Below are 53,099 nucleotides of genomic sequence, written 5' to 3'. Positions count from 1 at the left end.
AATTGTTTATTATTTTATTTTTTCTGTCTTTGTGATATTAATAATAATTGCTAACATTTATTGAGTATCTCCTATATGCTAGTGTTTTTCATGCATCATTTAAATTTTCTTAAAATAATAGTCTCAAGCAGTCCATGTTATTATTCCAATTTTATAGAGAAGAAATAATAATTCTTATAGAAATTAAGTCTCCTGGCCTAAACCCTTGAGTCTGTAAGTGGAAGAGCTGAATTCAGATCCTTTGTCCACCTCTAGAGGTGTTGTTCTAATCCACTGCATTGTATCAAAACAATAGAACCTCTTATAATCATGTCTGGCAAAACATGATTAAGATATTGCTATCACTTGGTTACCCTGTATTTAAGACTCTATATAAGGATTAGCATTTAAGTTTTTGGACTTTGGACTGGTAGCAGATATCTACTAAACCATAATGCATGCAGCCAAAAGTATTGAGATGACAAATTTATCTTCCCCACCCTACCCTCAGCCACAGCTCTTTACCTGATCTTTTCTTACTGAGAAGTGGTGGTTAAGAACACAGACAGATGCCATACTGCCTGGGTTTGAATCACCGCTCTGTGGCTTATTACAGGTTACTTAGCCTCTCTGTGTTTTAACTGTAAATGGGTGTAATAGTAGTATCCACCTCACATTGTTATTGTGAGAATGGAGTGAACGTATGTATCATGTGCTTCATACGTAAAAGTGCCAAATAAATGTTAATTGTTAATATTATTTTGTTATTTTTATCTTAGTATCATTAGCATTATTTGTTTCCACACAAATTTCCATATGAATCTAGTTGATACAATGAGATATACAGTTAGGTATATGAGGCAGGAAAAATGTATCCTAATCTTTAGTCTTTATCACTATTTTACCTGTGGTTAACTACCACAGCTAAGTTATCTTTTTCCTGCAAGGTTCTCAGTAAAATTGCCTTGTCTTTAAGCTTTTTATTTACTCCAGGGTGTTCATGTTCAAAGATTTTAGATTTGATTCCTATTTTGTGGAACTTTCAATTAAAATGCAGATATGCGTATAAAATGGATCAAAAAATGTTAGTAATATCAAGAAATCATTTCACAAAGTCCTTTGCACTTGCTATAGATAATCCAAAAAGTTGGTCCTCAGCTTTCTTTTCGCTTGGGCTATTTCTAAGGCTACATGTGTGTGTTGTAACAGTTGCTCTCCTTCTGTCCTCTTCAAGTATGAGAAAACTACTGCAGCAGTTTATGATGTAGAAAATTGCATAGATACTCTGCTGGACCTTTTGCAAATGTACCGAGAAAAGCCTGGTGACAAAGTCGCAGACAAGGGTGGAAGCATTTTTACAAAAACCTGTTGTTTGTTGGCGGTTTTATTAAAAACAACAAATCGGGCCTCTGTAAGTATTCGTTATCGTCCTTTGAGGTTCTCTGGCCAGGTTTTTAGGTTTAAGACTTACACTTTTCCTTCAGTAGTTATCACAATTTAAATTTTGTGTATATTTAGACCTGCCTTTTGTGTTGATAAAGGAGGTGTTTGTGTGTTATGTTGTGTGCTGGGTGTATTGTGTTGTATGCTGGGTGTGTTGTGTTGATAGTGGTTTCCTAATGTAGTAAACTGAATTTTAAAAAGAAAGCTTAGGGGCGCCTGGGTGGCTCAGTTGGTTAGACGACTGCCTTCAGCTCAGGTCATGATCCTGGAGTCCTGGGATCAAGTCCTGCATCGGGCTCCCAGCTCCATGGGGAGTCTGTTTCTCCCTCTGACCTTCTCCTCGCTCATGCTCTGTCTCACTGTCTCTCTCTCAAATAAATAAATAAAATCTTAAAAAAAAAAAAGAAAGAAAAATAAATAAATAAATAAATAAAAAGAAAGAAAGCTTATTACAGCTATGTAAGTAGCCATTTCCCATTTACTTGAGGAAAGTAACAAATTATTGAACAAGGTAGACTGCAACATATATGTGACTCCTCATTTTCCTGTTGTAACCATAAATACATTTCAAGCTTTTCCATGGTGAGAACTCTGTAGGTGTTACTTACAGTCGACATGGGGGGACCACAGGCTATAATGGGATTCTGGCCCTCATCCTGAGAACAAAACCACTAAACGATTATATACAAGGGAGTGTGTTCTAGTTTAAGTTCTAACATGAATTTGGCTCCTGAATGAAGAATGGTTTTGGGAAAGCATGTGTGGATATAGTAAGACTATTCAGGAAGGAGGGAAGCATAGATGCGGTGGTGGTCTATGCAAAAGACTATACTTGACCTAGGGTTGTGAGAGATACATAGGTAACTTTGGAAATTTCGAGAAAATTCATAGCACTTGGAAACTGGATATAATAGGCATATTGACTATAACATTTACCTGTATTCAGTATGGAGTAAGGTGTACAGTTTTTGTAATTGTCTTACAAATTAGTTTATAGCTAAAACCTATCTAACTACTCAACTTGGAAAGCATTTTAGATTTTATTTTATTTTTTTTAAGATTTTATTTATTTATTTAACAGAGAGAGATCACAAGTAGGCATAGAGACAGGCAGAGAGAGAGAGGAGGAAGCAGGCTCCCTGCTGAGCAAAGAGCCTGTTGCGGGACTCGATCCCAGGACCCTGAGATCATGGCCTGAGCCGAAGGCAGCGGCTTAACCCACTGAGCCACCCAGGTGCCCCACATTTTAGATTTTAGATTTTGTTAAAGACTCATAAGTTTACTGTATGGTGTTATTATGGTTGATTTTACTACCATATAAGGGACACAAAATTTGTTTTAGTCTTAATAATAATTTGTACATTTTCTTTTTTAGGATGTTCGAAGTAGATCCAAAGTTGTTGACCGTATTTATAGTCTCTACAAGCTTACAGCTCGTAAACATAAAATGAATACTGAAAGACTGCTTATAAACAAAAGATGAATTCTTCTATAAGTATTCCCTTTATTCCAGAAACACCTGTAAGAACCAGAATAGTTTCAAGGTAAGCAGTAAATATACTCTGTAGTTTTAAGTCACCGTTCATTCATTCATTTAGCAAACATTTATGGAGTCCCTACTATAAGCAAGATACTGTGCTTGACAATGGAGAAACAACATATGAGTAAAAATAGGATCTTTGGCAAATCTAAAGTAGACAGTCTCAGTACAGAATAAAGTAATAACACTGTGGCTTTGGGTATTAATAGTTATTCGATAAATTCCTTATATTAAATAGTTAAGTGCTAAGTCTAACAGTTAACTTTTTATAAGCTTTGCTGTATAAACTTTCTTTTCTCGCATGAAGAACAAGCTTCCTTGTTTAAAAGCTGCCAAAAATCCCCTCCTGGCTACAGTATCAACTTCCAACTCTTCTCCTAATCATCCTGACACTTGAAATTTCTCCTTCTAAAGAAGTCCTTTATGAGATCTTGTACTACTTTCCCTAGAGCTGCTATAACAAATTACCACAAACTTGGTGGCCTTAAATGACAGTAACATTCTCTGAGAGTTCTTGAAGTTCAAAATCAGGGTGTCAGCAAGGCCTCACTTTCCCTGAGAGCTCTAAAGCAGAATCCCTCCTTGACTCTTCCAGTTTCTGGTGACTGTAGTGCTCCTTTGCTTGTGGCTGTCTAACTCCATTCACTGCCTCTGTCTTCACGGGTGTCTTCTCCTCCTCCCTCTTCCTCAAAAGGACATGTGTTGGATTTAGGGCCAGTTCAGATAATATGGGATGATCTGATCTCAAGATACTTTGGTTAAGTAGATCAATGGAGACCACTTTTTCAAAATAAGGTAATATTACAGGTTCAAAGGATTAGGATGTGAATATATCCTAATATATCCCCACCATATCCTTTTGATGGGGGGTGGCAGACATTTACTCAACAGCAAACCTATAGTGATAATAGTAGTTTAACTAGGTTAAGACATGTAACTTTAGAAATTTTTTTAAAATGAGTATTCTGGTTAAGCAAGTAGACACCTTCATCAGTGTGAGAACAAGCATAGTATGCAGCTGTGCCCTATGCCTTACAGTGCTGAGCTTGTGGTTATGGCACAGAATGGAGCCACTTAGTTTGGGAGAATGACCGTAAGTAAGCAAGTAAGTGAAAAGAGCAATAAAGATTTTGGTAATTGCTAGGATAGAGAATAACTTAGAGGACGTGCTCAAATAATGTGACTGGGAAACTATCTCTGGGATGTAGTTACAAGAAGTAAAAGTCAGGATAGGAGATGATATAGTGGGAGGGGACATTGACATGGGTTTTGTTTTGGGAAACTTGAGGTTTCTGTGACAAATTAGAGGAAGAGACAAACAAGCTATTAATCCAGGCTGTGTTTCTAGGCAGAAGTATCAGTCTAGAGATTTAAATTCAATAATCCTTAGATTAAGGAATCATTAGATCCCATTTACGGCTATGGTAATAGATACAGTCCCCCCAGGGCAAGAGAATACCTAGAAAAGAAATTCTCAAACCAGACCTCAAGGTAGCCCCAATTTCTCCAGAAAGAACCAGCCAACAGCTCTGAAAAGGAATTTGAATTGGTTAGAAGATATTCCACAGTGGTGTCCCATCAGCTGTGTGGAATGCTGCTGGGAGGTTGTGAGAGGGGTAAGAAAAAGGCCCACTGGACTTCGCAAGACGGAGGTTAGTGGTTAAAGTAGTGACAGGGATAGATTATGGAGGATTGAAAAACAGATGGACCAGATCACATGAAAAATTCATCAGCTTTTGATGATACTAAGGGGAAAAAAAAATCATTGGTTACCCTTAAAGGATGCTAGAAAAACAACTCATGAGTAGAAAAACAACTCATGGGTAGAAAAACAACTATGGGTAGAAGGAAAAAAAAGCATGTCCCATTTTTCTGATATATAGTGTATCTTAGGGTAACTCAATGGTTGATGTAGGAGTTTTCTATTAAAAAAATTGTTTAATAAATGCAGAAAGAATATGAAACTCTCATTATTTGTAGTCCCTAATAAAATAATGGGTCTATTCTAAGCCATGATCAGTGCAAGCCTGCTTCTCCCTCTCTCTCTGCCCCTCACCTTGCTCATGTTCTCCCTCTCTCTTTCTCTCTCAATTAAATAAAATAAAATCTTTAAAACTATGATTAACACGAATTAATAGCTTCCCTTTTTTTCAACTGATACAAAATATTTCTGTCACACCAAAGTTCCCTGGTGCCCCTTTGCAATTAGTTATCTTCTTTTAACCCCTGGATTCTGGCAACTGCTGGTCTTATTTCAATACTTTTGCTTTGTCTTTTTTTACATTATTATACAAATGGAATCATACATTATATAGCTTTTGTGACTGGATTCTTTTTTTTAGCTTGATTTTTGAGATTTATTTGCATTGATGTATGAATTAGAAATTCATTCCCTTTTATCACAGAGTACTAGTCCATTTTATGGCTATACCACTCTTTGACAATTTACCAACCAATAGATATTTGGGTTTTTAACCAAATGGAGAGAATAAGGAGATGGAAATGCAACATAGTAGGGAGTTATGTGAGAAAGATGTATGAGCTCCCCTCTGATGGATGTTATTTTCTTAATGAAGATGAGATTATAAGCATCAGCTCGGAAGCAGACCAGGGAGGGTATGGTGAGGACATTTGAAAAGAAAAAGGAATAAAATGGTCATCTTGGGGAAAGAGGAAGGGAGCATACAATGCAATTTCAAGCACCCATTTAGTTTTGTAATTATTGACACAAGATCAGTCAGTCTGGTTCTGCAGTCTTTCTTTTCTTCCTGTTCAGCTGTACAGGAATGGAGAAGGCAGATATTTGGATTCAGTTTGGAATCCAAAGAGAAATTTACATTTGTATTTAATAGGAGAGAGAAACAATAGCATTAATGAAATTGCCAAGGAGATTTTATTGATGGAGCTAAGCTGAACAAGGAGGAGAGTGAGGTCAGCATTCTGATGGATGATGGGTCGGTGTTGAGGTCAGTGAATTAGAGAGCTCAGTGCGGTGGAAGACGATGTGCAGTAGATGTATGAAATCGAAAGACATGGGTGAATCAGGACTGGGGGTGGGGAATGGCAGTCTCGAATTGAGATGTCAGTGGTGGGGTACTTTCTAATAATGATGAAGGCTATTATGTGATCAAGTAAGGAGTTGGTTGAAGTATAACAGAAGGAAGGGAGGGCAGAACTGACAGATAAGATTGTAGGATTTTTTGCTAGCTACATGGATGTTGAAGTTACTGAGAATAGTGGCAGGAGTTGAGCAAAGACCAAGAACCAAGGTTACAAAGAACAAAATATCAGGAGTTTGAAAGATGACTGGAAGGCATTGGTGAGCTAAATAGCATAAGCCTCAAAGGAGGAAGGATGGTGAGGAAGAGCCCCACAGTGGTAAATGGCAGTCCTGTGAAACCCTCACCTGTTTGAGAGGGCTGTAAGGGAAGTGATGTGTTCAGGAGGAGCCACATTTTTGTTAAGACAAAGCAGAGAAGGTAGCTCTTTTAAGAGAAGAACTTCATTAATCCAAGATTTTTATTCTTTTCACAGACTTAAACCAGACTGGGTTTTGAGAAGAGATAAAATGGAAGAAATCACAAATCCCCTACAAGCAATTCAGATGGTGATGGACACACTTGGCATTCCTTACTAGTAAACATTTTCAGTATGTACAGGAAAAAGGAATATTAAAGTTAATCATGAATGTGTAAAGTGGTTTTGGCTTTCTTTTGTATAACTTCTAAAATCTGATTTTGTATTAAAATTTTAAAAATGTGTAATAACAACTGAACTGTTTTCATATTCTTTATTGTTTCTTTTATTATTTTATGGGTTTATGCATGTAAGAAAATACTATGTCATAAAACGATTCTATTCTTCATGTCTTTATCTTAAAATATTAGTCTAAATAAAATCATATTCCCAAAGGAAAAGAATAGCTTATCACTCTCATTTTATAGATAAATTGAAGCATTTTTCTAAAACAAATTTGGAAATGTAAGTTCTGCCAACACACTTATAAGTGACAAAAGGATAAAGTAATCTCACAAATGCTATAAACTTTCTGACTGGACCATTCAGATAGGCAAGTGAACTCCTCTAGGGAAATTAGATTCAGCCAGCCCATTATATTCTAAGAACCCTTAACTTTGAACTGATTAGAGTTATAATTTGACCTGAAAAGAGCATGCTGTTACTTAAAGAGAAACTTGTCACTTAGTCACATACATAGACCTGATAATGATTAGGTGTTGAAATCTTTCAACAGCTTTGGGTCACTATTACCAGTACTAAACCGGTGTGGTTTCAGGACTATAGAAGCGTGATTCCAGTGGCTGTTTGAAATTGGATAGCATCCCAAAGTCTGTTCACTTATGGGAGCCATAAAAGTTTTTAACTTTTAAATGATTTAATAGTAGCTAAAAATGCAGAGATCATTTAACTACTTAGTTTACTAATTTGTCAGAATAAGGATTAAACCGAATTAGTCTGAAATGGGCTGAGATTTGGTTAGGATAGCTCTAAAGACCATTTTTGATGTATTAGAATATAGTGAAATTAATTAGAATTCTTAGTATTTCTTTGCCTTTTTTTTTTCTTCCAATAAAGTGTTTTATGAATTCTCAGCATGCAGTATTTTTCAAACATGATTTTTGTTGACTTTCCCAAGTGTTTTGCTTTTCTCTTTCATTTAAGAAAATCTTAGTGTAAGCAATCTATAATTTAACTTAATTTAATTAATTATAAGTTAATCATAATATATAATTTAACTGGTAAATTATACCACTAGGATATAATATTTACTGGTATTAATTTCCTTTAAGATGGTTCTAACCAAAAAGTATTTCTATATAGTGTACTGTATATATGATAGCACTATACTATATACTATATGGTATATGCTGTATATACTATATGACTTCCAGATGTTAAAAAAATTTCCTATTGTTGAAACTCAGACTAAATTTTTTAAAGATTTATTTATTTGAGAGAGAAAGACATGCTCGTGCACTGCAGGAGGGGAGGGGTGGGGCAGAAGGAAAGGAAGAGAGAAAATCTCAAGTAGACTCCCCACTGAGTGTGAACCTCTTTCCCAGGCCCTGAGATCGTGACCTGAGCTTAAACCAAGTCCGATACTCAGCCAACTGAGCCACCAAGGTGCCTCAGACTAAATTTTTATAAATTTTATGTAATATCCTATATTTATATGAAGAACAGTCCTCTGAATTTATCTGATAAATCCATATCAGGATTCTAAGACCCAAAAGCTAAAAGGCTTGTCTGTGTCTGTGATTGTGATTGGGAGGACTGGTTGAGAAGTAATTAAACCTTTTTTACTTTAGAAGTAACATTTTCTGCAGAGATACTACATTATATTAAAGAAGGAAAATAAATGTATTAACTGCAATCTAATTTTATTTTACATGATTTTATTGGTCATGAAGTTAGGGGAGTTTCAAATTAACCTTCTTGTTAACTGTTATTAACCGAAATGTCCAGTAGATGTCATTATGCCCATACAGTGTCATTTTAAATTTAGTTTTAAATGTGTAAATAAATAATATTGTTATATAGCTATGATTTTTGTAACTAAAATGCATACTTTTAGACCCTTGGAAATTGTTATCTGTACAACCCAAAATATAGCTTGTTATTCCTACTGTATTTTGGCTTCATGCTGGAGAGAAATAAATTCATATTCGGCATTCTATATTCAAAATTGTTGAATTTTTCTTGATATGTGATTTTTTTTCCAGGTTTATTATCTTTGTAACTTACAAAATTTTTGCCTGTAGCAATGAAAACCTGGTATATTTACATTTTCTGAATAAGAACATACTATCTTTTGGATTGCTTTTTGTTAGTAGCTAAATTTGCTATAGGCTTGCTTGCTTTTTTTTTTTTTTTTTTTTTAAGTAAACTCTACCCTCAACATATGGCTTGAAATCCTAACACAAGATCAAGAGTAGTATGCCCTAGGGCACCTGGGTGGCTCAGTTGGTTAAGCCACTGCTTTCAGCTCAGTTCATGACTCTGGAGTTCCCTGATGAAGTCCCACATGGGACTCCCAACTCTGCAGGGAGTCTGCTTCTCCCTCTGACCTTCTCCCCTCTCATGCTCTCTCTCTCACTCTCTTTCTCTCAAATAAATAAAATCTTTAAAAAAAAAAAAAAAGAAGAAGAAGAAGAAAAATAGTATGCTCTACTGACTGAGCCATCCAGTTGTCCCATCTAATAGACTTGCTTTTAACTTCTTGTTAATTTTAGCCATTCTGACTGGTGTGAGGTGATAGCTCATTGTGGTTTTGATTTGTATTTCCCTGATGCTGAGTAATGTGGAGCACTTTTTCATGTGTCTGTTGGCCATCTGGATGTCTTCTTTGCAGAAATGTCTGTTCATGTCTTCAGCCCATTTCTTGATTGGATTATTTGTTCTTTGGGTGTTGAGTTTGCTAAGTTCTTTATGGATTTTGGACACTAGCCCTTTATCTGATATGTCGTTTGCAAATATCTTCTCCCATTCTGCTGAGGACAGACTCTTAACCGACTGAGCGGGGCATCCCCATAGATTGGAAATTTTAACACACACTCAAATATAAATTGAAATATTTCTCTGCATATTTGAGAAATAAGAATTTATAACTAAAGTATTTTCACTGGAATTCTCCTCTGTTGAGGGAGAATTATAGAACTAGAACTATAGAAGATTATTATCTCTTTCTTTATAATAAGAATAAACAACTGAACCATATAGAATCAGGAAATGACAGATGCTGGCGAGGATGCAGAGAAAGGGGAACCCTCCTACACTGTTGGTGGGAATGCAAGTTGGTGCAACCACTCTGGAAAACAGCATGGAGGTTCCTAAAAAGTTGAAAATAGAACTACCCCATGACCCAGCAATTGCACTATTGGGTATTTACCCTAAAGATACAAACGTAGTGATCCACAGGGGCACGTGCACCCGAATGTTTATAGCAGCAATGTCCACAATAGCCAAACTATGGAAAGAACCTAGATGTCCATCAACAGATGAATGGATAAAGAAGATGTGGTATATATACACAATGGAATACTATGCAGCCATCAAAAGAAATGAAATCTTGCCATTTGCGACGATGTGGATGGAACGAGAGGGTATCATGCTTAGCGAAATAAGTCAATTGGAGAAAGACAACTATCATATGATCTCCCTGATATGAGGAAGTGGAGATGCAACATGGGGGGGATTAAGGGGGTAGGAGAAGAATAAATGAAACAAGATGGGATTGGGAGGGAGACAAACCATAAGTGACTCTTGATCTCACAAAACAAACAGGGTTGCTGGGGGGAGGGGGGGTGGGGAGAGGGGGTGCGGTAATGGACATTGGGGAGGGTATGTGCTATGGTGAGTGCTGTGAAGTGTGTAAATCTGGCGATTCACAGACCTATACCCCTGGGGATAAAAATACATAATATGTTTATTAAAATAAATAAATAAATAATTTTTTTAAAAAAAAATTAACAAAAAAATAAAGAGTCTGTCCTCAGCTCAGGTCACCATCCTGGGTCCTGGAATCAAACCCCGCATCAGGATCCCTGCTCAGTGGGGAGTCTGCTTCTTCCTCTCCCCACTGCTCATGCTGTCTCTCGTTCAAATAAATTAAAAAAAAAATTTTTTTTAATCTCAAACCTATGTAAAGGAAGAAGGAAATATTCTAAAAACTTGCTCATTTCAAGAAATGTTTATAGAGGGCCACCTAAAATAACTTCTGAAGCTTGTGTAAATTAAGGACACTTGTTTACCTAAAAAATTTACAGAAGCCTATTTCAGAATGTAGACTTTAATTCTATGAATAATACTTCATTATTACTTCAGATCACTTTTTTATTTGTAATAGTGGTATTTTTATTTGTAATAGTATTTTTTACAATTTTACAATTGTGATCTAAATGAAAACAAACTGAATTTGATCAAAACTTAGCCCTTGCTTTGCCAACGCATCATTAAGTTTCACACATGCCGAACATTGTTTGAATATTTGAAATAAATTCTTGCTCTCAGTCTTTGTGACTGGTCTTTATCAAGGTACATCCAAAGAATAGTCCAATAGTATATTTACTTTCGCGGTGTTACTGAAGACATAGGTTTACAGTGATGCTCAGGGTCTTCCTCCTCCTTTGAGGCCATCTGAATTCCATTGCTAATTCCAATTCCATTGCCACTGCCATTTTCCTAAAAGGCCTTTCAATTCCCTTTGTGTGCATATTTGCTCTAAAGAGAATACTGACTATGGGTTAGAAGAAGCAAGCTCCTTCCCATCATACCCAGGCAGCTTTCCCAGAGAAAACCCATCTTGATTCAGAGTCTCACTGTCAGTATGAAGATGTCTGCCCTTTAACAACCTCCATATTGTGCAATTTGGGGATACTGTTAATTCAGGTTACCTGGAAACCAATCAAGGAAATTTGGATCACAAATGAGCCAAAAAGTGTCTCCAGGCAGATACTGGTGTTCAAATCACAGACAGTGTTGCGTCACGTCTCCAGTGTGTCCAAGTGGAGACTGGGCAGACTCATCAATCAGCTTGTGTCCAATTTTCCTTTTCTGGGAAAAAGGGGTCAAGTGACTTCTAGCATTAGTCATCAGACCAGAGCTGAGAGAGACAGCCAAGAGGATTTTCAGGTAAAACCCTCTTATTTGCCAGATGTCCTGTTTCTTTTATTGCATACAGCTTTAACCTGGACCTCCCTCCCCTGGCTCAGCTTTTCTAATTACCCTTAACTTAAAGCAGACAGTAACATCAATCTTACCATGGCCTCCCATTTGTCCTTTTCCCAGGGAGATGTGTTAGACATGACAGATAAAGAATTATAGGACTGCCCTTGCTGCTTAGTAATGGGGCTGCATTCACCCCTAATTTGGCCACATCAGGGAAAGGTGTGATGACTCTGATGTTCCTTTAGGAGCACGTTCTGTCAAATTTAATGGTGTGGATGTGATGTCTTGTGCATTGACAGTGTGCTCCACTAGTACACAGCAGTGCTGTGCTGATCTTGAGACAACTGAATCAATCAACAGAAAAGAAATTGTTGTGAGGAACAAAAAAAAGAGAAAGTATTATAACTCCATCCATCACCCTCATTCTCATTTTCACCTCTGGTTCTAAATGCTTTAGAATCTCCTCTTGGCTCTTTATATCATATCGAATGTGTGAACAAGTTCACGTAATTGACTTTGTCAGCTCCTCACATCTTTTCTCCTCCTGGTTTATGAGACCAGTGCTCTGAGGGTGTGAAGCAATGCAATGTCTACCCAATATGTTTCTTTGCATATTTATACATTAGTAACATCTTCAGGAACACTTGCTATGGTCAAACATAATTTTAAAAATTCTATATGGATGAGTAGGGTCATTGTGTTTTCATTTACATGTCTCTAATTATAATGATGTTGAACATCTTTTCATGTGTTCTTTTGCCATCCATATGTCTGATGAAGAGCCTGTTCAAGTGTTTGTCTACTTTTTAAAAAAGATTTATTATTATTTTAGAGAACACCAGTAAGTGGAGGAAAGAGTCGAAGAGGGAAGGACTCTTTCAAGAACACCCCTGCTGAGCGCAGAGCCTGACCTGAGATTCCATCCCAGGATCCATGAGACCATGATCTGAGCTGAAACCAAGTCAGTCACTTAACCAATGGAGCCACCCAGGCACCCCAAGTCTTTGTCTACTTTTAAAAACTGGGTTGTTTTCCTAAGTTTTGAGAATGCTTTTTCTGGGTAGAAGTCTTTTACCAGATAAATGATTTGCAGATATTTTCTCCTTGTCTGTTACTTGTCTTTTTATTCTCATAACAGTCTTTTGAAGACTCGAACTTCTTAATTTTGGTGAAATTTAGTGAATTTTTTTTCAATTTATTTCTTTTATTCATTATTCTTATAGTGTTGCATCTAAAAGCTCATTACTTAACTCAAGGTTACAAAGATTTTCCACTGTTTTTCTGCTAGAACTCATATCATCTTTGTTTGTTGTATTTTTTTGAGCCATTTCAAATTAATTTTTGCATGTGGTACAAAGTATGGATCAAAGCTTATTTTCTTACATCTGGATAACTAATCGTTCCTCCATCACTTATAGAAATAACTATCCTTTCTCCACTGAATTAATTGCTTTTGCGCATTTGTCAAAAATCAGTTAACCATATACACATTGGTTTCTTTCTGAATTGTTTTCTTTTCCACTGACCTGTTTATTCTCTTGCCAATATTATGCTATTGATTACTGTAGCTTTATAATAAAGCTTGAAATCAAGTAGTTTAAGTTCTCCAAGTTCTTTTTCAAAACAGCTTTGACTATTCTAAATCCTTTGCATCTTCATATGAAATTTAGATCAGTTATTAATTTCTCCTGTTTACTTGCAATTGCATTTGGTCTTCATTTTCTAATTCTTTTTTTTTTTTTTAAGATTTTATTTATTTATTTGACAGAGAGAAATCACAAGTAGATGGAGAGGCAGGCAGAGAGAGAGAGGGAAGCAGGCTCCCTGCTGAGCAGAGAGCCCGATGCGGGACTCGATCCCAGGACCCTGAGATCATGACCTGAGCCGAAGGCAGCGGCTTAACCCATTGAGCCACCCAGGCGCCCTCTAATTCTTTTTTTAAAAAGATTTTATTTATTTATTTGAGAGAGAGAGAGAGACCACAAGCCGAGGGAGTAGCAGAGGGAGATTCCCTGCTGAGTAAGGAGCCAGATGATGTGGGGCCTGATCCTAGGACTCGGAGATCATGACCTGGGCTGAAGGAAGACGCTTAACTAACTGAGCCAACCAGGTGCCCCATTTTCTAGTTCTTGAAGTACAAGGTGAGTCATTGTTTTGAAATCCTTATTTTCTAAGATAAGTAGTCAGTGCTTTAGATTTACCTCTCAGTATTGCTTTTTCTGTGTCTCACAAATTTTGATACGATGTTTCTCATTTTCATTTACTTTAAAATACTTCCTCTTTTGATCTCTTGTTGTTTGACCCATGGATTATTTACAGATGTGTTTATTTTTTTAAAAAGATTTTATTTACATATTTGAGAGAGTGAAAGTGAGAGAGATCACAGAGGTAGAGGGAGAAGCTGACTTGCCGCTAAGTGGAGAGTCTGATGTGGGGCTCCATCCCAACAACCTGAGATCATGACCTGAGCCAAAGGCAGGGGCTTAACCAACTGAGCCACCCAGGCATCCCTACAGATGTGTTTAAATAACAAATACTTGCAAATTTTCTGGATATCATTGTTAGAGGTTAATAACTTAATCCCACTCTAGCATTTTTTATGACGACTTCTTTTAAATTGACTGAGGCTTGCTTTATGGCCCAGAAAATGGTCTGTTTGATAAATATTTTATGTGCACATGAAAAGAATGTCTATCCTGCCATCATTTAGAGGGTGTTACAAATATCAAGTAAATCAAATTGGTTGATAGTGTTGTTCAAGACTTTGGTATACTTACTAGTTTTCTGTCTACTTGTGTCAGTTATTGAGAGATGATTAGTAAAACCTTGGACTATAAATTGTGAATTTGTCTATTTCCCCATGAGTCAAAAAACAAAAACTGATTAGACCATATATATTTTCAAGCTCTGCTATTAGTTTAGAAATCTTTAGGATGATTATGTTGTCTTGATAAATTGATCACTCTATAATTGTGGAATTAACCTCTTTAACCTTGGTAATATTCTTTGTTCTAAAATCCATTTTATTTGACTTAATATAGCAACTCCTATTCTACCTCTCTCTCTTAAATTTTAAAAATATTTGTGTTAAAATACACATATCATAAAACTTAACATTTTGATCATTTTAAGTTTGTTGGAGTTGGCTACATTTACAATGTTCTGTATTCCAGTTCTTTTTTTTTTTACATCACTGTTAGCATGTATATTAGTTTCATAGAGCTTCTGTAACAATTACTACAAAATTTCTGATTTAAAACAGCAGAAATGTATTCTTTCACAGTTTTGGAGACCATTCATCTGAAACCAAGGTGCTGGCAGGGCTGCACTCTCTCTTGAGGACTCTGGGAAAGAATCTGTTCTTGATTTTTCCAGTGTCTGGGTTCCAGAGGTGCCTTAGCTTCTGGCCACATTAATCTCTGCAACTTTCGGAGTCACAGTTTCTTCTCTTCTGTATAATTTCCCTCTTCCCCGCTCTTATAGGACATTTGTCATTTGATTTAGGGCCTGCTGTGCTAATCCAGAAGAATCTCAAGATTCTCAACTTAATTATACCTGCAATGTAATTAGAAATTTTTTTGGAAAAAAGGGTCACATTCAAAAGCTGCAGGGATTACACTATAGACACATCTTCTGGGGGCCACCATACAGCCCACTATGGTATGGTATATCTATCCATATTTTACTTTTAACCTATATGTATATATGTGTAAAATGGGTTTCTTTTTGAATGCATAGAGTTGACCCTTTATATTTTAATCCAATAAGCCCATCTCTGCCTTTTAATTTGGATATCTAGACTTTTTATAGTTAATGTGAACACTGAGATGGCTGAGTTTAAATCTGTCCTCTTGCTGTTTATTTTTGATTCATCCCATCTGCTTCCCCCATAATCATCTTTTTCTTGTTTTCTGACCTGTTTTGTATTAATTAAATAGCTGCTGCTGCTACTGCTACTGCTTCTTTTCTTCTTCTTCTTTTAATGATTCCAACTTTTCCACTTTGGGGAGCTATTACCTGTAAGTCTTTGTTATGTTTGTTTGGTTACTTCCAGGTTTTTAGTAAATATCTTCAACATATCACAATCCATCTGTAGATATTATACCAGTTCACATATAGTATAAAGAAAGACCTTATAATGTACTACAGTTCTGCCTTCCTAACTTTTGTGCTATTGTCAACATTTTACTTTTAGTATGTTATAGACCTACAATAAATTGTTATTATTTTCATCATTTTTGCATTAAACCATCAGATATCTTTTTAAAAGATTTAAATAATCTAAATATCTTTAAACTGACAGGTGCTATTTTAAGGTGCTTTTCAGTTTTTATGTAGATCCAGATTTCCATCTGGCATCATTTTCTTTGTGCCTGAAGGAATTCCTTTAATATGGTTCAACATGCAGTCCTGTTAGTGAAGAATATCACTATATTCTTATATGTCTGAAAAAGTCTTTTTGCTTATCTATTCTTTCGTTCTCATTTTTTTTAAAGTATTTTTACTGGGCATAGAGTTCTAGGTTGCAGATTTTCCTTATTCCTTTATTCTTTTTCTTTTCTTTCTTTTTTTTTTTTTTTTTTCTCTTATACTTAAAGAAGTTGCTTCAACTGCTTTCTGGCTTGTAGTGTTTCTGACAAAAAGTTTACTCTCTTCTTGTTTTTGTTTCTCTGGGGTGTTTTTCTTCTGAGTGCTTTTAAATTTTCTATCGCTAGGTTTAAGCAATTCAGTTATGTTGTGCTTAGCTGAAATTTTTTTTATGCTTCTTTTTTGTAGTGTTTGATCATCTTTGATCTATGTTCTTATAGTTTCCATCAAATTTGGCAAATGTTCAGCTATTATTTCTTCAAATATTATTTTATTTTCTCTGCATTCTCTCTGTTGGGGACATTGTGAATTTTACATCTTTGATGTATTGGATAATTTTGTACTCTTACAATACTTTTGAATTTGTTCTGGAATTCAGTTGGTTTACCTGGAAACTGATCTTATCTGGTCTTGCTTTAAGTTCTGCTGCTGCAAGCTCTTGCTTTAAACTCTGCTGCAAGACCAGTTTTTCCCCTGCTGCTGAGGTAAAAACCTCAGAGCCCTATTAATGCCATGTAAATCATGAAGAGATGCACTCTGACTTGTGAGAACAGGAATTCTCCCCAATTCCAAGTGAACTCCAGGCATTCTTCCCTTTAATCCCCTCAGATGATTCTTCCTTGGCTTCTGATATGTTTTTCATTTAGATGTTCTGTCAGTGCTAAGCTAAAAACCTAATGCAGAAGCTCTGCAGATCTGTCCGTACAGTTCTCTTCTCTCCTGTACTTGCACTCTGAATCCTACCTGCTCTGGTTTCATAATTCTCAGCTCCATCTCCTCACCTCAGGAAGACCACCATACTATCTAGCGTGGCAGGAAACCCTCAGGCAGTAGGCTGGGATGATCAAGGGCTCATTTCATTGCCTAATCTCCAATGTCTTAAAAACTATTGTTTTTAAAATTTTGTCTTTTTTTTGTCTTTTCTTTCTTTTTTTTTTTTTTTTTAATGTTGTTTCAGGTGGGGTGGGGGTATATCCAGTTCCTATTATTCCATCTGGATCATAAGCAGAAATCTGACTGACCAGTTTTTGTTCCTTCTTTTCTACTTTATTATCTTTAATTAGGATAATCAAGTGTGAGTTTTTTGTGATTACTTTTATCCCTTTAATCTGTTAGTTACACATTTTTTTAACATTACTCTGCAGTGGTTAACCTAGAAATTTTATTACTGAAACTTGAGGTTGATAATTAAGTAGGCATTATTACTTCTACAATTTCCTTGAGAGTTCTAGAAACATAGAGCACATTGAGTCCATTTCTTCACTCCTGGCTTTTGCATTATTGATGCCATGTATTTTAATTCTATTTTTTTTTTTTTGTCATGTAAGCATTATTGGTTTTCTTTTGTATAGTTAATATTCTCTTATATTTACCCACAGACCTAAGCTCCTGACCCTACCCCATATTCTTTGCTCTTATTTCCTTCCTGAATTATCATGTTTCATTTTCCTTTAGTCTACAGCACTGCATTTAGCTATTCTTTGAGTGGAGTTCTACTATTAACATACTCTTTACATTTTTATTTACTTGAAAACACTTTTATTTTTGAAAACAATTTTAGTAGTTATAGCATTCTAGATAGGCAGTAATTTTCATATAACAATTAAAGATGTTATTCCGCTTTCTCCTTGTTTTTATCACTTACACTAAGAAGATTATCAGTCCTATTATTGCTTGTGTGAAAGTAATGTAGGGTTTTTTTTCCTCGTAATATTATCAAGATTTTCCCTTTCCCTTAATTTCTATCAGTGTTACACTGGGGCTCCAATTAAATGTATGATATCCTTTTTGATGTTGCCCCACATGTCTATATGCTCCCAGTACTCCTAGTTGCACACTACAAAACCGGCCTGGGCATCTGCTGTTGCTGTCGTGATCTTGAAGCTGAATCAGGAAGACACCTCACAATGCTGGGCTCAGGACCATACCATATTTACTGTATTTGCTATCTATAGTAAATACTCATAACTTGTCCCTTAACATCCATGAAGGGAAACACAAGAGTCTCGGGCTTCTGCTGCAGCAGTTTCACTAAAGCCATGTTCTCCCAGGACTGTTCAAATTGGACAAAATGGTAGAACCAACATAAATGTGGCTTCTGCTTTATGACATTCACTTTTGACATCTGTTTTTTTTCTGAGCATGCCTCAGATTATAAGACAGAGCTGAGTTACTCCAAAGTCTTCCTCTCAACCTGTAGTACATCAACAGTAAATAAGCAAGCAGCACCAGACAGGAAAAATCTAGGTTGGTACAAGAACCATGGTGTCCTAAAGTCTTGGAAGTGTACTTTGGCATGCATTAAGCAAACGTTACAGAAGATAAAAATAAGAGACGTGAGTCAAACTTTTCATTGTTTACCCCTAATATGCCAATTTTGGAAAAATGTTGGATAGAAATGGTATTTTGTCAAGTATGTATATAGTTCATAGAATATACTCAGTTATATAAATAACATACTATATGAAGTAGAGAGATTTTAGAGTTTTGTTATTGACAGATGAGTTTGAGAGATAATGAAGGAAAAAAGAAGGAAGAGAATTAGAAAGAATGACACATCTATAAGTTTACCTTTATTATCTTTTATTTTTTCCACTAAATGTATTATTACCCCCTTTTCCGCCTGAATTGAGATATACTTCCTTGGAATATATATGAAATTTGGCTTAAGATTTTGTTCTAAAACCACTTTTTAATAACGACCTCTTTTAGGGATCAGCAAAATGTGGAGTACTAAATTATCCTCAGCAGAATTTCCACAACATGCTTGAGGTAGCTACTATTTTTATCATTATTTTAGAAATGTAGAAATGTAGATTCAAATGAGTTCTCATTTTCCAAAGTCACAATCTGGATATTGAGATTATAAGACAGAGCTGAATTACTCCAAAGTCTTCCTCTCAACCTGTAGTACATCAACAGTAAATAAGCAAGCAGCACCAGACAGGAAATTTCTGCAAAGGAAGACTACAGTGTAAGGACTACATTTATTAAATGCTCGTATATGTTCTATAGCTAGGGTAGCTGAAAGTATAGTACTAAAAAACATGAGTAGATGCTGAAGCATATAAGAGGTTAACATATAAGAAAGGTGGAAATTCAGATCAGTGGCAAAAAACATGAATTATTTGATAAGTAATTGGAACATGGCAACTCTCTGGGGAAAAATGAGGTTGTGGGGCACCTGGGTGGCTCAGTCAGTTAAACACCTGCCCTGAGCTCAGGTCAGGATCCCAAGGTCCTGGGATTGAGCCTGAATCCAGCTCCTGCTCAGTGTGGGGGTCTGCTTGTCTCTTTCTCTCTGCCCCTCCCCCACAACCGCGAGCGCGCATCTGGGCGCGCGCTCTCAAATAAAATCTTTTTTTAAAAAATGAGGTTGTGTACTTACCTGACTGTTCACAAGGATTTATTTTATATTCATTGGTTAAAAATTAAACCAAAAGGAGCATTATAAAATACCATGGCTACAGAGAGAGGAAAAAGAGAAAGCGAGCTTACAGGGGGTGCTGGTGGGGAGGTGGGGGAGGGGAAGAGAGTATTACAGCGGACTCCTCATGAAACAATGAGCCCAGATGTGGGACTCAATTCACAACCTATGAGATTTTGGTCTATTCTGTTTCTTATTGTGAGATGTGTACACCCGGTAAGGATTCATTGTTCTGTGCTACTATGGCATTTGTACTTTTCTCTGAATATATTTTATTTTAATAAAAAGTTACAAAATGAAAATAGTAACAGCTCTCACCTCACTAGATTATTTTATAGTTTAAATTAAAACCCATTAGAATTTAAACTCCATGAGGACAGTAATTTTAAACTTTTTTTCCACTGCTGTATACCCAAGATTAGAGCATGACCCGGTATATAGTGGTCATTCAAAACATTTTCAACATGAATGATAATATAGCACAGTGCTGATTTCATCACCCACCACAGATCACAAACACTAAATATTAGACATTACTATCAATAATATAGTTTTATCATTGCTTGAGACAAGTAGGTCATTTTTCTCTTTAAGAAATGTAACCTAGACAACACTGTGTTTTAACATGAGGTATCCATTATCTCATGTTTCTAAGTTCATCTCTCCATTTGATCAATGGTGGCAAACAAATCAATGGCCACAGGTGAACTTTACTCCATGGACTTACAATAGGGAATTGAAGTTGAAAATTTACCTTGATTTAATGCAGTCTGAGTTAATGATTTGTGCTGCTGCTATTGTTGCCCTTACAAGTTATCACGTTTTTATTGGACTCTGGCATGAAAAGTATTGTCAATTAACATAGTCATGTTATTTTAGTATTATTTGAAAATATTTTAAATGAAATAAAAGTTTTGTTACAAAGACACTTTGACAGATGTTGTCAATAATTAACTTTTTCTTCAGGCAAAGTATTGTGTACTTATGAGTCCATAGTACTTTAGAATTGTTAAAATCCTTGTTGGGCACATCATTGACAATGAGGATGAAAGAGTTGGTTTTTATCATCATATTAATCATCTCAGGAGAACTCTATGCAGAAGGTAAAATTAATTTTTCATCATCTTTATTCTCTAAAAATTATAAAGGGAAATTCTAAAATTCATTTAACTTGAACTTTTATTAATAGTCTTTCATTTGCGTATCAACTTTATGAAAAGCATACTTCTTATAATTGTTATAAATATTTAGGCAGATTTTTTTTCCTTTGGGCATAACTAGTAAATTATTCTTATAATGACAAACTTAGAAAAACAACACAAGACAAAAAAGAAGAAAACAGCTTTGTATCTCTAGGTTTTGTGGCATAGGAGATGAGGAATCTAAAAACTTGGAAGGGTTTTCAGTCTAACAGTACCACTGAGTAGAAGTCGTATGTTAACCTTAATTCTAATTTCATACTAGAATTTATTCCTAATTCTGCATAGCTTGTACAATTTTAATTCTCTGTTCATAAAGTGAGAGCTTAGTGTTGGAAATTTAAAAAAGAAATATCCAAGAATCATCAAGATTTTGGAATCTTTACCCTTTGATTTTTATCCTAATTTATTCAGTGGTTGAAATTTTGTAGTGATTAGGAGGAAGACTGTATAATTGATTATGCAGATAAACTTTTGAGGATGAAATGGAACTCTATTAATAGTTATATGAGACAACAGTATAAGTTAGGACTGTGCAGACAAATTAGTACACGCGGACTTCTTAACTCTTAGAAATCTTTATAGCCAGATTGCCTGGTGTGTGAATAAGTTGAGTGAGACAGGCAATGTGCAAGTGTGGGTTATTTAGGAATAGTTAGTAGTGTTATTAGGCTGTAGAGATAAGAAACAAGAAAGGATAATTAGGTGTCAGCAAGAGTAAATATACAAATGAGGAAACCACACAGCAATAAGACTTTTCTAAAATAAACACTTTTGGAAATTTGTTGAGATAAAATATCCTATGAATTATAATTGCCTTTTTTTTTTAAGATTTTATTTATTTATTTGTCAGAGAGAGAGGGAACACAGGCAGGCAGAGTGGCAGCAGAGGCAGAGGGAGAAGTAGGCTCCCTGCCAAGCAAGGAGCCCGATGTGGGACTCGATACCAAGATGCCAGGATCATGACCTGAGCCAAAGGCAGCCGCTTAACCAACTGAGCCACCCCGGTGTCCCTATAATTGCCTTTTAGGTAATAGTTTACTATAAATTTCCTACCAAAAAAGTGTCTGCAGTTAAAATTATGAAAGTGAAATAAATAGAATTCATCTTATTTGATACATTCAATTCTACAATAAGATAACTTTTGCATGAATTATTTCCTTTGGTTTTATTTTTCTAAATAGGGAAAAATCAGCTGATATAGTTCTCTACATCTATATACCACGAAGATATTACATTTTCCTCAGGATGCCTGGGTGGCTCAGCTGGTTAAGCATCTACCTCCAGCTCAGTCATGGTCCCAGGGTCCTGGGATGGAGTCCCATATCGGGCTCCTTGCTCAGGGGGGAGCCTGCTTCTCCTCTGCTTGCCATGCCTCCTACTTGTGCTCTCTCTCTCTCTGACAAATAAATAAAATATTTTAAATAGAAGACATTGCGTTTTCCAGATAATTTCCTAGTTATTATATGGTTATAATCTCCTTTTACTCAAACAAACAGACAAAAAAGCTAACCATAATCTCATATTTCCATGCTTTCCCTCACCCCATTAGGAACAATAAGGGCAAGAATTGAATTAATGGTACCTCTCATTTTATAACATTCAATCATCATTGGCCTATGAAATGTTCCACTTTTGCTTTATTTATACATTTCCTCCCTATATCCCTGACCCTGAATTCCATTTCCCCTAGCACCAAACTGGGAGTCACTGTTGTGTATTTGACATATTCATATATATGTAACTATCTTTCTGAACTATGTCTTGTTTGTGTATGTGCTTTATAGTCACATAAATGAAAGCTTGCCATCAGTTTGATCTCCTTACTGTTTTGTTTTACTTGCTACCTTTTAAATATATTCCCGTGTTGCTGAATCTATTCTCTTGCTTTTAACTGTGCATAGTGTTTCATATATTTTACTTTTCTATCTTCCTTGTGATGGACATATCATTACTTCTAATTTCCTTCTAACCACAAATAACTCTTAATGAATGTATCCTATAATCACCTTATTTCTTTGTCACAATTTGCCCTGTATGTGTTCACATGTGTGTTAACAAAACTGTATTGTCTATTTAAAAGTTGCTAAGAGAGCAGATCCTAAAAGTGTTCATCAAAGGAAAAAAAATTATAAGTGTGTGGTGACAGATGTCAGCTAGATTTATTGTGAGATGATTTTGCAATATGTGCAAATATATACGTGAAATCATTGTGCTGTATACCCAAACTAATAAAATGTTATACATCAATTATACCTCAATAAAAATGTATGTCAGTACATGTAATGTTTACTTACGTGTGACAGGCTTCTTTTACTGAATAATATGTTTGTGAGATTCACTATCGAACATTCACCACTGCTGCATGACATTCAGCATTGTATTGTTGTGTAATATTCCTCTGAATGCATGTCTAAAATGTGTTTATCTTTTCTTCCATGAATGGGCATTTGGCTTGTTTCCAGTTTGGAACTACATAAATAGTGCTGATATGAACATTCTTTTACATGTTGTTGGGTGGACAGAAGAATACTTTTATTCCTTCTTTCATTTTATTGATGTGATATATACCATTGACCAGTTTTCACATGTTGAACCATCCTTGCATTCCAGGGACAAAATCTACTTGCTCATTGGTCCTTTTAATATGCTGCTGAATTCTGTTTGCTAGTGTTTTGCTGAGAACCTTTGCATCAGTGTTCATAAGGGATGAGTGCTTTTTAAAAAATAAGTACGTGTATATTCTGCTTTAATATTGCCAAAGAAAGCTGAGTACTTTTTATGAAGTCTGTGACCACATATATTTCCTGTTTTGTAAAGCTCTTGCTGAAGTCTTTTATTTATTTTTTAATTAGTTGTCTGTCTATTTCTTTTTTTTAAAAAAAGCCATTCATTCCAAAATTTTGTGGGTTTGCATATCTTAAGTGGAACTTCATCTACTCTAAACTCTGTGGTCCAATATGGTGGCCACTAGCTGCATACAGCTATTGAAATGTGGTTAGTCGAAGTTGGGAGTGCTGTAAGTATAAATATACTCAAGTTCAGACTAGTAAGAAAAAAAATGAAAAACCTTATTAATATTTTAATGGGTTAAATAAAATCTATTATTAAAATTAACTTCAACTGTTCCTTTTATTAATGTGACTACTAGAAATTTTAAAATTACATATGTGGCTTGCATTATATTTCTATTAGAAAGTGCTGTTTTACAAAGTTAGGGAAAGCTTCCCTGAGGAAGTCGCTTGACCAGTTTTATTCTGACAATTGGTTATTGGGGTTGCTAGTAGATTAATTCTGATTGGAAAACATTGCCACAGAAGTCCCTTAAAAAGTGAGGTAATAAAAATAAGTACTGGTCCAGGTGGCTTCAAACACTTTGAACTTTAAAATTTGCTGCCATTTGATCACACATCCTATGGTTTTAGATATACCTTTCTGTTTTCAGCTTGATATTTACTCATTTCAGAGAAACCCTGTGGTCTTCCTAGTGTGGAAAATGGAAGGATTGCCTACTATTACTATTCTTTTAAAAGCTATTACTTTCCAATGAAAATAAATGAAAAACTGTTGTTTTCCTGCTTGGCTGGTTATACAACTGAAACTGGGAAACAAGAGGCAGAAGTCACATGTACCCGAGAGGGCTGGTCTCCAGAACCATGTTGCTACAGTGAGTGTGTGGGTTATGTCCACAAAGTATTTATAATATTTAAGGAGATCCGTTCATAAAGGTCCAAGAAAATCTGGTGGGTGGTGAAACCTTTTGGTAGAGAAGAAGAAATTGCCGACCCATTCTTTCTTTTACAAAATGAAGGCATATTCTGAAATTCTGGATATAGTAATTCTTATTAAAATGTTATTGTCTTTGTTCTTTAGAGTGCCTGTAAAGAGAATATGGATACTTACTGAAAATGGTATTATAATACTGTAAGAAACAGATGCAAATGAGTTACTTTAAGGAATGAGGAACTTATACAGATAATAGTGCATAGGAAGCCAGAAAAATGCTTGACACCGGACTTAGGAAGAATACGATTGTTCCTCTAGTGTTTTATCCTTTGAAAAACTTCTCTCTTCTTTGTGTGCCAACTCCTTTTCCCATAGATTCAGAAAAATGTGTTTTCTGAATTTTGAGTTCAAATTTAGAAAAAAGAAATCTGATTGGTTCATCTCATTATTTCATGCCAGGCTACCCTATAGGCAAACTATTAATGGGCTTTCATTAGATCAGCTGACCTCTCTTGAACAAAGAAAGGACTCTCTAAGCTCTGTTTTACAGAGTAGAGGTTTCAGTTGGGCCTCTTTTTCATTTCGAGGAGGAAATGAGTATGATGGTGCTTGGTATGTATAGTGAGCATATCCATGTAGGATAATTATCCTTCCCATGACTGGAGAACAGACCATAAATTTAAGCATTGCACTTTTAGTATTAACATAGACCACAGAAAGAAAGAGAGTAAGAAAGAAAGAAAGGAAGAGAGAAAGAAAGATTGATTAATATATAGAGTTTAAAAATAAATGAAACATTAGCAGGAGCTTTGAAATCGGAACCAGAAAGAAGAGCTCAGGTTTAGCATGTAGTCTAATTGTTAAGATAGAACCTCTGCAGTTAACCTGCCTGTATTTGAATTATGCTCCCTCACTGGGGAGAGAACATTGTGAGCCTAAGCTTCTCATCTATAAAGTGGGCATAGACCTGCTTCACTGAGGTAATCCATATATATTTCTTGGCTTCTAATAGTAGGGCTTAAAAAAATTACTGAGCTCATTCAGTGCTGAGGTATATTTATTATCTAACTGTTGCAAGCATCTGCTAAAAAAAATAACTGCAAACTCAAAGGTTTTGAGTAACAGGTCTATGATTCAGTCACGGTCTACACGGACTGACTGGGGATAGGCTACACAGACTTACTGTACAGCTAGGTGATCATTTGCTGAGTTAAAAAAAAATGAACGTAGTTTTCATCTTAAGGTATCTGCAGACTTATTTAAGGACCCATAAGTTAGGTGTGTGCTTTTGTTACATGGTGTTGAAACTTGTCAAACACAGTAGATTTTAAATATTAGGAAGTCAACCCAAATGAAATTCCTTCTATTTGTCATTAATGACAATTAGGAGAAGAGTTCTATTATGATTTCTAAAAGTAGATGTGATAGGGGTGGGAGTCACAATAAGAACTGAAGTTAATAAATACAAAGAATGTCATTGTCAAGTTGAATCAGTTTTTTAAGAAATTTGATTTAGAATACGCAGGATAATTCCAAAATTAAATCAAATCAAGGAATTCTGAAGTGAAATTTTTCTCTGTCCTTTAAATTCCAAGAAAAATATTAAACTTTTGCCTTAGTTTTACAAGTAAAAGACAAGTTTAATTTCACCAAATTAAGCAAAGATTTTTTTTTCCCCATAGAAAAATGCGTTAAGCCTGAGTTGAGAAATGGTTACATCTCTGATGTAAAATTAATGTACAAAATTCAAGAGAACATGCGTTATAGTTGTAATTCAGGATATAAAACCACTGGAGGAAAGGATGAAGAAGTAGTTCAATGTCTTGCTGATGGATGGTCTTCTCAACCTACCTGTAGGAAGGAACATGGTATGTGTTTAAGAATCATTTCCTAAATCGAGTAAAATTGATTCAGATTGCCTTTTTTTTAGGCTAATTTATAGTTTTTTTGCATATGTTTCTAACAATTATGAGGACATATTTTTGTCATAATGCTTATTATTAAAAAATTTTGTGCTACAAAAAAAGAATCATTTCCTAAAACTAAAGATAAAGATTAAAAAAACTAGTACTTTCTTATATTGATAGTCATTTTTATTTAATATAATTGATTTTTTGTATGTCTGTAAAGGCAAGAAGTTCATATCATATTGTTTTTCTTAAATGTTAGGTGTTTCCATCCACGAGTTCCCAACTCCCACAATTCACCTACTCCACTAGTTCTTATTTAGTTTTTTTTTTTTTTTTAATATCAATACACTTATTTTTAGAGCAGTCTTAGATTTGCAGAAATATTGGACAGCTAGTACAGAGAATTCCCATATACCACTTCCTGTCCTTGGCCACATTTGATTTCCCCTACTATTAACATTTTGCATTTAGTGTGGTATATTTGCTGCATTAACCAAAGTTCATACCTTAGGGTTCATTCTTTGTGTTATACATGCTGTGGATTTTGTCCAATGTATAATAACATGTATCTACCACTGAGATATCATACAAAATAGTTTCAATGCCCATGAATCCTGTGTGTTCCACCTGTTCATCCATTTTTCCTTCTGCCAACCATTGGCAACCCCTGATCTTTTTTTTTATTGCAATAAAATATACATAACATGAAATTTTAACTATTTTTAAGTGTACAATTCAGGAGCCTTCGTACATTCACAATGTTGTATAACCATCACCATTATTTCTTCTTCATCACCATTATTTCTTCTTCATCAACCCAAACAGAAACTTGTACCCATTAAACAATAAACCTGTCTATCCCCCACCCTACCCCAGTATCTGGTAACTTCTATTTTCTGTCTCTATCAATTTCCTTATTTTAAGTATTTTGTATAAGAAGGGTCACGCAATATTATCCTTTTGTGTCGTCTGACTTACTTCACTTAGCATAATGAAGTCAAGGTTCATCTATGTTGTAGCATGCATGAGAATTTACGTTCTTTTTATGGCTAAATAATATTTTATTGTGTGTATATAGATAGACAGATCATCTATAGACATTTTGTTTATCCATTATCCATGGGTGGACACTTGGGTTGGTGGAAGTTCCTCTAAAAATTAAACATAGATTTACCTTGGGATCCAGTAATTCCACTTCTAGGTATATATCCAGAGGGAAAGCAGGGACTCAAACAGACTTTTGTACAACAATGTTCCTAGCAACATTTTCACAATAACTAAAAGGTGGAAGTAGTTCCTACTTTATACTATAAAGAAAAGTATGGAATGGAATAGGAGTGCCTGGGTGGCTCAGTTGGTAGGGCATCTACCTCGGGCTTAGGACATGATCCTGGAGTCCTGGGATTGACCCCCGTGTCCGGCTCCCTGCTCAGCAGGGAGTCTGCTTCTCCCTCCCACTTGGGATCTCTCTCTCTCAAGTGTGTAAATGAAATCTTAAAAAAAAAAAAAAATTCTGGAATGGAATGGAATAGGATGAAAAAAAACCTCAAGCCTATTTCTCACAACATATATAAATTGCTAATTCCTTTATTAGAGAGGATTTTGAGGTAACACTCATTATCTTTATTGGTAAACCAGTATCAGATATACTTAAAATAATCCAATAATTTGAATATGTATACTTTGTTAGTGTGTTGTTAGTTGCTTAAATTGTATAAATCCTCAAATGACACAGACTCAAAAAATTGTTACTGTACAAGCCTTCAGTTGAATTGTGGCCTTCTGCCAAGTATACTAGACCAGAATTTTAAGAATAGAAGACTGGTGGCATTAAGACACAAGATGTATAAAGAAAAACAGGAACTAGAGACGCAAAGGCAAACTGGCTATTTTTCAATTTTGCTGAAGTTTGATTCGGCCAAATATGCTTCAGACTTTCTGAAAATACATTTTGAGATTTGTTTTTAATATTATAGTTTTAGGGCGCCTGGGTGGCTCAGTGGGTTAAGCCGCTGCCTTCGGCTCAGGTCATGATCTCAGCGTCCTGGGATCGAGTCCCGCATCGGGTTCTCTGCTCAGCAGGGGGCCTGCTTGCCTCTCTCTCTCTCTCTCTCTCTCTCTCTCTCTCTGCCTGCCTCTCTGTCTACTTGTAATCTCTCTCTGTCAAATAAATAAATAAAATCTTTAAAAAATATATTATAGCTTTAGTGATAAAAGTTCATAAAATAAATAAAATTGATTTTTTTTTTTTTTTTAGAAACATGTTTGGTCCCTGAATTAGATCATGGGAATTATTCCACGACGCAGAAAACGTTCAGAGTGAGGGACAAAATACAGTACGAGTGTGCTACTGGCTACTACACTACTGGGGGAAAGAAGACAGAGGAGGTAGAATGCCACACATATGGATGGTCTCTCACACCAAAATGTACCAGTAGGTTCTCATTTTAAGGACAATCTAGTCTCATTTAAAAAATTTTCTCTCATCCAGTAGTGTATATAAATTGTCACACTCATGTTTCATTTTTCATACCTTTTTTTTTTTTTGCTTCGGGTTTTAATTATGCTGATCACCGGTTTTGATCATTGAAAGCTCTCAAGTAGAAAAAGAATTTCTCTTTGCTCAGATAATTAAATTAGAATAAGACTAATGATATTTAATAAATACAGAAATTGGCAAGCTTTTGTTATATGTAAAAAAATATGGCAAATTTACTCCTTTCTATTCCAGACATGGTATATTGTTCAACAGAAAAAATAACACATTTTTTGAATTTTATTTGTGCTTTCATTTTTAGGAATAAAGTGCTCTTCTTTAAGATTAATAGAAAATGGTTATTTTCATCCTATAAAGCAAACTTACGAAGAAGGAGATGTAGTTCAGTTTTTCTGTCATAAAAATTATTATCTAAGTGGATCTGACTTAATTCAGTGCTATAACTTCGGTTGGTACCCAGCATCTCCTGTATGTGAAGGTAATTTTTAAAATTTCATACTCATACAAATAAAATATTGTGTCTTAATTAGCTTAATTTCTATGCAAAAATGTTTCTGATATTATCTAATTCTTGTCCTGAGTGCTATTTCTTTTTTTTTCAGTTTCAGAGGTAGAGTTTAGTGATTCATCAGTTGCATACAACACCCAGTGCTCATGACGTCAGGTGCCCTCCTTAATGCCCATCACCCAGTGACCCCATCCCCCCACCCATCTCCCCTCCAGCAACCTTGTTTGTTTCCTAGAATTCAGCGTCTTTTATGGTTTACCTCCCTCTCTGTTTTTGTCTAATTTTATTTTTCCTTCCCTTTGCCTGGGTCCATCTGTTTTGTTTCTTAAATTCCACATATGAGTGAAATCATACAGTATTTGTCTTTCTCTGACTGACTTATGAGACCTCAGCCATCAAAAAGAATGAAATCTTGCCATTTGCAATGACGTGGAATGACATGGAGGGTATTATGTGGAATGCTATTTTTTAAAAATAAATATGGTCTTCTAAATCATTGCTAGATATTTTCAGCAATATTTAATCTTAAGAAATTGAAGAAAAATTTAAGAAATCTTAAAGGTTGTATTAGTTTGTAGAGTGGATGTAACTTTTAAACTTTTTCATTATAATGAATACATTTTACTTATTGGGAATTACCAGATTCAGTTATCTCATGCTGGTGGTTTTGTGAGGGTTCTTAGTTGACCACATATTTCCTGATGTGAAACTACAGTCTTCAAAATGGTGGGGTAAAGAACAGAAAAATTAAAAAAAAATATTACCCAGAGTAAAAATGAAAAATATGATCCTCAAGTAAGAGTATTCCTAAAATGTAATGTCTATGGCAAGTTTCTATCACTGGACATGTTCAAGCAGACAGTATGATCACCTGTTGGGAGACAATTCACACACCATTTAAACATACCTACAATGATAGATGAAAGAAGTCCAAGCCTAGCAGAAGAAACAAATTTAAAAAGGTAATTGACACAATGTGACAAATATAATAAATTCAGATATAAATTATTTGAACAAACACTGAAGATTTTGATTGGTATGATGTGGGATAGCATTTTTGGAGGTGATGGATACCATTTGAACCGAAAGGTAAATAGGATTTTGAGGATTGGAGGGGATGGAGAGTATATACACTCTGTCGTATAGAAAATAATATCATTATTGATCAACAAGAGAAAGACAGGAAAGTGGAACTTGGAGGAGGGGGCAAAGATTTGAAGCAAATGTTGGGAGGGGTGAAAGAAGAAGATGACCAGGGGCATGAGATGAGATTGCCCAGAATGATCCTAACTCTTTAAATGCACCAAATGATAGCATTAATGTTTTTGTTTTTGTTTTTAATTTTCCCGTCCTGCCCAAGAGACTTGGTCTAACAGTAGAGAAGAAGATAGTTAGCAAATTGTAGCATTTTATTACAGAAGTAAATTGCAAACCTGCTTAATATCTACTCCACCCCACATCCAAATTAGCATGCCAACGTGCCTATTATTTTCTCTAGTAAATAGTCATTAGATGTAGCGTAGGTAGTGTAGTTGGCTCAATAAAAATAAATTATATCCTAATCCCTGGAACTAATGAATGTTACCTTACTTAAGCAGCAAAAGGGACTTTGCACATGTGATAAAGTTAAGGATCTTGAGGTAGGAATAATTTCTGATTATTCTGAGGGTCTAATTGTGGACCCTCAATATAATCACAAGCCTCTTTATAAGAGGGAGGCAGAGGGAAATCTGACTACAAAAGAGGAATAGAGATGTGACAAGAGGTTGGAGCAATAATAGGAGGAAAGGTCATGTGCCTCAGAATGCATGCAGCCTCCAGAAGCTTGAAAAGGCAAAGAAGCTGAGTCATAAACTTGCAGAAGGAATGCAGTTCTCCCGACAACTTGATTTTAGCCCAATGAATTCTGGACTTTTGGCTCCCAGAACTGTAAGAGAATAAATTTCTGCTATTTTAAGCCACTTAATTGTAATAATTCATCACAGCAGCAATAGGACATTAATACAGTCTGTGTTTTAGAATACTGAAGAACAGATTTAATTCATGTAGTCATAGGTACAAGAACAGATCCATGAGGCACCTGGGTGGCTCAGTGGGTTAAAGCCTCTGCCTTCGGCTTGGGTCATGATCCTGGGGTCCTGCATTGGGCTCTCTGCTCAGCAGGAAGCCTGCTTCATCCTCTCTCTCTGCCTGCCTCTGCACTTACTTATGATCTCTGTCTATCAAATGAATAAATAAAATCCTTAAAAAAAAAGAACAGATCCACTACTTAATAGTTAATTTATTTACTTCAGAAATTTCAGTTTATTTATCTATGAGAGAAATAATTATCCTTGCTTAATAAAGTTATTTTAGGATTAGAGGAGATAACGAATGCTGTTTTAATTTGCTTGCTTTTTTAGTTTTCTATTGGTGCATAACAATGCATTACAAATTTAGCAACTTAAAACAGCACACTTGTATTATTTCACAATTTCTGTAGGAGTCTGAGCCTAGCTTATCTGGCTCCTCTGCACTCCTGTTGAACAAACTGCAATTAAAGATTCAGCTGGGGCTTCAGTCTCATCTGAGGCTGGACTGGGGAAGAATCTGCTTTCAAACTCGTGGTTATTGGTAGCATTGAGTGCTTTGCAGACAGCTGAACTGAGAGCCTCAGTTTCTTCTTGGCTGCCAGCTGGAGGCAGCCCTCTGCCCCTTGTCTTGTTGCACCACCCCCCTTTGGGAAGCTCACGATGTGGGTGCTTGCTTTTTATCAAAATCAGCAGGGAGACAATCTCTCAGCAAGAATGGCCTTACCATACTATGTTGCATATCATGCATACGTAATCACATACTCCCATCATCTTTGCTGCTCTCATTAATTAGAAGCAAGTCACAGGGGAAGGTTATCACACAAAGAGGCGAAGGTTAAAAACATCAAAAGTGGAGATCAACAGGTGACCCTAGGGTCTGCCTACCATGCTTCCTATGGTACTTGTATCTAGGAATGGTTCTTATTAAATCCACACATTATTTTTTGTAATTATATGACTAACTCGACTAACTCTGGTGATATTTTATATCAGGAAAAAGAAATCGATGTCCTCCTCCACCTCTGCCTCTACACTCCAAAATTCAAACATATTCAATGACTTATCGTCATGGAGAAACAGTTCGTATAGAATGTGAACTTAATTTTGAGATCCAGGGGTCAGAAGAAATACGTTGTGAAAATGGAAAATGGACAGAACCTCCAACATGCATAGGTTAGCAACACCTTTATCAGTTTCCCCTAAATGAAGTCTGCATGTGTAGCTATACACATGTGTATACAAAATGTCTCTTTTCAGAAGAAAAGGAGAAGACAGCCTGTGGGGACCCACCCATCATTGAGAATGGTACAGCAAACCTGGACTCTACAATTTATTACAATGGGGATAAAGTGGCATATGAATGTAAAAGTGGGTATCATCTCCGAGGATCAACAGAAATAACTTGTAAACGTGGAAAATGGACACGTCCTCCTGAGTGTGTTGGTGTGTATGCTACATTTACCAGCAATAGCTAAGCCTGTTGTTTAAAATTTTTTCATTTTCCTTATTTAATCTATATATTTCTAGCAAGAGACTACTGCTTAGAAAAGTTATAAAACACCCTGCTTCAGCACCTACTCTGCTGCTTTTTGTGTGTGTATATGAAGCCTTCTGTAGAATTTAACCCAATGTAAAGAAGTGGGAAACTAAAAAAATTTTTTTGAATACACATTAGTGCTAAACACTGTTATCTGATCTGTTGACTCCAGGACTTCTGAGGTTTAAGTGAAAGCACATAAGTAGTAGTCAATTGGGTGACTGGCCATAATCATGGTCTACTTCCTTTCCCTTCATGTCCTACAAAGTCATATTAGAGCACTCTGTTCCTGCCTTTGGGTCAGTCCTTCTGGTATTACTTACGGATCTGGCCAGTGTAAGCCCTATACCCTCTGAGACCTGTCCCCGGTCTTCTGTTTCACTAACATGCACAATCAGGCTACATTGCCACTCCTGGGTGCTACCCTTCCTGTTACCCTTCTTATTTCTTGATCTCTCCTAGAAAGATCTCCGCAACCGTGTTTACTTACGATATTTATTGCATAAGAGAAAAGCTATTAAAGATGCTAAAGAAATGAGAAGAGTAGGAGAAAAAGTGAAGAGAAAAAAAGTAGACAATGTCATCCATGGATTGACTGAGATCTGGAATGAAAGGAATGAGAATTGAAAAATAAAAGTGGGTGATAACAAAGGGTAGTTTTAGAATTGACCATAATCTTCAGGTCATTGTTTACCTTTCTATACATTTTAAGAATATTTTTATCATGATTCCTTCATAAGCAAGAAAAGTGAGAGATATGAATATGTGTTTTTAGGCAAAACATTTGCTGTTATTCTTACTACATAAATTTTTAAAATATTTGGTCTGAATAGCATTTTTCTCATTTCTGGAGAATTTAGAAAACAGTTGTCTTAAACTATATACTATAAATAACAAGGTACAATAGTATGAGTAATTATATGGTATCATTATGTTGTTATAAATCACATTAATTTTAAAATAACCTCTTTTTTTTTTAGAAAATAATGAGAATTGTAAGCCACCACCTGATATAATAAATGGGGCTGTTGTTGGTGGATTATTAGCAAGCTACACAACAGGATCTTCAGTAGAATATAGATGCAATGAATATTACTTACTGAGTGGAGCAAAAGTATCTCATTGTGAACAAGGAAGATGGTCATCCCCACCTATTTGCTTAGGTAAGACAGAGTACACATTTTTTTTTTAAATTTCCCAGGTTTATTGAGATACAATTGACATATGACATATGAATTTAAGTTATACCATACAGTGAGTTGATACACATATGTTTTACAATAAGGTTAATTGACATTCCCTTCATTTCACATAGTCATAGTTGTATCACTGTTGTTCTTGTCATTACTATGAGTGCATTTAAGATCTACTCTCTTGGTAACATTCAAGTATTCAAAACAAAATTGTAAACTATAGTCACTATTATATACGTTAGAACCCTAGAACTTATTCCTTTTTTAACAGCCCATTGAATTTCTTATACCATTATGTTTGTATTTTATGTGATTTTTATATAACATTTTATTGCATGGAAATGATGATTTTTGTATAAATCTTTTTTTTCCAAGAGTTTTTCCTTTTCATTTTTGTAAGCAGAAAATCTAACATCAGAGGGTCTAAAACTACATTATTCTTACCTACTACTTTTTAAATTGTGGTAAAATATGAACAACAAAGCTTTACCATGTTAGCCATTTTTAAGTGCACATTTCAGTGACATTAAATAGATTCACATTTTAGTGACTGATTATTTTCTCCTAACTGATAACCTCAGTGTCTCTCTCTATATTGTCCTCAGAATGCCATTTGGAGAGAATAATCAATCCAGTTCTTTCCTTGGTAGAGGATATTGTTAATAGCTTTCTTGGCTGTCAATTCCTCACTTAAATGGTCACCTTTGTTCTATTTTGTTGAGCAAATAAAAACACATTTGTGATTACTTTAAGTATATTTTAGATTGAAACATAGATATGTCATAATTAAATTAATCACTTTTTGATGGAAATTTAGTGTGCTTTCAACATTTTTACATTCCAAACAATACATTTTGTACTAAATGTCTGCACATATAAAAAACATTTTATTTTTTAATTTTTAAAATTAAGTATATTTATTTCACATGTTTGATTTTGTTTTGGGTATCTTTTTTCAGATTTTCTGAAGAAGAATTTCTGGATCAAAAAGATCTGGAATTTTAATTATTTTTCTGTTAATTGCTAAATTGTCCTTCAGAAAGTTAATCTGATTTACAACTCTACCATCAGAGGATTAATGTAGTAGTTTTCTTAATCCTTGTCAACTTGAATATTTTAATCATATATTGTTAACCCAACAATTAAAATTATTTTAATTTGGTTTATTTAAGTACTAATCAACTGAGTTTATTTTTATTTGATTTGGTTGATTTAAGTTATATTTGATTTGGCTTGTTTAAGTATTACTCAACTGAGCATTTTTTGATTTTCTAGTGGCCACAGGTTTTTTGTTTTTCAATGACTTTGATTTTTCATACTTGTAATAAAAGTTTTATTTATGTAAATTATATTATTCATTTGATGATGATGCAAGATACAACAATGTATATTGCAACCATTTTTATTTTCCTTTTATTTTATTTATATTGTATATATATATTTAAATTTGAAGTCTTTAGCTCTTTCAACATCTGCTTGGTGGTTTCTCTATTCCAAGTCATTCCTAAGCTGCTGTTCTTGTTCAAATTCAAGTATGTCTACCTATACCTTTCCTGTTACCCTCATATTTTCATAGAGGTTTTTGATGCTAAGTTTTTGATGATGTGACTGATAATGCATTGAATGGAAGTACAGTCATCTCTGAGGATAAAGACTGGAAAGTTTAAGAAAATCTATCATGCTGTTTCTGGAAAAATTGCCTCTAGACACATAGACTTGGCGCTAATAAATTAAAGCAAATACCGAATGAAGATCATTTACTGTCATCAGGCCAAGAGGCAGAGTTCAGTACATCTTATTTATCCTTAGGAACTTCAAGTATTCTCACTACAAATGGGAAAAATGGTGTAATAACAAGCAGAATCTTCCATCTGTGAATTATTGTTCCAGACATTATGAACCTTTTTAACCTCCCAGTACTGATCTTCCCTGTCTCATTCTACTCTAGCCACTCTGTCTCCTTGCCCTTCCTCACATAAACTAAGTATGCTCTCACCTCAGGGCTGTTTCCTTTTCCTGGAACACCCTTCCCTCCAAAAATGCCATGGTTCACTCGTTTGTACAAATACTATTTTTTCCTTAGGCTTATCCTAATGACATGGCTTCAAAGTATAACTTCTCTTACCTCATCCCTTTCTATACCCCCTCCTCTCCCTCCACTACTCATTCCCCTTCTAATTTATGGCATGTGGTTTAAAGATGGCCAGAGATTATAAACCCATATATTTATTATAGCTATTGCTTGTCCTTGTGTGTTTCTCCCATTTAGAGGGTATGTTCCATGAGGGTGGGGGGTCTTTGTTTTGTTCTTTGATGTACCTCAAGTGGTAAGTCTCTCCCAAATATTGTACAATAAATACATTTTGTATTTCATGATTTTTTATTTTTTTTTAAACACTCATTTATTTATTTTAGAGAGAGAGAAAAAGAGAGAGTATGCCCATGAGTGGGGCAAGGGACAGAGAGAGAGAATTTTCAAGCAGAGTCTGCACTGTGCATGGAGCCCAAGCTGGGGGCTTGATCTCAAGACTCATGAGGTCATGACCTGAGCCAAAATCAAAAGTCAGACACTTAACCAACTGAGCCATCCAGGCATCCCTCATGACTTTTATTTTATAGAGAGGAGATCATGCTTAACCTAAGTGACTCTAATATACATTTATATGTATACATATATGTACATATATGTTTTTTACTGAAGTATAGTTGGTACACAATATTGCATTATTTTGGGGGTACAGCACACTGATTCAATGAGTCTAAATGTTATGCTATGCACACCACCAATGTAGATACCAACAGTGACCATATAATGTTATTACAATATCATTAACTAAATTCTCTCTGCTGTACCTTTTATCCTCATAACTTATTCATTGTGTAATCAGAATCCCATATCTTCCAGTCCCCTTCACCTATTTTGCCCATTCCCATCCTCCTGTCCCCTCCGGCAGCCATCAATTTGTTTTCTTATATATGACTTAATTTCTGGGGGTTTTTTGTTTATGCATTTATTTTATGTTTAAGATTCCACATGAAAGAAAATCATATGGTATCTGTCTTTCCATGACTTATTTCACTTAGGATTATACCTTCTAGATATATCCATGTTGTTATAAGTGGCAAGGTTTCATCCTTTTTAATGACTGTGTAATATTCCATTATATGGACACTAGTGTTGCTGCCATATCTTAGTTATTGTAAACAATCCTTCAATAAACATAGGGGTGCATACAGCTTTTGAATTGCTGTTTTTAGCAATTTCTTTGAGTAAGTACCCAGAAGTGGAATTATTAGATCATATAGTATTTCTATTTTTAATTTTTTGAGGAACCTCCGTAATGTTCATCACAGTAGCTGCAGCAATTTACATTCCAACCAATGCAGCATGAGGGGTTTTTTTCTCCCTCCACAACCTCACCAACATTTGTGACTTCTCTTTTTGATTCTAGCCATTCTCACAGGTGTGAGGTAATATCTCATTGTGGTTTTGATTTAATTTCCCTGATAATGAGTGATGTTGAGCATCTTTTCATGTGTCTGTTGGCCATTTATATGTTCTTCTTTGGAAAAGTGTCTATTCAGGTCCTCCACCCATTTTTTTTTAATTGGGTTATTTGGTTGTTTTTTTTTTTAAGATTTTATTTATTTATTTGACAGAGACCACAAGTAGCAGAGAGAGAGAGAGAGAGAGAGAGAGAGAAGCAGGCTCCCTGCTGAGCAGAGAGCCCGATGCGGGACTCGATCCCAGGACCCTGAGATCATGACCTGAGCCGAAGGCAGCGGCTTAACCCACTGAGCCACCCAGGCGCCCTGGGTTATTTGGTTTTTTGTTGAGTTTTATAACTTCCTTATATATTTTGGATATTAACCCATTATCAGATGTATCCTTCACAAATACCTCCTCCTGTTCAGTGAGTTGTCTTTTTGTTTTGTTGATGTTTCCTTTTCTGTGCAAAAGCTTGTTATTCTGGTAGTCCCAGTAGTTTATATTTGCTTTCATTTACCTTGCCTCAGGAGACATATCTAGAAAACATGTTCTTAAGGTCAAAGCCAAGGAGATTATTGCCTATGCTTTTTTCTAGGAATTATGTGATTTCAGGTATCACATTTAGGTCTTTCATCCATTTTGAGTTAATTTTTGTGTATGGTATAAGAAAGGGGTCCAGTTTCATTCTTTTGCATGTCATCGTCCAGTTTTCCCAACATCATTTATTGAAGAGCTCTCTTTCTCCGATTGTAATATTCTTGCCCCCTTTGTCATAGATTAACTGACCACATGCGCATGGATTTATTTCCGGGCTCTCTATTCTCTTCCATAAATCTATGTGTGCACTTTTATGCTAGTATCATACTGTTGTGATTATTTCAGCTTTGTCATATATCTTGAAGTCAGAGATTGTGATACTTCCAGTTTTGTTCTTCTTCCTAAGGATTGCTTTTGTTATTTGGAATCTTTTGTGGTTCCATACAAATTTTAGGCTTACTTGTTCTAGTTCTATGAAAAGTGCTATTGGCATTTCAATAGAAATTGCATTTATCTGTAGATTGCTTTTAATTAGTATGGACATTTTAACAATATTAACTCTTCCAATCCATAAGCATGGAATGTCTTTCCATTTCTTTGTGTCAGCTTCAATTTCTTTCATCAATATGTTTTGTAGTTTTCAGAGTATGGGTTTTAACCTCCTTGGTTAAGTTTATCCTTAGGTGTTTTATTCCTTTGGCATATTTACAAATAGAATTGTTTACTTAATTTCTATTTTTGCTACTCTGTTAGTAGTGCATAGAAATGCAGTTGATTTCTGTGTATTAATTTTGATTCCTACAATTTTATTGAATTCATTTTTTACTTTTAATAGTTTTTTTTATGGAGTCTTTAGGGGTTTTTGTGTATAGTATCATGTCATCTGCAAATAGTGACAGTTTAACTTTTTTCCTTATCAATTTGGATGTCTTTTTTTCCCCCTGATTTCTATGGCTAGATCTTTTAGTGCTTAGTTGAATAAAAATGGCAAGAATGGGCATCTTTGTCTTGATCCTGATCTTAGAGGAAAAGCTCTTCATTTTTAACCACTGAGTATGATGTTAGCTTGAGTTTATCATTAAGTGTTCTTTATTATGTTGAGGTAGTTTCCTCTAAACCACTTTATTAGTGTTTTTATAATGTCAAATGTTTTTTCTGCATCTACTGAGATGATTATTTGTTTTATTGATGTGGTGTATCACATTGAATGATTTATGACTATTAAAACATCCTTGCATCTCCAGAATAAATTTCACTTGATCATGGTAATTTTTAAAATGTGTTGTTGAATACAGTTTGCTACTAATTTATGGAGGATTTTTGCATCTATGTTCATCAGAAATATTGGCATTTAGTTATCTTTGGAGTGTCTGTCTGGTTCTGGTATCGTGGTGAACCTGGCCTTGTAGAATGTTATTTGGAAGCTTTCCTTCTTCTTTTATGTTTTGGAATAATTTTAGGAGAATAGGTATTAACTTTTTTTTTTTAAGATTTTATTTATTTGACAGAGAGAGAAAAATCACAAGTAGGCAGAGAGGCAGGCAGAGAGAGAGAGAGGGGGGAGGAAGCAGGCTCCCTGCAGAGCAGATAGCTTACCGGGCTTGGTTCTAGGACCCTGGGATCATGACCTGAGCTGAAGGCAGAGGCTTTAACCCACTGAGCCACCCCAGGCGCCCCAATAGCTATTAACTCTTTAAATGTTTGGTAGGATTTGCCTATGAAGCCATTTGGTCTAGGACCAAATGTTGAGGTAGTTTCCTCTAAACCACTTTATTAACAAACCATTTGTTTGTTGGGAATTTTGTTTTATTAACCAGTTCAATACTGTTACTAGTAATTGGTCTGTTCAGATTTTCTATTTCTTCTTGATTTAGTTTGGAAGATTATAGGTTTCTAGGAATATATATTTTTCTTCTAGGTTGTCCAATTTGCTGGCGCATAATTTTTGTAGTATTCTCTTATAAGCCTTCATATTTCTGTGGTGCCAGTTTTTACTTTTCTTTTGTTTCTAATTTTATTTATTTTTGTCCTTTTTTTCCTGATGAATCTGGCTAAAGGTTTATCAATTTTGTTTTTCTTTTCAAAGGAAGACCTCCTGGTTTCACTGATCTATCTATCTTTCTTCCTTTCTTTTTTTTTTTTTGTCTCTACATCATTTATTTCTACTCAGGTCTTTATTATTTCCTTCTTTCTACTAATCTTGGGCTTTGGGGGGGTCCCTTTAGGTATAAGGTTAGACTGGGGGGGTTTTGTGTGCATATATGTTTATAATTGTTATATGCTCTTGGAATGATTTATCATTATGATTACATAATGATTCTTTATCTCTTGTTACAGTTTTTGTTTTAGATCTCTTTTATCCAATATAAATATTGCTACCCTGGTTCTTTTTTTTTTATTCCCTTCTATTTCCAAGGTATATCCTTTTGTATCACCTCACTTTAGGTCTAAAGTGCATCTCTTATAAGCTTAAACAATATTTTTTAATGTTCAAATTAAGTGGTTTTAATTCATAATATAACAATATTAAGACATGTATAAATTAATTTGATAGCAATAAAGTGTGTATATGTGTGAGGAATTTTAATAATGTAAATGTTAAATATAAAACATTGCTTTTGATACTTGTCAAATTTTTCTTTTAAAAATACATTAAACTTCATACTTGTCAAATGAATAAATAATTTAAAATAATATTTTGTTTTACAGAGCCATGTACTATTAATGTGGATTACATGTACAGAAATAACATAGAGATGAAGTGGAAGTATGAAGGAAAGGTCTTACATGGAGATTTAATAGATTTTGTATGTAAAGAAGGATATGACTTATCTCCGTCAACCTCATTGTCTGAATTTTCTGTACATTGCAATAGAGGAGAAGTGAGATATCCTGTATGTATTAGAAAAGGTAAAATAGTGCTTTCTGACAATTTCTCAGGTGATTAATATTACCACTTGGGTTCAAAGTATAAGACAGACCCCACCCAACTTACCACCATCATCTTGTAATCTAGAAATTGGGAATGATCTGATCATGTACAGTAAGCACATACACTTAAATAGGATGACTATGCTGACATCTTTTAATTCCAGTAAGTCAGTTTTATAAAGGGAGAAATTAATAGGTCTGATAGATAACCACCAGACTATCAGAAGACTGATCACCCTAATGTGAACAATCAACACCAGTGGAAAACATTGCTTTTCTGGGGGTTTGGTGAAGAGTATTGTTTCAGAAGAGGGCTTGATGCAGATTGAAAGACTCTATGTGCTCCTTGGTTATGGTACTATTGCTTTTAATAAGAAAATAATTTTTAATAAGAAAAAATATTAGAGAAAATTTTTTTCTTTAATCAAGAAAAAAATACATACAGAAAGCATGGCTTCGAAGGGGTTTCATACATTTTCACTTTTGACTCAATAAAGGGAAAAATAAAATACAATTATTATTATCATTATTTTGCCAGTTTTAAATGTTTTTCAGTTTTATAATATGAGATTCTAATTGCAATCATCAATTTTATAGTACAAAGTTATTGTAGAACTATGCTTTCAATACTTAAAATTTGACAGACATCTTAAAAATGCTTTTACGTGAAATATCTCATTTCATTCCTTTTAAAAAATATTTATTTATTTAAGAGAGAGAAAGAGAGAGAGCATGAGCAGGGGTTGGGGGGTAGGAGGGGGAGGGGAGAGAAATCCTCAAGTAGACTCCATGTTGACCATGAAACCTGAGGTGGGGCTCAATCCCACATCCCCAAGATCATGAACTGAGCCAAAATCAAAAGTCAGTGTTTAGCCATCTGAGCCACCCAGTCGTCCCTATTTTATTTTTATTTCTATAGTAATTATTAAAGTATTGGATGCTTATCATAGAAATTCATTGTATGCTTTTAAAATCATTTTTTTTCAGAATCTAAAGGAGTATGTACGTATCCTCCACTTATTAAAAATGGAGTCATAATTAGTTCAACATTAGAAATCTATGAAAATGGTTCCTCAGTAGAATACAAGTGTTTTGATCACCATTTTCTTCAGGGGTCTAGGGAGTCCTATTGTTTAGAGGGAGTGTGGACTACACCACCATCGTGTTTAGGTATGTACTGTGAACTATTCACCTACTTAATAAAATAAAACCATATTTTTTCACTTTCTCTTTTCTGTTAGTATTATATCAATACTATTATAATGCTTAATTTGCAATATTTGTATATCAGTGTGCCTACCTCATCACAGGTTTCTGTTCTTTCCTGTAGATCATAAATAACTATAGTCCATCTTGCCCTAACAAATATTTATTAAATACAAATCATACACCAATACTGTTGTTTTATGGGCTAAAAGATGAATGAGTCATGGTGATGTGAGTATATATGTTAATAATTATCATTCAGTGTGATTGGTACTGTAATAGATATCATGAGTGCAATGAGGAAGCAAAGATAGAAAGTTTTCTAAGGCAAGTTATGCCTTATTAGTGAAACATTTGAATAGAAGTAACAGTATCTACCAAGATTCTCAGGAGGCATTAAAAAAGCACTTCTTTAAATAAAAAGAAAATATTTTTTGTTTCTGTATCTGACTTATTAACTATCTTATTTTACCAACTTGGACTTGAGTACAATACTGAGTAGAAGTAGTGGGTATCTTGTTTCCCAATCTCATAAGTAAAACTTTCAACAATTCATCTTTAGTTACAGTGTTATAAATACTTTAAAAACAAACTTACATTGTAGAAAGCTTTAATTTCTATTTTTCTAAGAGGTTGTTTTTTTTTTAATCTTCAATGAATGTTTAATTTTAGCACTGTCTATTGAAATAATCATATTACTACTTTTCCCCCCTGGAATTATATTGCTGCTTCTTGAATGTTAAAGTATAATTACATTCCTAAAATAAATCACACTTGGTTGTGATGAATTATGCTTTTTATATATTGTTGGATTTTATTTGCTTATATTTTTCTTAGAAGTTTTCCATCTATTTTCATGAGAGAGATCAGTCTGTTATTTTCCTTTTGGGTTTGGTATGGTTTCTACTACCCTCATATGGTGAACTGGTAAGTTCCCTATTTTTCAATTCTCTGGAATTTGTGTAAGATTGGCACCATTTCTTCCTTAATAATTATAATAATCCGCCAAACATGCCATTTGAGCATCAAGTTTTCTTGAGGAAAGATCCTGACAGCTGTCAGTTTTGGTAGGGTAGTTTATAGAAATCTGTCCATAATATCTAAATTGTCAAATTTGTTGACATAATGTTATTCGCAGCAGCCTTTTACATTCTTCTTAATGCCTTTAGTGATGTGTCATTTATTTTTACTGCTACTAAGCTGTATCTCTTTCTTTCTTGACCTGTCTTGCTAAGCGTCTTTTATTTATTTATTTATTTTTAGAAGTTTTTTTTTTTTTTAAGTTTTTGTTTTTTATAAACATATATTTTTATCCCCAGGGGTACAGGTCTGTGAATCACCAGGTTTACACACTTCACAGCACTCACCAAAGCACATACCCTCCCCAATGTCCATAATCCCACCCCCTTCTCCCAAACCCCCTCCCCCCAGCAACCCTCAGTTTGTTTTGTGAGATTAAGTCACTTATGGTTTGTCTCCCTCTTGCGGGTTTTGTTAAGATTGGTTGACTGAGGGACGCCTGGGTGGCTCAGTGGGTTAAGCCGCTGCCTTCGGCTCAGGTCATGATCTCGGGGTCTGGGAATCGAGTCCCGCATCGGGCTCCTTGCTCGGCCGGGAGCCTGCTTCCCTCTCTCTCTGTCTGCCTGCCTCTCTGCCTGCCTGTGCTCACTCTCTCCCCCTCTCTCTCTGATAAATAAATAAAATCTAAAAAAAAAAAAAAAAAAAAAAGATTGGTTGACTGATTGATTGGCAGCGGGGCGGGAGATCACAGGAAGAGGGAGACAGGAAGCAGACTCCCACTGAGCCCGGGGCTCAACCCAGGGCTCCATTTCAGGACCCAGACATCATGCATGACCTGAGCCAAAACTAAGAATTGGCCAGTTAACTGACTGAGCCACGGAGACACCCTGGTCTATAACTTTCATTAGGCCTTTCAAACAACTAATATTTGCATTTGTTACCCTTTCATCAAATGTTGCTTACTATTTTAATAATTTATATTCTTATCATTATTTCCTCTCTTCTAATTTCTTAAATTTATTTTATTACTTATAGCATTTCATGTGGATACTTAGATTACTGATGTTCAGCCTTTTTTTTTTTTTTAAATATTTTTAAAGAAAGTTTAATTTAATTTGTTAAGGAAGCTTAAGGATATAAATTTTCCACTGAGCCCAACTCTAACTTTATCCCCACATGTTTTTATGTTCTGGAATTTTATTATTATTCAGCCATTCAGTTTAAAAAAAAAAAAAGTGATACCCATTTTGATATCCCGTATCCAGTCTGAGTTATATAAAAGTGTGGTTTTTAGTTTCTAAACATTGGAAAATTTTCTAGTTTTCTTTTGTTATTGATTTCTAATTTGAATCCATTGAGACACACTTTGAATTATATCAATCTTTTTAAATCCATTGATATTTACTTTATTACAAGCATGTATTTATTGTAGGTACACATTCTTTTGTACTTGAAATAAACTAATAAACTGTGTCATTTTTGGATTCACTGTTGCTTCATATATGTCAGTTGAATTTTGTTTTTCATATTAAGTTCATTCTTATCTGTGCTGATTTCTGTTTTTCTATCAGTCACCAAAAGAAGTATGTTAAAATCCCTTATACTTTGTGCATTTTAAAACATTTCTCATATTAGTTCTCTCAATTTTTGCTTTTGTATTTTTATACTATTCTACTAGGCCCACACAAATCGAAGCATATTAAATCTTGGTGTCACACAAATCGAAGCATATTAAATCTTGGTGTACCGACCCTGCATAATTTTAAAAGAGTCCTCCTTTATCTATACTAATACTTTTTGTTTGTTTTTGCCCAAAGATTCCTTACCTATACAAACTTCAACAAGTATTTACAAGTCATACATTTTTTCATTCTTTAACTTTAAACATTTTGGCTTTTTATAAGCTGTATATAGTTATTTATTTTAAAGCAGACTTATTTTGTCTGACAGTCTTTCTCTATAGTATTTGCCCATATACATGTTAATATAAGTGCTGATATATTTGGTTTATAGCTACCATCTTACTATACTAGATATATATCCTATCTGTTCTTTATGCTTCTCTCTCTCTCTCTTTCTTCCCAGTAAATCAATTTTTTTCATACCATTTCACTCTCTACTAGCTTGTCGATTATACTTTCTTCTTGGCTCCTTTCACTGTTTTCAGATATTACATAATTCAACCAAGACTTATTACATTTAAATATAAATTAGTACTTATACCACCTCTCCAAGCTCCAGAAAACTTCAGCTTGATTTACCCCTCCTACTTTCTGTATTACTGCATCATGCATTTTCACTCTACATGTAGCTTAAGTCCCGAAGATACAATGAATATTACATTATCCAGAAATATTCTTTAAGATTTGTTGATATGTTTTTCAGTGATTTGTTTCTCACCTTTTCCTGTTTGATGCTATTTCTGATTGGGATTATCTTGCACATGCCTGAAAAGTATTATTTCTTTATTATTTTCTCAGTATTTGTTTGCCTGAAAACTTTTGAAGAGTAATTTTATCAGAGATAGAATTCTAGTTTGGCCTCTTTTTTCTTCCCTGCTTTAGAAGATGTCATTTTATCCTTTTCTGCATTTCATAGTTTTTGTTAGTCAATGCCAATTTTTTAAGGATTTTATTTATTTATTTGTCAGAGAAAGAGAGAGAGAAGAAGAGAGAGAGACAAGTAGGGGAAGTGGCAGGCAGAGGGAAAAGAAGGCTCCCCGCTGAGCAAGGGGCCCCATGCTGTGCTCAATCCCAGGACCCTGGGATCATGACCTGAGCTGAAGGCAGACGCTTAACTGACTGAGCCACCCAGGCATCCCAGTCAATGCAATTCTTACTGGTATTTTTTTGAAACTAAGTTTCTTTTTGTACTCCGCTGATTTGGAGATTCTTTTCCCCTTTATTTTCAATAGGCTATTTATGCGGGGCCTTGATATGTGCTTCTCAGAGCATTGTATTCTTTTTCTTTTTATTTAAGATTTTATTTATTTATTTTTGCGAGAGAGAGAGAGAGAGAGAGAGAGAGAGAAAGAATGTGCATGAATGGGGGTGGGGGCAAGCAGACTCCCCACCAAGCGGGGAGCCTGATGCAAGGCTCGATCCCAGGACCCTGGGATCAGGACCTGAGCGAAAGGCAGATGTTTAACTGACTGAGCCCCCCAGGGACCCCTGAGCATTTCATCCTTCAAGTTGGTAGCACTTCTTGTAACTGTTGCTTGATGCTTTTCATTACCTTTAGTATTTTAATCTTCTTTGTTCCCATTTGGTAGTTTCTACTGATACATCTTACAATTCATTAATCCTTCCTTGAGATGTGTTCAACCTGCTTTAAACTCCTCTACTGAGGTCTCAATATCGTTGTATTTCTAGAATTTCTGCTTTTTTTTTTCTTTTTGTAGATTTCAGTTGTCTGATGAAAGACTTTTTTTAATTTAATCTTTTTTATAAACATATAATGTATTTTTATCCCCAGGGGTACAGGTCTGTGAATCGCCAGATTTACACACTTCACAGCACTCACCATAGCACATACCCTCCCCAGTGTCCATACCCCCACCCCCCTCTCCCAAACCTCCTCCCCCCAGCAACCCTCAGTTTGTTTTGTGAGATTAAGAGTCACTTATGGTTTGTCTCCCTCCCAATCCCATCTTGTTTCATTCATTTTTCTCCTACCCCCTAAAGCCCCCGTGTTGCATCTCCACTTCCTCATATCAGGGAGATCATATGATAGTTGTCTTTTTCCGATTGACTTATTTCGCTAAGCATAATACCCTCTAGTTCCATCCATGTCTATGCTACCTAAAGCAATCTACATATTTAATGCAATTCCTATCAAAATACCATCCATTTTTTTCAAAGAAATGGAACAAATAACCCTAAAATATATATGGAACCAGAAGAGACCTCGAATAGCCAAAGGAATATTGAAAAAGAAAGGCAAAGTTGGTGGCATCACAATTCCAGACTTCAAGCTCTATTACAAAGCTGTCATCATCAAGACAGCATGGTACTGGCACAAAAACAGACACATAGATCAATGGAACAGAATAGAGAGCCCAGAAATAGACCCTCAACTCTATGGTCAACTAATCTTCGACAAAGCAGGAAAGAATGTCCAGTGGAAAAAAGACAGCCTCTTCAATAAATGGTGTTGGGAAAATTGGACAGCCATATGCAGAAAAATGAAATTGGACCATTTCCTTACACCACACACGAAAATAGACTCCAAATGGATGAAGGACTTCAATGTGAGAAAGGAATCCATCAAAATCCTTGAGAACACAGGCAGCAACCTCTTTGACCTCAGCCACAGCAACATCTTCCTAGGAACATCGCCAAAGGCAAGGGAAGCAAGGGCACAAATGAACTACTGGGATTTCATCAAGATCAAAAGCTTTTGCACAGCAAAGGAAACAGTTAACAAAACCAAAAGACAACTGACAGAATGGGAGAAGATATTTGCAAACAACATATCAGATAAAGGGTTAGTGTCCAAAATCTATAAAGAGCTTACAAACTCAACACCCAAAGAACAAATAATCCAATCAAGAAATGGGCTGATGAAAGACTTTATCTTAACATCTATTTCTTTACCATGTTACTCACACTTATCTTTAAGTCCTTGCCTGCAAACTCCATTATCTGGATCATCTGTAGGCCTATTTTGATTTCTAGCCTAATCTTTTGCTATTTCTGTTAACAGTTGATTGAATATCAAATATTATGTATGGAAAATTTTAAAAACCTGAAACAATGATGTCATCTGGTTCCAGAGAATACTCATCTCTTCTTTTGGCTGATAGTGTAGGGGAAGTTGGTCTCGATCTAATTAGATTTGCAGTTTTTTCTAAGCTTATTTTCAGACCTTTGTTTGTTCCTACTAATAGAACATAACCCTGCAGGCTTCTTCATGAAGAGTTTGGTGTTTATTCCAAGGTTCCTCCTTCTTGACTGGCTTTCATATTACTGGGAGACTGCCAAAAAAAACAATGTATCTTTTCATTCACTTTCTCCTTGGCTCTTTATCCTCTCTCTTTGCACAAGTCAAGAATAGGCAGATGTTTCAAGAGAAAAGCCAGTATCATGTTTGTTCTCTGTACCTCCCATTCTTCTGGGTTCTTGACCACTCAGATCCTGGCTGTCATGGCTGACCAAAACTTCCATTTTTCTATCCCCAACAACATGAGATTTCCAAAAGCTCTGCAGCTCCATGTTTGCTGTTGACCATTCTCTACAATTTCTCAACTCATGCTGAGAATCAACAAATGCCCCAAGAGGAAGATGCCTCTTGGAGGAGCTTTTTCCAGAAGCGTAGCATCTTGAGTGCCTTGGAAATGCTCTAATTCTGTGAAATACTGGCTTCATGTCTGTTTTCATATTTTCGAGTTTTAGTAGAAGTGCTAGTCTGATATAGACTATTCTGACATAGCTGAGAACAGAAGGTCCATGAATTAATTTTTCACTTTTTTAAATTAAAATTTCATGTTTTGTAGAACCATAAGATTTTAAATTGTAGTACCATTTGACCTAATTTTCAAACATATTTTGCAAGGACTATATTCTCTTAGAGTCTTTCTGATTATTCTTCTTCATTTTTATTCTGTCTATAAAATTCCTAGCGCAACATCTGACACCTAGGGATTCAATAAATACTCACCAAAATATTGAATGAAGGAGTTTGTAAATGTATTACAATTGTATGATTCATATGCTGTATTAATATCTCGGGACTATTAGCCTTTTTCAGGACCTACTCTTTGGTGTTATGGTAGCCAGGAGGCAAATAAGAACAGAAACTCCATTTTCTGAAATAACTTGTTATTTCATTTTACATTCATTATTATTATTTCATTGCTTCATTATTCATTATTTCATATTATTTCACTGTTATTTCATTTTACATTCCTGTTAGTTCCAAGATGGGTCAAGATAGTTTTCTTCTTTTTATTTTTTCAGAGCCTTGCACATTATCTCTTGTTGAAATGGAAAATAATAATTTACTCCTGAAGTGGGATTTTGACGATAGACCATATATTTTCCATGGCGAGTATATTGAGTTTCTTTGTAAGAGAAATACATATGTGGCTGACCTCTCTATTTTTGGATCTGAACTCAGAGTGCAGTGTGACAGAGGGCAGTTAAAATATCCAACATGTATTCACAGAGAAAGGTAAGAAGAAGCTTCTGCCTACAATTATCTTCTTCAGATTGTTATTTAAGAGATTCTTTATATTATAAATTTAAGAAATATTAGGTTTTACAAAACTACTTCATGGTCATTATATAGAAAAAAATAATTTCACTTTTTAAGCCAAGCGAACTCCTAGAAGGATTAATTAGTTCAAAAAGTTTTCATATTTGTGACCCTTTGGCAGTTTGGCAAATAAATTGATTTATATGTACAATATTTAAATATGGAAAAATTAACCTATATGTTGATATAGAATATTACATTTTCTCCACTTCCCAGTATATGTCCAAGTATAAGTTGTAAAGCTGGGAAACAAAGTTGCACAAATCTTTCTATTGATAGAAAAGCATATTAACAACAATGAATAAAATTAAGTCATTTTCAGGAATATATATGCCTGTGTAAGAGCTTAGAAACTCTAAAGTGTTTCCTCTAAATTAATGGTAATTTAAAAATACATATTTTATACTTTTTTATTTGTTCTTTTCCTCCTTTTTTGGTTTTTATTTGAGTATAAATTATGCACAATATTAATTAGTTTCAGGTATACAGGTATATAACCCTATTGTTATGCTATGCTCACCACAAGTATAGCCATGATCTGCCGCCATCCAATGCTAGTATAATACCATTCACTATATTTCCTGCACTGTACCTTTTATTCCCATGATGTACTTGTCCCATAACTGGAAGCCTGACTCTCTCACTTGGTCCCCTTTTCCCATTCTGCCCATCCTTCTATCCCCCTACTCTCTGGCAACCATCAGTTTGTTCTAAATATTTATAGATCTGTGTCTGTTTTTGTTTCTTTGCTTTGTTTTTTTAGATTCCACATATAGTGAAATCATATGATATTTGTTTTTCTGTCTGACTTATTTAAAGACCCGAATAGCCAAAGCAATCTTGAGAAAGAAGAACAAAAATGGCAGTATTGCAATTGTAGAGTTCAAAATATACTACAAAGCTATAGTAATCAAAATAGTATGGTACTGGAATAAAATAGACACATTAAAAAATAGACACATAGATAAATGGAACAGATTAGAAAGCCCAGAAATAAACCCATACTTTTGTTAAAGATTTATTTATTTATTTATTTGACAGAGAGAGAGATCACAAGTAGTCAGAGAGGCAGGCAGAGAAAGGTGGAGTGAAAAGGCTCCCCGCTGAGCAGAGAGCCCGATGTGGGGCTCAATCACAGGACCCTGGGATCATGATCTGAGCCAGAGGCAGAAGCTTTAATCCACTGAGCCACCCAGGCACCTCGTAAAGCCATACTTTTATACGGTCAATTAATCTATGACAAAGGGAGCAAGTATATACAATGGAGAAAAGAAGTCTTTCAATAAATGGTGTGAGGAAACCTGGACAACTACATGCAAAACAATGAAACTGGACCACTTTCTTACATGATATACACACACACACAACTTCAAAATGGGTAAAAGACCTAGAAGAAAACAGGTAGCAATCTCCTTGTCTTTAGCCTTAGCAACATTTTTCTAGATATGTCTCCTGAGGAAGAAAAACAAAAGCAAAAATAAACTGCTGAGACTACATCAAAACAAAAACATCTGCGTAGCAAAGGAAACAACCAACAAAACAAAAAGACAACCCACTGAATGGGAGAGGATATTAGGAAGGGACATATCTGATAATGGGTTAGTATCCAAAATATATGAAGAATTTTATTTTATTTTTTAAAAAGATTTATTTATTTATTTGAGAGCAAGAGTGAGTGCAGAGGGGAGTGGGAGAGGGAGAGAATCCCAAGCCAAATCATCGCTGACCATGGGGCCTGATGTAGGGCCGATTCCATGACCCTGAGCCAAAACTGAGTGTTGGGCCCTCAAGTGACTGTGCCGCCTAGATGCCCCAATATATGAAGAACTTTAACCTCCACCCCCCAAATGGGCCGCGAGGGTGGCTAAGTCAATTAAGTGTCTGACTCCTGATTTTGGCTCAGGCCATGATCTCATGACTGAGATGGAGCCCCACGTCAGGCTCCTGGCTCAGGGCCTGCTTAAGCGTCTTTCCCTGTCCCTCAGCCCTCCCCATGTGCTCATGCTCTCTCTCTCTAAACACCCAAATAATTCAATTAAAAAGGGGGCAGAGGACATTTTTCTGAAGAAGACATGTAGATGGTCAACAGACAGATGAACAGACAAAAAGACACTCAACATCACTAATCAGGGGAATGCAAATCAGAACCATGAGATATCACCTTCCACTTGTCAGAATGGCTAGAATCAAAAAGACAGGAAATAACAAGTGCTGGCAAGGATGTGAAGAGCAAGAAACCTTTGTGCCCTGTTGGTGGGACCATAAATTGGTATACCCACTATGGAAAACAGTATGGAAAGTCCTAAGAAAATTAAAAAATAGAAATACTATATGATATAATAATTCTATATCTGGGTATTTGCCCAGTGAAAACAAAAACAGTAATTCTAAAAGATATATGCACCCCTTTGTTTATTGAAGCCTTATTTATAATAGCCAGGATATGAAAGCAGTCCAAGTGCTATTGATAGATGAATGGATAAAGAAGATATAGGATATTATATATACAATGGAATATTATTCAACCATAAACAGGATGAGATCCTGCCATTTGTGACAACATTGGTGGACCTAAAGGGTATTATGCTAAATGAAATAAGTCGGACAGAAAAACAATAATGCTGTTTTATATTTCTTGATGAATGAAATATAATCTTGTCTTTAGTAAAATATTATAATAATATGAAAAAATGATGTAAATCACTTTATAAGATCAGGATTTTGAGACTTTTTTTTAAAAGATTTTATTTATTTATTTGACAGAGAGAGATCACAGTAGACAGAGAGGCAGGCAGAGAGAGAGAGGGAAGCAGGCTCCCCGCCGAGCAGAGAGCCCAATGCGAGACTCAATCCCAGGACCCTGAGATCACGACCTGAGCCGAAGGCAGCGGTTTAACCCACTGAGCCACCCAGGTGCCCCAGGATTTTGAGACTTTTAAAGATATAATTTTAAATGGAAATTGTACTTTATGTCTGATTAAGAATATTATAAAATTAGGGGTGCTTGTATGGCTCAGTCAGTTAAGCATCTGCTTTTCGCTCAGGCCATGATCCCAGGGTTCTGGGATCAAGCCCTGCATCAGCTTCCTGCTCAGAGGGAGTGTGCTTCTTCCCCTGCCCTTCCCCCGCTCATGCTTGCACTTGCCCTCTACCTCTGAAATACATAAAAAAAATCTTTTTTTAAAAATAATATTATAAAAATAATTCATGGTAAAGTGTATGTGTTCTAATTATGAACCATGAACTATATGAACAACATAAGGACAACTTTTTGATACTTTAAACAGTCTATAAAAACATTCATAAGACACACATGGGTGGAAAACTTTAAAAATTTCTAACTATGGTAAAATCAGG

The 53,099-nt window shown here is 35.2% G+C and overlaps 1 protein-coding gene and 1 long non-coding RNA gene across 3 annotated transcripts; both read left to right on the top strand.

Annotated features, from left to right (window-relative positions):
• Positions 1 to 1,210: 1,210 nt before the first annotated feature.
• On the top strand, positions 1,211 to 8,659 carry LOC309858497. Its single transcript, XR_014308219.1, has 3 exons — positions 1,211 to 1,390; positions 2,798 to 2,966; positions 6,497 to 8,659. It is a non-coding gene; the product is annotated as an uncharacterized lncRNA (long non-coding RNA).
• An 11,881-nt stretch (positions 8,660 to 20,540) lies between these two features.
• F13B (coagulation factor XIII B chain) lies at positions 20,541 to 49,677 on the top strand. 2 transcript variants are annotated; one of them, XM_082751175.1, is made up of 11 exons: positions 20,541 to 20,764; positions 24,327 to 24,527; positions 26,269 to 26,454; positions 28,754 to 28,930; positions 29,295 to 29,471; positions 32,567 to 32,746; positions 32,834 to 33,016; positions 34,091 to 34,273; positions 41,040 to 41,240; positions 42,249 to 42,431; positions 49,445 to 49,677. In XM_082751175.1, exons 1-11 carry the CDS (start codon positions 20,701 to 20,703, stop codon positions 49,660 to 49,662), a joined length of 1,953 nt encoding a protein of 650 aa, XP_082607301.1. In that variant the 5' UTR covers positions 20,541 to 20,700; the 3' UTR covers positions 49,663 to 49,677. The 2 variants fall into 2 exon arrangements, with proteins under 2 accessions (XP_082607301.1, XP_082607300.1); XM_082751174.1 differs by having other exon boundaries at positions 20,547 to 20,764; positions 32,831 to 33,016.
• Positions 49,678 to 53,099: the final 3,422 nt, after the last annotated feature.

The sequence above is a fragment of the Mustela nivalis genome (genome assembly GCF_964662115.1).
Source record: "Mustela nivalis genome assembly, contig: HAP1_SCAFFOLD_2638, whole genome shotgun sequence".
Lineage (NCBI taxonomy): Eukaryota > Metazoa > Chordata > Mammalia > Carnivora > Mustelidae > Mustela > Mustela nivalis.
The sequence above is the reverse complement of the archived record's forward strand: the minus strand, read 5'-3'. Positions and strand labels throughout refer to the sequence as shown.

What these genes read in the sequence shown, in the direction of transcription:
- F13B (XM_082751174.1), top strand. Translation starts at nt 20,701, where the DNA reads ATGAGGATGAAAGAGTTGGTTTTTATCATCATATTAATCATCTCAGGA. An exon ending in TACCTGTAGGAAGGAACATG is followed by an intron (nt 26,455 to 28,753) that starts GTATGTGTTTAA and finishes TTTTTTTTTTAG; the next exon opens with AAACATGTTTGGTCCCTGAA. An exon ending in TCCTGTATGTATTAGAAAAG is followed by an intron (nt 41,241 to 42,248) that starts GTAAAATAGTGC and finishes ATTTTTTTTCAG; the next exon opens with AATCTAAAGGAGTATGTACG.